Source organism: Aegilops tauschii, chromosome 6, assembly GCF_002575655.3.
Source record: "Aegilops tauschii subsp. strangulata cultivar AL8/78 chromosome 6, Aet v6.0, whole genome shotgun sequence".
Taxonomy (NCBI): domain Eukaryota; kingdom Viridiplantae; phylum Streptophyta; class Magnoliopsida; order Poales; family Poaceae; genus Aegilops; species Aegilops tauschii.
The window spans coordinates 236913844-236985932 of NC_053040.3; the positions used below are offsets into that span (position 1 = coordinate 236913844).

The following is a 72089-nucleotide window of genomic DNA, read 5'->3' on the forward strand; positions in this document are numbered from 1 at the left end:
TACTTGTTTCACTTGCGAGTTTGTGAATCTCTTTCAACATTATTGACTCTTGCTAACATTTTGCATCAAATTTTTGTGCCACTATCCTCACCGAGCTCCGCCATAAGCCTTATTTGTGTAGGTGTGAGAAACCGACAAGAATTGGTACCAATTGTGCTATTTCCTTGTTACACATTGAGTGATCATTGATCCATTTTCAACATCGGTCAAGGTACATTTGGTATAGTTCTTCTCTTTCTCCCACTCATATTTGTTCGAGTCTTGTGATGGATAGGCAAGGCATTTCATCTCCGGTGTTCGACAACAACGACGGCGTGAACAACTACATCACCAATGAGTCCATCTTCATTCTACAACGACAAATGCAAGGCACACAATCTACCTTGCGAGAGCGCCTCGACAACCTCGCCATCGACATACACCACTCCGAAGCAAGGAAAAGGGACTACATCGACACCAAGTTGGGCGAGCTAAAGGATCAACTACGAGACATGGTGGCCGAATACAAGTCTTCTTACCCTTCATCATCCTCAAGGCAGCGGCGAGCAAGTCGATCATCTTCAGAGCGCCCACGCGACGCAAGTGCAAGTCGTCCACGTCCACATCTACATGGCGACCACCATCACGCTCGTGATCCACATCGTCATGAAGGGCAAGTCACCTCCAAGCAACATGTGCACGACGACGACGAACGACATCTACTACGAGCTCAAGTACGACAACGACACCATCAACATGAAGATGCTCCACAAGCGCAAATGCATAAGCCCGAACAAGCCCTACTTCACGCCAAGGCCAAGCTTCAAGAGCATAAGAGAAGACCGCGAGACGAGCACCACCAAGACGGAGCTACGGCTATAACAACCACTTCGGCATCTTCACCAAGTGCTATGAAGGCATCTTCGCCTTTGGACGTACGGCATCTTCGCCTACTTCCCATGAGTTCGCCTACATCAACATCTTCAACAACAAGGCGACCACCTACGAGCGAGGGCGACACTTCCATCTTCGGAAGCCCCTCAAGGAAGATGGCCGAGCATGGGAAATTCCCTTCGGTCATGGAGACGAGCTACGAGGTGCCACATCATATGGGCCTCCAACAACAAGACGGCGACACAAAGGTTGAGCATGGAGACATTTGCACCAACATCTCTCCGACACCCACATATCATGACATGACCCAATTGCCATGTGAGGAGAGCATTTCCTGTGAGAGGATGAGTGTGACCACCACTAGCCCCACACTTGAGAGCATGCCACACATCCTATGTGAGGTTGAGAGCCATTTGAGTGACTCCACCAACCATATGAGTGAGAGCATCATATTGGGAGTGAGTGAGCCACAACACTTAGTGAGTGAGGTAGTTGACACGGCATGTGAGGCCACTATGATTTCTAATGACTTAACCTCTACTCCTAGTGTGTTTTCTTCTTTGGTGCTAGGTCTCCTACATGACGACACACCTATCCTCGACGAGTCCATACCTCCAATGGGAAAACCGATGGCCATGGTGGACGATGATGAACCCCCCACATGGTACCATCAAGTTGCAACCTCACCTACAACACATGAGCTACGCTCCAAAGATAACATAGGTGATGGTGCTTCTCTTGTCCCACTAGTGGACTATCTTACCAATGATTGCTTGCATGTTGTTGATCCACCTATTCCCATGCTTCATGCTAGTGCGACTTCTTCATGTCATGACTTACCAATTTATGATGAATATGACGATGAGCGTGTTGAGTTGCCTAGTTGTGATGCTATGCTCCATAGGATATCATGTGAAAATTCTATTGGTCACTTCATGTTTGACAATCCATTGAACTTGTCATATGCTATGAGTGAGATCTCCCATATTGCTTCATTTCAATCTCAACATAGTAACTATGCATGCCCCATTAAAATACATCCCATTTGCACTTATGTCATAGATGACGAGATGATGGTCATTGGCTTTTGTTTTTCATGTGATGATACTGCTATGCTTCCTTTACATGATTTGCGCAATTCATCTATTATGCCATGCCATGATCACATTGTTCCAAATATGCATTGTTTTGGATGTTGTCAATATTCTCCATGTGATGTTTCTACAAATGCTCATGAGGAGACCCCCATAGTTTCCTCATACATATTAGGAGATCTTGATGTATTCCATACTTTGCATGATTCCCATAATTGCTTGCACCATATGCATTCCATGAATAACAATGATCTACATATTTCTCATGATGCATTACACAATTTGAGTCTCCATTATGCTATACATAATAACAAACCTCTCATGATGGATGACATGTTTCTATATCACGCATCTCATTTATTTGAGCATTGGATATTTGGCGCTAACCGACACAAGCACGTATGCATCATGATGGATGATGTGTACATCTACCACGCACACACAATTTTCCCTTTGTCTTTGTTTTGTGTAGGTACTCATGTATACTCGTCAACCTCTCAATCCCAAGAGTTGACGAAACGAGCTCTTGAGAGCAACGGCGACTTGGAATCCCGTGGATTGTCCTTCCCACCATTCCCTTCGCGCAATGACTTCGCGCATTCCTTTTACTTGGCTCTCACACGGCTTTGGGCTATATATCACTTGTTACGTTATGTCCATTTTCCCGTGTTCACTTTGCATGCTATGCCTCTTTCTATGATTTTGCCATGCAATTGTGACCCTTGCTTGCTCTTACCCATGATTCACCATTATGATACTCCTATGTGTATTTGCATGCTTGGTGGAGATCCTTGTTGCTATTGCCATGTTTATCATGTGCCCCATGCTATTGATGCTATTTTGCTCATATCTTGCCTTTATGCTTGTGAAATGTCGTGTGCATTATATATGCCCACTATTTGCACACATGACATGCTTGCCATGATTCCTTCTAGTATATTGCATCTTCGCACTACTAGCTTGCTTGACTTGATCACTATGATTACTTGCTTGGTTGCATCACCCATGTTCCATTACTCGCTTTCTTGGGTTGATGACATATATGCTCATGCCTCTCACATGATATATATTGTTTATTGTCGCTTGCCTCCAATAGTTGCCTCTATGCTTAATGATCTTGGAGACTTGGATACTTCACTTGTGATGCATGCTTGGTTGATTGAGCTTATTGTCTTTGGTTGTAGTTACATCATATGCTTACATACCATGTCACACCTTGTCCTTTCTTATGATAAGAATGATGAGAACACTTGTTGGGTATCTTACCACTCGACTGATAGGTCTTGCATTTGCACTAACCTCATTTGTTTTTCCGAGTGTTTGTCATGTTCTTTCATTTTGAAGGATTCACAAGGCGGTACCATAAAGAGACATTTTGGTTATGTGAAGGCGTACATGATGTGCAACACCAACATTTTCGACATCCTCATAAAGGTGAACTCATTCCCTTTGAGCCATTCTCAAATATGCATATTGGATGGGCCAAACTTTCATTGTTGTTTCCTTCTTCTTGTCTACATGATACATATATTGGATGGAGGACCGACATTGGATATGGGCCCTTTGGACCTTCAAGTTGAGGAGTGCTCGGACTTAGTGGATTCACCAACGGACCACCATTTCCACCATGACATTGAGCCATGGTACAACAACTCCCATAACAAGTTTGCACTTTATACATGGACTGACTTGCATTACGATTACCTTGGTGCATCTTGTATTTCTATGTCATCCGTGATACATGAGCTTGAGCACTTTCTTAGCAAATTTGTTGTGATCTTTCTTGATGGCATATTCATACATAATGATCGCATTGCCTACCACCAATTGCATGATAACATAATCATATTGAGCATCCATTGCCATATTCATGCTATTGATAAATCGTCTCACTATGACATCATTTTGCACCGTGGTTGCATTCATCATATTCACAACACATTTGTGTGCACAATGTATGATTTTTCTCTCATGAACGCTTTGCATATCATTCTCTATTATCTTGATAAGCTTCATGTGTTTTGTCACGAACAATCTTGCCGCACGGACTCATTCTTACATGATGGACACTTTGAGTGCACTAACCATTGTATTTCCGAGTGTCGTTTGTGTTTGCTCTCTTTGCATGTATACCACTCCGGAGACACCTTGGAGTACTTGGATTGCGCCATGACTTCCACTCCGTCCAATTACAAGTCCGTCCACGACAATCGTTTCCATGGTGATGAGGATTTCGATCCGTGGTCGGATCTTTCCCAAGGGAGGGGAGATGATGCGGAGCATCCGACGATCATCCCCATGTACACTCGAGCCTACGCCATTGGACCTAAGGTGAACTCGCTCCTTTCCGAATATTCCCTTTCCGCATGCAAGACATGGATGCTACTTCAAGCGCGGACCTTGTTCATACTCAGGTACACCCGAGGAGACCATGGAGAACCCAAGGACCAAGGCCAAGCGTGCGCGGAAGCAATTGAAGGAGAAGGAAGACGAGACAGCTGCTACAGGCCCCGGACATCCGGCCCCAGCCCGGACATCCGGACCAGCCCGGACATCCAGCCCGACCCGCGGAAATCCGGTGCCCATCACAGAAGACACCCGAAGCTGAACCAAGTCAGCCCAGACATCCGGCCCCCAGGCCCGGACATCCGGCCCGTCGCGAGCCGCCGGACATCCGGCCCAGCTCCCGGAAATCCGGCGCCCCATCACAGAAGCTGGACCCTGCCAACCCGGACATCCGGCCCCAGCGCCCGGACATCCGGCGTCTCGGGAAGGCCCGGACATTCGGCCCGTCGCCCGGACATCCGGCCCCTCCTGCCTGCGTGAAGTGTATCTGGGCCGAAAGCCCATGTACCCCTTCACCCTTAGACTATATATACTCCCCTCCACCTACGTTTTAGGGTTAGCAAAGGATTAGCTCATTTAGAGATAGAGCTTTGCTCATCCATATCGGATCTACTCCACGACAGAGACCGTGGCCCCTCTTCGGAGAAGATCCACCTTGGATTCAAGACCTCCTCACGGAGAAGACCCCCATCAAGACCTCCTTACGGAGAAGAACCAGTTACCTTTGTATCATCCTTTGTTGGATTTGGATCTTGTATCTTACCTTTGTGTTCATCGATCTAGCGTATGTGTGATCTATTCTTGTTGGTTGAGTGATTCTCTAGTGTTTTCCCTCATGTTTCCCTCGTGTTTCCCCTCGTGTTCATCACGTTCTTCGTAGGGATCCGCTCCTTTCGTGAAAGATCAGCCACCTAGGGTTACGCCCTACATCACAACATGTGAAGCATCGTCTATCTTGTTGCATGGTATGAAATGTGCCATTTTAGAGAATCAGTCCACAACAACAAACACAGAATCCTGCCATTTCTAGTTCTAGGCAAACCAAGTACAAAATCCATGCTAATATCTTCCCATGGTTGGTACGGGATTGGAAGAGGCATATATAGTCCATGAGATTGAGCTTTAGACTTAGCTTTGCGACATGTAGAGCATCGGTTGGTGAAGCGGTTGACGTCGCGAAACATCCTTGGCCAAAAATAGTTCTTGGAGAGCGTAGCAAATGTCTTGTAGCGTCCAAAGTGTCCCATGAGTCCTCCTCCATGAGATTCCTGCAAAAGCAACAAAGAAGAGAAGACTCGGGGATGCAAAGTTTGTTAGCTCTCATAAGATAACCATCTTTGATGTAATATCGATCCCAAGATGTATGTGTCAAACATTTGTCATAAGGGATAGCAAAAGTAGGATCATGCTCATACAAGTCTTTATGTGCTCAAAGCCAATGACATTCAATTCAAGTTGAGTAACAAACATGCATATACGGGAAAGTGCATCCACCACAACATTTTCCTTTCCTTTGATATACTTGATTACATAAGGAAATGACTCAATAAACTCACTCCATTTAGCATGACGCTTGTTCAACTTAGTTTGACCCTTAAGATACTTAAGCGTTTCATGGTCGGTATGGATGATAAATTCATGCAAAACTCACACTAAAGCATATAGCTCTTTGTCATAGATGGGGTAATTGAGTTGCGCTCCGGAGAGTTTCTCACTAAAGTATGCTATGGGGCGCTTCTCTTGCGTTAACACACCTCCTATGCCATTACCACTAGCATCGCAATGAATTTCAAAGGGTTTGTCAAAATTGGGTAATGCAAGCACGGGAGCATGAGTAAGCAAATTCTTAAGCTCATTGAATGCGCTATCTTGCGATGGTCCCCAAACAAAGGGTTCGTTCTTCTTGCTCAAAGCATGTACAGGAGATGCAATGGTGCTAAAATCCTTCACAAATCTACGGTAGAAACCGGCCAAACCAAGGAAACTACGCACTTGTTGCAAATTGCTTGGTTGGGGACAAGTTTTAATAGCATTGATCTTAGATTCATCAACATGAACACCCTTAGAAGATACTACAAAACCCAAGAAAACAAGCTTATCAACACCGAAAAGGCATTTCTCCATATTTGCATAAAGACGCTCTTTTCGAAGAGTTTGTAGCATGGTGCAAAGGTGGGTGACATGATCTTTGAGAGATTTGCTAAAAACAAGGATATCGTCGAAGTAGACCACAACAAACTCACCAATGTAAGGGCGAAACACATAATGCATAAGACACATGAAAGTACCAGGTGCTTCGGATAAACCCATAGGCATGACTAACCACTCATACAAACCAAATTTTGTTTTGAAAGCGGTTTTCCATTCATCACCCTCTTGTATGCGTATTTGATAGTAACCACTTTTGAGATCAATTTTTGAGAAAATAGTGGCACCGCTAAGTTCATCTAGCATATCGTCAAGGCATGGAATGGGGTACCTATATCTAACGGTGATAGCATTGATAGGTCTACAATCGGAACACATGCGAAAGCTACCGTCTCTTTTTGGCACAAGAATGACCGGTACGACACAAGGACTCAAAATTTCACGCACATGTCCATGATCTATGAGATGCTTTACTTGCCTTTGTATTTCTTTGGTTTTTCGGGGTTGACTCGGTAGGGAGCCTTGTTTGGAAGTGGCGCTCCGGGGATGAGGTCGATGCGGTGCTCGATGCCTCGTAGTGGAGGTAGACCCGGATGTAGCTTGTCGGGGAAAAGATCTTGGAATTCCTGCAAAAGAGAAGATAACACTAGAGGTAGATTGTGAGAGGTGTTAGCTTTTGGTGCCTCATCTTTGCACAAAAGGACATAGTGCATAACACTTGATGGGTTCTCACACACTTCTCTCATCTCATGTTTGGTGGCAAATAGGACTAAGTTCTTCTTGTCGCTCATCGTGGAGGCACTCCATTTTGGCTTGTGGCGCTCAGTCTCTTTTTGGTGGTTCGCTCTCTCACTATTCTCTCCACGATGGGTGGCTTGCTTGTCGGCGAGCACTTGACTTGGAGACATAGGTCGTAGCACGTACTCCTTTCCTTTCATCTTGAAGCTATAGTGATTTGTACGCCTGTTGTGGATGACACCTCGATCAAATTGCCATGGCCGTCCAAGAAGGAGGTGGCAAACAGTCATTGGAATGACATCACACTCCAAAGTGTCTTCGTAAGCTCCGATCTTGAAGGAAACTTGTACCCTATGCTCGACTTGGATTGTGCCGGAGTCGCTTAGCCATTGAACCTTGTAGGGGTGCGGGTGCTTCATCTTAACCAATTGGAGCTTGGAGCATAGTTCTTCACTTGCTAAGTTATGGCAACTCCCTCCATCGATGATGACCTTGACGGACCTTCCATTGATGCCGGCCTTGGTGTGGAAGATATGGCATCTTTGGTCTTCGTCTTGTTGATGTTGAAGAGTCAAGACCTTGGAGACAACGAGAGCGGGGCTCGAATCTTCGTCACAAAAGACTTGAAAGTCTTCATCTTCGTTCACGCGCCGGTGCATGGCCACTTGCTCAAGGGCTTCCATCCCCTCTTCACTCATGGAGTCATAGGTTCCGTCGTCGTTGAGGATCATGGTGCACTTGTTTGTACACTCAAAGGACTTGTGGCCTCGGCCGCCGCATGTGAAGCATTTGAAGGAACTTGTCTTGATGGCCTCATCGGTTGGGTTAGATGATGATGAAGCTTTCAGCTTGAAGTTGCTTGTATTAGGAGGACGACTTGAGGTTGTCGAAGTTTTCTTGTAACTTGACTTGTCGCCGTTGCTTGTAGATGACTTGGTTGATGTAGAAGGTGTTGAAGTCGTTGAAACTTTATTGTTGGAGAAGCCGTAGGACTTGGATGAGAACTTGGCGTACTTGAAGTCATCTTGCACTTGACGTTCCGCTTTGGTAGCTTGATGCACTAGCTCGATGAGGTTCGAGTATGGTTGGAAGTCGGCGATCTTCTTGATAGGATGATTTAGTCCATTCAAGAAATGTTCCATAGTTTGCTCATCATCTTCCGTGACATTGGCTCGTATCATGGCAATCTCCATTTCCTTGTAGTACTCTTCAACGCTCTTGGTTCCTTGCTTGAGTAGTTGGAGTTTCTTGAAGAGGTCGCGGTTGTAGTAGTTTGGCACGAATCGTGCTCTCATGACATCCTTCATTTGCACCCAAGTAGTGATGGGTGGTTCACCTCTTGCCGCTTGGTGCTCAATGACTTGTTCCCACCAAATGAGGATATAGTCTTGGAACTCAAGGGATGCCATCGCGATCTTCTTCTCTTCTTCATAGTCGTGCAAGTGGAAGATTTTGTCAGTATTCAATGGCCATGATATGTACTCTTCGGGGTCATTGCTTCCGGTGAACTTGGGCATGGTGAACTTTAGCTTGCCGTATCGTTACTCTTCACTGTGTTGGGGTCGAGGATGATGACGCCCATATCGTTGAGGATTGACAATCTCATGTTGCTCTTGGCAAGGAGGGTTGTCGACCTCATGTTGCTCTTGTCTTGGAGGAGTTCCATTGTCTTCATGCTCGCGATGAACTTGATGTTCTTGTCTAGCTTGAGGAGGTGCTTGTCGATATTGATGAGGAACTTGACGATGCACACGAGATTGATAAATCCGCTCTTGAACTTTATCACGAAGCGCTTCTTGATGCTCACGAGCTTGTCGGCCTCGGTTGGCTACGGCATGACTTGAATCTCGAAGGGCATGTTGCACCTCAAGTGCTTGAGCTTCTCGTAGTTGTTGTTCTTGGCGTTGTGCCTCGGCATCTTGTGCATCTTGGTGTTGTCGCGCTCGCTCCTCTTGTTCTTGTTGTCGTTGGCATTGCCGTTCTTGTGCTTGCACGAATGTAGCTTGGTTTTGACGATGTCGATGCTCTTGAGAGTCTGTGTCATGTAGAGGATTGCGATTTGCTTGACGATCTTGACGCGCGGCACGACGAAGAGTGTTCGACGTCGGGGTACTTGAGCCAGAGATAGTGTCATTGGAGTGTCGACTCGAGCGGCTCCTTCTTGAGTAGGACGAAGTGGTAGAAGAGTGATTGACCAACAAGGCACGAATCTCGTCCATTCTTGCATCATTCTCGTGCTTGTGCTCGTCGAGCTTGTTGTCGAAGTAGTCTCTTGTACGTTTCTCGGAGAGTCGCAAGTCGGTGGCGAGGTTATCGATGCGGTCGCTCATTGCTAGTTGCTCTTCATGCAAAGCTCGTTGTGTACCAAATAGGTGTATCTTGGTTACGTAGTTGTTCGGGTCATTGGCTTGCTCAAGGAAGAGTGGGTTGGTAGAAGTACTTGGCCTATCCATCATTTCAAGAAAATATGTGAGTGGGAGAAAGAGAAGAACTTATACCAAATGTACCTTGACCGATGTTGAAGATGGATCAATGATCACTCAATGTGTAACAAGGAAATAGCACAATTGGTACCAATTCTTGTCGGTTTCTCACACCTACACAAGTAAAGCTTATAGTGGAGCTTGGTTAGGATGGTGGCACAATATTTGATGCAATTGTAAGTGAGACTCAATAATGTTGGAAAAGATTCGCAAATTTGCAAATGCAACAAGTAGACCAAAAGCAAGATATGGTACACGGAAACACACACACAAATAGATATGTGGGGTCGTGCAACCAAGGGATGAGCCAAAATGTGGAATCCACGAAAATGCTCTTGTTGCACAACACTAGAGAGACGCTAGCATGATTGCACAATAGGTGGATACGAACTTGTGCACAACCTACTAAGCAAAAATGCAACGACTTCTATCCCAAGTATGCTATATGTATGGTATTTCGATGGTATGATCCAAGATGATCGAGTATGACAATCTTAATGTTGTATGCTGCTATGGTTCTTGCTTATAGGCTCTTTGCTTATCTCTTCCTTTTTGTTTAAAAGCTTGTTTGTCTCTTTGTGTTTGAGCTCTTTTCTCATGCAATACTTCACGAACCAAGATAGCAATTGTGCATGCGATGACAACTTTGTGACACAAGAGATGATACCACGATATGCAACACGATGATATGGTATGTATGCTATGGGAAGTATGATCACTAATGTGCACAAGTCACATTGCCGGCAATACTCAAAGGCTAGTCTCGATGGGTAAGTGACGCAAAAGTAAGGCTATGGGGTTATCAATGCAATTGCAAGAAAGTATGATGATATCACGATACCAAGATGAGGTTACCGTTGTTGATGACGAATCTGTGGCGAAGATGAGCGGCGGTGAATGTCGATGTCGAACCGTACCTAGATAGCCGAAACACAATAGGACACGGGGACCGCAACTCAAATTCTCAAAGAAAAAAAACGGGTCAAAATTGTCGGAATTGGTAGCGGAAGGTTATGGTGGTGCTATGCGGAAGTGGTGGTGGTATGCGAAAGTGGAAATGGGCACCGGGACAAAATTGGGCGAGAGTTAGGTGGAAAAGAAGTGGTGGAAGGAAGTGATGCTGTCAGTGGCCGGATGTCCGGGCGGTCAGGCCGGATGTCCGGGCTGGCCGGATGTCCGGGCTGTCGGGCCGGATGTCCCGGCTCTGAATCCGTGGACGAACTCGATGAACTTCGTGGGGAGAGGTTAAATCCGTGGCAAAATTCGGGAGATTTTTTGGATGGAAAGTGGGGAAAAGATGGGGGAGTATATATAGTCTAGGTGGGCGAAAGGGTACACGGGCCTCGGCCCTTACACTGTGCGCAGACAGGGGGGCCGGATGTCCGGGCTGGCATGGCTCGCCTGGATGCTCTCTGGATAGACGGGGTCCGGATGTCCGGGCAAGGGGCCGGATGTCCGGGAGCTCGGGACGGGCCGGATGTCCGGGCTGAAGCGTCATTTCTTCTGTCCTCTGGATAGGCTTATCCGGATGTCCGGGGTGGAGGCCGAATTTCCGGGCCAGAGGCCGGATGTCCGGGTTGGTCGCCAGATGTCCGGGCCCTGTACGCTTGGTCGCTGGCTCCTTGACGCTGGTGACGCCTCCAGGGGCCAGATGTCCGGGGTTCTGGCCGGATGTCCGGGTCCTGGGAGTTGTACTTGACTCCTTCCGTTGGTTCTCCTCATCCATGAACTTGGCGGCTTGTCCGTCTTCATGAGCATCTCCGGGAGGGTCCTCTTGACACCTAATCATGCATAGCATATCGGACTTAGGTAGTAGCAGTGTCTCGAGTGGATCATATGTGATATCACTAAGGAAGAAAGTCACCTCGTTCTCGAGAGCTCTAGGTCGTGCTCGTGTCATGGGTCCTCTTGGCTCTTGATTAGACGATGGTAGGTCCACGGGGATGACCGTACGATTTTCCGCATCACACAGGTTACCGTTGTTGATGACGAATCTGTGGAGAAGATGAGCGGCGGTGAATGTCGATGTCGAACCGTACCTAGATAGCCGAAACACAATAGGACACGGGAACCGCAACTCAAATTCTCAAAGCAAAAACGGGTCAAAATTGTCGGAGTTGGTAGCGGAAGGTTATGGTGGTGGTATGCGGAAGTGGTGGTGGTATGCGGAAGTGGAAATGGGCACCGGGACAAAATTGGGCGAGAGTTAGGTGGAAAAGAAGCGGTGGAAGGAAGTGATGCTGCCAGGGGCCGGATGTCCGGGCGGTCGGGCCGGATGTCCGGGGTGGCCGGATGTCGGGGCTGTCGGGACGGATGTCCGGGCTCTGGATCCGTGGACGAACTCAATGAACTTCTCGTGGAGAGGTCAAATCCGTGGCAAAATTCGGGAGATTTTGTGGATGGAAAGTGGGGAAAAGATGGGGGAAAGCTAGATCTACCTGCAACACATGAAATTCGCGGATCAAATCCAACAAAACTTCATCGCACCAACAAATCACAAAAAAAAATTGGGGCTATTTTTGTGGGGCAATTTTCGAATTAGGAACAAAATCAACAAAACTAGGCTAGAAAACAAGGAGAGGGGGCTCCGAAATCGTGATCAACCTGGCTCATGATACCAAGATGATGTAGGGTGGAACCCTATACGGCCGATCTTTCACGAAAGGAGCGGATCCCAACTAAGAACACGAAGAACACACGAGGAAACACAAGGGAAAACACAAGAGGAACTCTCAAACCAACAAGATATAGTCACACATGTGCTAGATCATCGGAACACGAGAGGAGATACAAGACCAAAGTCAACAAGGGACGATACAAAGGTAACCGGTTCTTCTCCGTGAGGAGGTCTTGATGGGTCACCCAAGAGGGGGTCTTGAATCCAATGTGGATCGTCTCCGTAGAGGGGTCGCGGTCTCTCTCAAGGAGCAGATCCATATGGATGGGCAAAGCTCTATCTCACATATGAGCTAAACCAATGCCAACCCTAGAAAGAGGGAGATGTGGGAGTATATATAGTCTAGGTGGGCGAAAGGGTACACGGGCCTCGGCCCTTACACTGTGCGCAGACAAGGGGGCCGGATGTCCGGGCGACAGGCCGGATGTCCGGGCCTTCGCGAAGGGCCGGATGTCCGGGCTGGCGGGGCCGGATGTTATGGAAGTGTGGCATGGTATGGAAGCATATGATGCGAGCACAACCAAAGGCATTAAGTTCAAGCAAACGAACATGCATCACAAGTAAGTTCTCCAAGATCAATAAGCATAGCATGGTTGCACGCACAACAAGTAAATAAGAGAGAGGCGACTAATGGATAAAAGGGAATATGATCAAGATAAATCATGTGAGAGGCATGAACATATATGCCATCAACCCAATGAAACGACCAATGTTGGATCATGGGTGATGCAACAAGGCAAATAATCATAGTAGTCAAGGCATGCAAGCTAGTAGTGCGAAGATGCAACATAATCGAGGTAATCATGGCAATCATGTCATGTGTGCAAATAGTAGGCATAGGCAATGCACATGACATATCACAAGCACGAAAACAGAACATGATCAAAGTATCATCATAGGCATGGGGCACAAGGCAAACATGGCAACAACAAGTGATATCTCCACCAAGCTTGCAGATACGCATACTAATACACAAATCAATGATCATGTATAATGCAAAGCATGGGTCACAAATGCATGACAAAGGCATATGAATGATCATATCATGCAATGTGAACATGGAAATATGGGCAAAGGATATATAATGGACAATAACCCATAATCAAGTGAGGGCCATGTAGTAGAAATGCGCGAACTCCTTGCACAAAGGAGGTTGGTGGAGGGTAAGTCACTGGTGCAGAGACGTGCTATACAAACGGTTTTTACCCCCTTTCTGCGATGGAGTTTTAAATCGTCGCCTTGTGAGTGTGTGCGATAGGGGGGTCCTTCGCACATGACCCAGAAACCTTCGGGGATAGGCCCTCCGGCCACATAGGCGGGGGAAAAATGAGCTCATGTGCGATCAGGCGAGGCATCGAAGCCCAATCATTTTCATTTGTATGTACATCCCACACAGTGAATCCCAGAAAAATGTTTTCGTTCGTATGTATATCACACACAGGTTTTTGTGTGGAAACGTTTGTGCAAGGTGTCCTAACGCAAACAGTTCTATGCCGGAAGCCGTGGGTGAATGTTAGTTGATCCAACACGCCTACTTTCTAGAAACCGTGTGGGTTGTTTGAGTTCATCACCCACGGTGTTGTCTGAGTAACTGTCTGCAATAGAAAACCCCAATAAGGAGGGTGATTAGCCTATTATTGATAATCCATGTAGCAATCAGATTGAAATTTCTTATAAAACACACTAGAAATTTCATATCAGTATAATGGCAACCAGGATTTCATAATCGAATTACATCAGATAGCTTTAGCACTCAGTTACTCCAAAGAGGGATATAGCTAGCTATGCCATTACACAACAGCACCAAGTTTCAAATGCAACATAGAAAACCTTTGGAAAAGTAGCATCATACACGGTAAATAGACAAATGAATCTCATCTGGGAAACTGCAGAAGCGGAAGCCGAATATTGAGCCTTTAGTGATGTTGAACGTCCTTTCAACTTTAGGCCAGTGGCTATGGATAATTGCCCGCCCAACCTTCATCCACTTTAGGAAGACATCAATATTGTACCATAGGTGTTGAATGAATACCTTCCTCGCTTCTTGACCATGCAGGTGTTTTGAGAGGTAATCATCGGTGAACTGCTTTGAAAAGTACTGAAAACAATGATATGCATAAATCATTGTTAAAATTTTGAAATGGCGCAAGGGGTAAAAACAAGGTAAAAGAGTTAGTACCATCCTATAGTTGACTGATGTCTTCTTCATTGTGCAAACAGAGATCTTGGTGTTATTAGTCGCAAGTTTCTTCATCCTAACAATCTTTCTGAGTTTCTTGACTTGACTGATATTCATGGACATCTCATTTCCCCATATGCAAAATGGGTCGAACAGTGGGTCTAAGCCTCTGACAGCAGGACCTACATGTGCAAGACCAAATTGTAAGAAACCTAAATATTAGAATGATTCCTGCAACTGCGCAATAATGTGCTATTAGCGAAAGGACCATGCATGAGCACACCTCGATGGTAAACCGTAGTGTCTCCCATTGTTTCCTTGCAACACATATAAGGAAGATCTTGATGAGGTTAACTGAGAGTTGCCATACTATCTATAGAATATGTATTGAGTACAACCAATGTAGCGACCCGACCTCAGACGGTCAAGTCTCTGTGCTTAAGTCTCATCCCTGGATCGGTATGCTGACACACACAGTACTTAAGGATTTATAACAGAGGTAAATCACATGTCTAAAGTAACGTAAATACTATTACCTCAATCCATATAGCGTAAGTAACAACAAGGTTGTGGATTCCCATCAACACCAACGGCAAAGTTGAGTGTAGAAATCGTAACCCTAACGTATCACTTACTCGTCGTAAGAATCCTGCAACATGAGACGTTGCAGCCATATAGGTCAGTACATTGAATGTACTCGCAATTTCACACTGTAGAGCAATGCTGAATAATGGCTATCACTACATGCATATTTGGCTGGTGGAGGCTCTAGGTTTAATTTTGCAGAAAGCTAGTTTTTCCCTACAACAAAGGAGTATATTTTATGTAACTACAAAGTTTGTTGAAAAATATTGAGAAGGTTCCTCCAACTCAATCCCAAAATAATAATATTAACCCAACAAATTTATTAAGTAAAGTGATGAGATCAAACCAATAATTCAAGTACCAGATACTCAAGATGTCCATAACCGGGGACACGGCTAATCATGATTAGTTTGTACATTCTGCAGAGGTTTGCGCACTTTTCCCCACAAGACTCGATCTCCTCCGTTGGATTTCTCGCACTACATGGTGTTTGAGAAACGGATGACCGAGACACAGTCTTTCAGAAACATTAACTCTTTACTCTGGGTAGACAGTACCAACCTACATCCCCTACATCTGCTAGAATACCACTGAAAGAGGTCATGCAACATACTCAACTATGCTAGAGCCCATAATAGCTTGTGGCTGCACACGAAAGTTTCTAGCATGAATAATCTTATGATCCCTTTGAGCCTGGGTGGCATTCCATAGGGTGATCACACGGGTACTCCGGGATCCCCTTGGGCAAGCACTGGGTTCTCCAGGTGCCCGGGCAAACCACTGGGTGCTCCAGGGTGCCCCAACCAATCCACCCAGATGTGTATTAAAGTAGCCACCTTAAGTTAAACCTTAGTTAACAATAACTCTCACATCTTTCATGAATTCTCTCAAAACCAAACCACATCTACGAGCAGCAGTAAGCATAACGTAGTAACTTCCAAGGTTGGAATATAAGACAATATGTTCTACCTCATCAACTACTTCCCAATACCCACATGTCATCAATCCTACTCATGCAATGTTTGAGGGTTGAAACTAATGCATTAAAACTGGGTATGAAAAGTATGATCAAAATATGAACTTGCCTTGTACTGTTGATGAAGATGATTCGCACTCATAACTCCTGATAGTTCTACTCGTCACATCCGGTCAATCTATTGTAAGCAAGCAATATTAACCACACATAATCAATCATGCAAAAGAATCGAAGAAAAGATCTCAGAAAACCTCGAAAACAAATAATTAACTCTTGCAACAGAAAACAATTTCTAACAGTACCAAAATTAGGTGGATTTGGCCTTATCAGAAAGTTTAGGTCAAGATATTTGATTTGCAAAAAGAATCAACTCAAACGGTGTTATAGAACTCAAGTTACGATTAAACGAAGTTTGAATATGAATCTGAATAAATTTCGAAATTTGAAAATTACAAAAAGTTGATGTGACAGGTTCACTGGATAGGTGAAAACAAGATGAAACTATAGGCGCTGGTTTCATCTAATTTGAATGAACGAGTAAAAAATTATGGCTATTTGAAAAATCAGGACCAAGCTGTTTTACTGAAGAAAAATAGGTACGGCTAAAAAAAATTCTAAGTCTAATGTATAAATAGATGAACTAATTGATAATCTAATTATTTTACCGTACTAATGTAGAAATAATAAACTATGGAAGTAAAAAAACAAAGAAAGGTACCTTTATAAGGTAGAGAAAAGACGACTTCAGAGAGAGGAGACAAGTTCCAGAAGTCCCGCCGGAGAGGAGAGAAATATTTTTCTTTAATGAATCTAGTCAAACCAAAATATATTGATTTAACCCGAATCAGATGAATTTTGGAGGCACTATGGCTCTATATTTATAGGTTAAAGGGATGCGTGAACATCTAAGGCTAGGCAATGTGGGACTAAACGTAGACGTAAATAAACGAAACAGGGAGAAAATCCAAACGCCTCGCATGGGCCTAAAGGCCATCGGCCGGCCGCGCGCGTACGGTCTGAAGTTTTTTTTGCCGAAGGAAGAAAGAATAAAAAATCTAGGAAGAAAAAGGCTGGCTGGGCCTGGCCCATTTAGGAGAAAAAAAGTAAGATAAGGCGCCCGCTGCCACTATGCTACGTGTGTGGGCCACAAATAATTATGGGCCGCACGTACAATTTTTTAGTAGAAACAGAAGGAAAACCGAACAAATAAAATAAAATAAAACTTTATATAAGCATATTATATATCAAAATTTTCATAAAAATATTTGCTACAACATGAACATTTTCCTGGTGTCAAATAAAATTCACAAAAAATGAAATAAAGCAAAGAGTGCTACTGTTGCAATAAAACCTCATAAAAATAATTTTAACAATACCTACATATATTCAAATTTATTTCTCTCCAATTTTCTAATGTAGGGAATCAATTTACCCTAATTTCCATATATTTTATTTTTGGAGAAAAATAATTTGAATAAAACCCAAATAACTCCAAATTGAAAATAATTTCAAAGGGACTTTAAATTTGAATTCTTTGAAACTTCCAACTCATATTTCATATGTTTTTAAGAAGCCATTTTATCTTCTCTCATGAAAATCATTGAGTTGCTTAAAGTTTCTGAATTTGAAAATATTTCCAAATGAAATTCAAATATTTTCAAACATCCTTTTCATTTTAAATGGAAGAAGTCATGTCATCTTCTCTCTAGGGTTTTGTATTTGAAAATAATTTGAATTCATGGAGATCATAAATGCAAAATGAAAGTTTGGGAAAGTCCTTTTATTTCCTCTCATTTAACTTTCAAAAGTTTCAATTTCACTCACTTTCAGTCAATCAATCACACAACAATCAAACAAACAATCAAAACTATTTATTTAATAAAACATTCCAAAATTTAGAATTTTGGGATGTTACAAACCTACCACCCTTAAAATGAATCTCGTCCTCGAGATTCGGAGAGGCTCGAAAGAAATAGGTTAGGGTCGGGGTCTTCTCAAAATCCATCGATCATCACAGGGGCTCTGGGGTGCTACCACCTTAGAAGCATTGTTACGGTTCCATCAATACTCATATACTCCATCCTTATTCTTGACAAGGCCGGTCTTCTCAGATCTTCAGTATAATTCCTTCTCTGGTTCTTTCGGTAGTGGCATAACCTTTTCCTCAATTCTTCTGTCCTTTTATCTTGGTATGGTCCTTCAGAGACTGGGTCTTCTTAGCTGATAGGTCTGGCGCCAATACTAAACAACTATCGATATCTCATGGTGGTCAACAATTTATGGTTTGTCCTGCAGGAAATGGGTCTGGGTTGAACCTCACCGTATATCCTACGATTGGCAACAACTGTCGTGTACAAGGGAAAAATTATCATACCATTCTAAGGTTTAAACAAGGTTTTGATCGTCATCGCTCTACTATGGGTAAGTCACTCAGATTTACCATCCCATATAGCAAGGTGAATAATAAGAGTAAGTCGGTATGGTGATCAATCCATCCCGCACCCAAATCATTACCCTGTATATGGTTTAGCGAATCTCGCATTCTAACACTCGGTCATCCTCACAAGCATTGCAGAATATCTCTTGTCAACGAACTAAGTACGGATAAATCCATGGATTCTGCAAGCCAAACAAACATCTATCGTTCCTTCACAACTCTCAGGTTTTGTGTTACTCCTATAAAATCGTTGGTCGGTAGGGTCGTAATCTCTTCCAGGGTTTTTCCTTCAGCAAGAGTGTGCTTGCTTCTTGGCAGGTCCTGGAGCCTGTGGGTTATGGCCCATCTCAACACTTGTAAACCTTGAACTCATCATCGGGGCAACTGATCATTATTCCAACATCCAGCTTCCTAGCATACTTAAAATCCATCCAATTGTACTGTCTCCCTTCCTTCCATTTGTACCAAACTAAGACGTGATTACTCAGACTCATCATGGGGTTACTATATTGCTCCATATCACCAACATTATAACTCCTTTATATCCAATAGTACTTCATCTCTTCATAATCTTAGGGTATCCCTCATATCGAGATAAAACTCGTACTTATTTGTCCGAAGTCCACTCCGTGGAATATCCTTATCTTCTCCAGGGTTCAAGTGTCCTCACAGGGCACTAATGCCCTTAAAATGCACCAATTCTTCCATAGACCATATTTCTCATATCCTCGAAAATGGTCAAAATCTTCCTTCATAGAGTCACTACTCATAAAATCCAAATCAGTACCAATGATGCTAATTTCATTAATTCTCAAATCATTTCAATCTCCTGCATTTCCATTACATGCCTCAACTCAACGCCTCGATATAAAAGAATTGTTCCCACTACTACTACTATACTTCTCACAGACTCAGCTATTTAGCACAAGCCTCCTTCTCTTTGGGACAATCTCTGGCAAAGTGCCCTGCTTCATTACAGAGGAAACATATTACTTCTGACAAGCCTCGAGGTTTCCTTGTGATTACATAGCCTCCTTGGGTCCTCGGCTTCCTTTTTGGGCAATCGTTGAAATAATGCCCTAAATCTTTGCACCTGAAAAATGTGATATGATTCAGGTCCTTCTTTGTAGAAATTGGGTTATTCCTGGGATCCAATCTGTTTCTCTTCCTGGACTTTTCCATGCCAATCTGGGCTTCTATTCCCTGTGGGTCATACTCTACTTCCACTGTCGAGAATGCTACTAGATCCCCCTTCAGACAATTCTGGGAGATGTGTCCTTCTTCTCCACATGAATAGCATGACTTGGTGCAGGGTTTAATTGGGCCTTCTTTGGGTGTGTCCTCCACCTCTTCCTTCATCACATGTTCTTCTAAAATTTCCATGGGGCTCCTTTCATTGCTTCTTTCTTCTGCTGGATGGTTTGTTGTACTATGGGGTAAATGTGACACTGAGCAGGGTAGTGGGTAGTCCCTTCACACAAGAAACAAATGATCTGCCTAGTGGGGCATTCTTCAGCTGGGTGACTTCCTTCACAATTAGGGCATTCATCCTTGTGTTCTTTATGCTTGTGTCATATTTCTCCACAAAACTTGCATGCACAGGGTTTCTTCATATCATTTCCATAAGGCTTCAAATTCGGGGACACAAGACGAGACTTTAGAGAGTCAACTTAAATTCTTTCCAAGTGGTTACTCCTTGCCATCCATTGATGGTTTGGTACATCCTCCACCAAGTAGAAGCACCTCCTTCAAAGCACTGAAGAGCATGCTGGGTCATATCCTTTCCGGCTATAGTGTTATTCTCCATATGATCTTCCATGTTCTGAATCCATCGGTCTGTATCCAATTGACTTATCGGTCCCGGAAATATGAGTTCATCTCCATTCATCCTCTATTGGGTCCAGGGGTTCTGGGGTGAGATAAGAGACATAGAGAGGGATACACACAATGCAAACAATAGTTTTGAAAAGACGGATTTTATTTGTGGCTGTCGGAAAAACATCAAACAAAATGACAGCTCACAAACGTCGCATCTAACGTAGGTATATAACATGGGTTGGGTCTTCTAAAGGTCAATAAATCTTCATAATCTCCAAACTCTTCAAGTCTTGTTCATGTCTCCGATGGCTTCTTCCGATCGTGCTTATCCTTCTCAAATTCTTTTGCTAGATCATCTCTGTTGATGTGAAGTCTCTCGTGACATCCTTTGGAGTTGCGTTCCAACTTCTGGGTTTCAACATCCTTGGCATGAACCATGGTCCTACTGTCCTTCAGTTCCTGAAGAATCTCCGGTATCTCGAGGTTTTACTCTTCCAACTTGGCTACTTCCAGCTTCTGGGTCCTAAGTTCTTCACGAAACACTTGTCAAATACGGCTTCCTAAAGGTCCATCTAAAAATTCTTCATGTAATACTCCAGATCCTGGCGATACACCAGCTAAGGTTAAAACTGCATCCTTTGCTGATAGATGCTCCATCAACCTTCTACCATCCAATCCTTCCGAAGAAATGCATGCCTATCTCAGCACGGTGACAATAGCATAAGCGGGCGATGACATCATGGTTAGCCGTGTTTCTGCCCTTGTCATTGCCATTGCCTTAGGGTTTTCTTGACAAAAACCTTGAGTTTTAAAGCTCCATGTTCCGGTCTTTCTCCAACACGCCTTGATCTCGGGTATTGACAGCTTCAATAGTCTTACTAGTTCCATAAGGGTAGCCTTCCTAGGTCATACCAATTCTGGAAATTCTACAGAGCTTTCACATTCTCCTAGTCTTTGGAGTCTTCAACCGTTGTAGTTTCCATTACTATAATGCTTGGTAAAATCCTCTTCATTCCGAAGTGGTCTTAGCTGTTCGATATCTTGTCCTTCTCGGAGTGGTCTCATCAGCTGAATCTTCGCGTGGTCAAAAGGGGAACGGGGTATAGTCTAACTAAAAGGGAATATTTGAATAAGCTCAGAAGAGAGGTAAAAGATCTTTTTGAAAATAGAGTTTTAGAGAAAATCTTTCCTATGAGCTTGCCAATTTCTAGGGGTCACGTCCTACAGTCAACATGTGCTCTAATACCATCTTGTAGCGACCCGACCTCAGACGATCAAGTCTCTGTGCTTAAGTGTCATCCCTGGATCGGTATGCTGACACACACAATACTCGAGGATTTATAACAAAGGTAAATCACATGTATAAAGTAACGTAAATACTATTACCTCAATCCATATAGCGGAGGTAACAACAAGTTTGTGGATTCCCATCAACACCAACGGCAAAGTTGACTGTAGAAATCGTAACCCTAACGTATCACTTACTCGTTGTAAGAATCCTGCAACATGAGACGTTGCAGCCATATAGGTCAGTACATTGAATGTACTCGCAATTTTACACTGTAGAGCAATGCTGAATAATGGCTATCACTACATGCATATTTGGCTGGTGGAGGCTCTAGGTTAAATTTTGCAGAAAGCTAGTTTTTTCCTACAACAAAGGAGTATATTTTATTTTACTACAAAGTTTGTTGAAAAATATTGAGAAGGTTCCTCCAACTCAATCCCAAAATAATAATATTAAACCAACAAATTTATTAAGTAAAGTGATGAGATCAAACCAATAATTCAAGTACCAGATACTCAAGATGTCCATAACCGGGGACACGGCTAATCATGATTAGTTTGTACACTCTGCAGAGGTTTGCGCACTTTTCCCCACAAGACTCGATCTCCTCCGTTGGATTTCTCGCACTACATGGTGTTTGAGAAACGGATGACCGAGACACAGTCTTTCAGAAACATTAACTATTTACTCTGGGTAGACAGTACCAACCTACATCCCCTACATCTGCTAGTCTACCACTGAAAGAGGTCATGCAACATACTCAACTATGCTAGAGGCCATAATAGCTTGTGGCTGCACATGGAAGTTTCTAGCATGAATAATCTTATGATCCCTTTGAGTCTGGGTGGCATTCCATAGGGTGATCACACGGGTACTCCGGGATCCCCTTGGGCAAGCACTGGGTTCTCCAGGTGCCCGGGCAAACCACTGGGTGCTCCAGGGTGCCCCAACCAATCCACCCAGATGTGTATTAAAGTAGCCACCTTAAGTTAAACCTTAGTTAACAATAACTCTCACATCTTTCATGAATTCTCTCAAAACCAAACCACGTCTACGAGCATAGCATATCAGTAAGCATAACGTAGTAACTCCCAAGGTTTGAATATAAGACTATAGGTTCTACCTCATCAACTACTTCCCAATACCCACATGTTATCAATCCTACTCATGCAATGTTTGAGGGTTGAAACTAATGCATTAAAACTGGGTATGAAAAGTATGATCAAAGTGTGAACTTGCCTTGTACTGTTGATGAAGATGATTCGCACTCATAACTCCTGATAGTTCTAGTCTTCACATCCTGTCAATCTATCGTAAGCAAGCAATAGTAACCACACATAAGCAATCCTGGAAGAGAATCAAAGAAAAGATCTAAAAAAACCTTGAAAACAAATAATTAACTCTTGGAACAGAAAACAATTTCTAACAGTACCAAAATTAGGTGGATTTGGCCTTATCAGAAAGTTTAGGTCAAGAGCTTCGATTTGCAAAAAGAATAAACTCAAACGGAGTTATAAAACTCAAGTTACGATTAAACGAAGTTTGAATATGAATCTGAATAAATTTCGATATTTGAAAATTTCAAAAAGTTGATGTGACAGGTTCACTGGATAGGTGAAAACAAGACGAAACTATAGGCGCTGATTTCATCTAATTTGAATGAACGAGTAAAAAGTTATGGCTATTTGAAAAATCAGGGCCAAGCTATTTTACGGAAGAAAAATAGGTACGGCTAAAAAAATTCTAAGTCTAATGTATAAATACATGGACTAATTGATAATCTAATTATTTTACTGTACTAGTGTAGAAATAATAAACTAAGGAAGTGAAAAAATGAAGAAAGGTACCTTTATAAGGTAGAGAAAAGACGACTTCGGAGAGAGGAGACAACTTTCAGAAGACCCGCCGGAGAGGACAAAAATATTTTTCTTTAATGAATCTAGTCAAACCAAAATATCTTGATTTAACCCGAATCGGATGATTTTTGGAGGCACTATGGCTCTATATTTATAGGTTGAAGGGATGCGTAAACATTTAAGGCTAGGCAATCTGGGACTAAACGTAGACGTAAAATAAACGAAATAGGGAGAAAATCCAAACTCCTCGCTTGGGCCTAAAGGCCATCGGCCGACCGCGCGCGTACTATCTATAGTTTTTTTTTTGCCAAAGGAAGAAAGAATAAAAAATCTAGGAAGAAAAAGGTTGGCTGGGCCTGGCCCATTTAGGAAAAAAAAGTAAGATGAGTCGCCCGCTGCCACTATGCTACGTGTGTGGGCGACAAATAATTATGGGCCGCACGTATAGTTTTTTTAAATAGAAACAGAAGGAAAACCGAATAAATAAAATAAAGTAAAATTTTATATAGGCATATTATATATCTAAAGTTTCATAAAAATATTTTCTACAACATGAACATTTTCCTGGTGTCAAATAAAATACATAAAAAATAAAATAAAGAAAGAGTGCTACTGTTGCAATAAAACCTCATAAATTTTTTTTAAGAATACCAACATAAATTCAAATTTATTTCTCTCCAATTTTCTAATGTAGGGAATCATTTTACCCTAATTTCCATATATTTTATATTTGGAGAAAAATAATTTGAATAAAACCCAAATAACTCCAAAATGAAAATAATTTCAAAGGGACTTTAAATTTGAATTCTTTGAAACTTCCAACTCATATTTCATATGTTTTGAAGAAGTCATTTTATCTTCTCTCATGAAAATCATTGAGTTGCTTAAAGTTTCTGAATTTGAAAATATTTCCAGATGAAATTCAAATATTTTCAAACACCATCTTCATTTTAAATGGAAGAAGTCATGTCATCTTCTCTCTAGGGTTTTGTATTTGAAAATAATTTGAATTCATGGAGATCATAAATGCAAAATGAAGGTTTGGGAAAGTCCTTTTATTTCCTCTCATTTAACTTTCAAAAGTTTCAATTTCACTCACTTTCAGTCAATCAATCACACAACAATCAAACAAACAATCAAAACTATTTATTTAATAAAACATTCCAAAATTTAGAATTTTGGGATGTTACAACCAAATTCGCTTTATTTCTCACATGCATAACAATACGAAATTGTACCCACAACAAATGAAAATTAAATTGCAGAATTGAACCAAATAGTTAAATGGACAGCAGACCAAATGAACCAAAACATTTAACTGAGTATGACATTGCAGAATAGAAACATGTAAGAAGATAAGACAGTTAAAGAAACAAAGAATGTTTGAGAACAGTACTACGAAATGTATCAATTGTTGGACCAAACTATTAACTGAACATTACATTTCAGAATATCAGATTGCATATTAGCAGTACAGAGGACAAATCACTAGAAGGCACTAGAGGTGGCTTGGAGAAAACAACACGAACTGTATGTTAAAGTAGACAACCGCGTGGCGGTGTCGACCGTGGCCTCGAAGATGAGGTGCTCCTCCAAGATCTGGTGATCGGCATGCATGGCAGCCATAGCAACCTCGTCCACGCGTGCGGCCGCGATTTGCTTCTCCGCTGCCAGATGCTACTGAGCTCCATGTTATACTGCGTGCAAAATGACTGTGGGCGGCACTTAATTGGAGGACGGGGCCAGTGATTTCGGCGGAAGGTGTTGTGCCATCGGTCGGGGCATGTGGGACGGGGAAGGAGGAGGATGGTATGGGTGGGGTGTGGATTACCTAACCATATCGATGAGGCCGTGCAGCAAGAAGAAGGGTCGTCGGCGAGGAGGCCGCGTAGCAAGAAGAAGGGTCGGCGGCAAGGAGGCAGCGCTACAAGAAGAAGGGTTGCCGGCGAGGAGGCGACGCTGCAAGAAGAAGGGTCATAGGCGAGGAGGCTGAGCTGCCAGTAAGAAGCAGTGAAGTTTTGAACTTGGAAAGCAAGGAGCAACAGTGGGAATGTGGCTTTTGGTGGGAGGGAGGGGGCTAGGAGATAGATATTTCCGCGGTGGCAGAAAAATTTCGCTCGGTGCTGTGAGAAACTAGCGCGCAAGTGTGGTTCAAGCGCGGGTGATGGACTGTAGACGATAAAGCTTCCTGCGTAAGCCAGACAAGACGGTGCGCCAAGATATTTTATATCGCATCCCACATGATTCTTGCTAGTAAACTGTTTGTGGTATACCTGATTTTTTTCATTTTGTTCGGAAAGAGAAAATGGTGTTACGGAGGGAAATCATGGTGTTTGAATTGCTAGAACATTTATCTACAGTGAACATGCAACTATATGAGTGTCGTGTTAAAATTTGGAATTATTCCATGTTCGTTTGGCATTTTTATGAATTAATTGAGTTTCTAGGCATTTAATGTGCATAGTTCAAATTTGAACTACAAGCACATGCTCCAGTGCACCAAAGTTTGTTGAAAAATCACATGTGTGTCTTTGGGTGAATTTATAGGTCCCATCCAAGAATGGGAATGAAATTCAAACATCTGGGCATCGTGGCTTGGCCGGAAACATTGAGAAACTTGGTTTCTAAATTCCTGCAAATCCCAAACGCGCCTGAAAATCATGAAACTTGGCATGGTGTCAATTCATGGCACCAGCATGTTGTGGTAAAAAAAATTGGCCGAATGGGACAAGTTTTGGCATAAGCTTCTTGCAAATTGTAGCTTCTCTGAAGAAGGCGTGTGGTTTCGAGAGGGAACGTGTCACCTTTGTGTGTGAAACGACATACGCTGCCCCCCTCTTGATTTTTTTACAAAGCAAACATAGAACTATATGAGTGTCGTGTTTAAATTTGGAATTATTCCAGATTCGTTTGGCCCTTTTTATGCATTAATTGAGTTTCTGGGCATTTAATGTGAATAATTCAAATGTGCACCAAGATTGGTTGAAAAATCACATGTATGTCCTTGGGTGAATTTCTAGGTCCCATGCAAGAAATGGGAATGAAATTCAAATATCTAGGCGTCGTGGCTCGGCCGATAACATTGAGAAACTTGGTGTAACACCCCCAGTGTCATGCTACAGTAATCTCCCCCTAATGGTGCCTTGTAATCTAGTTTGACTAAGTCAAATTGCCTTTGATAAAGATCCAAGCCAATTTCAAAATTCAAATTTCAAGTGAAAGATTTAAATTCCCAAATAAGAAAATAAAAAGTTCATGTGTTGGCAAATAATCCATAGTTAATTGTGGTGGAGAAAAACTATGTCACTTGTTTCGTTAATGAAAAGTTGTCACCCAAAAATAGTACCTAAAGAACCTTTTTTAATCCAATTTCATTTAAACAAAATTCAGATGAAATTATTTGCCTCAAAACCTTTTATGGCAGTGCTAAATATTGCAAAGTATTTATGTGGCACAATTCCATATTTTACAAAACTCTTTTTGTGGCCTAACAATATGCAAAATAGAAAAAGAAAAAGAGAGAGAAAGGAATAGAGGCCTATGGTACCAATGGGCTCTAGGTCCACAGTGGAGGCCCAACCCACCACTGTGTCTCCTTCAACCCCTCGCCTTGGATGCTGCTCGTCCGTTCACACGCGGATGCCGCGCGCGTCAGTGATCCCGCAGCTCCGAGGCATGGATAAGGCCACCCCTCGCCCTCTCCACGAACCCTAGACGCCCACTTCCCGCCTCTCGCCCCAGATCCCCTTTCTCTCGCTCCCCTATCCCTCTCTGCTTTGCTCCTCGAGTAGGGAGATCGCCGAGTCATCGTCGCCCACGTGCACCGGCGCCACTCCGAGCCACCGAAGATTATCCAGCCGCTCTGTTGTGCTCGTCAACGTCCCCTATGCCATCGGATCGAGGACGCGACGCCACCACGTCGGCGCACGCATCACCGTCTCCGTTTGCCTCTGCCTCGGCTGCCACATCAATCCGCCACTCTACTCTGACCACACCGGCTTTCCCCGAGCACGCCTACAGCTCTGCGGTGAGCTCCTCTCCCAGCTCCCAATGTTTCCCCTTCGAATCCATCACCGTATATGCCGTCCCATGCTTAAAACTTTGGAAAATCATAGTAATTAAACTGTGAGTGAATGAAAATAATTTATATATGAAAGTTACTGAGAAAAATCCAAAGAATCCGAATATACAATTCGTCCATCTGTCACATGCCCCTAGCATGCTGAACATGGAACCGTCCCCTCTCTTTCATCTATCCGGAGAATGCCAAACATCGAGAAAACCCCTCCGGATGTTTTCCCTCTCCGTCTGCAATGTGTAGTACTACCACTACTGCAGGATGCTGCTAACGCGACACTATGATTAGAGACCCTTCGAGAAACTGTGTGCGATGCAATAATCGCAACGGTGCTGTATGAAAACTGTCAGAAATGTATAAAACGTTTGTGATGACGGATGCATCAAACACGGTGTAGGTTTTAGTTGCGTGTGCGATGAAGGGCATATAGTTCAGTTCAATTAACTGTTTGCGATGAGGAGGAACAAAAGAAACGGGCAGTCAGATGAAGGCGTGTGCGATACACAACATACGGTTCACTCGGATGAACTGTTTGTGATTAGGCAACACAAAAGAAACGGTCAGCCAGATGAAGGTGTGTGCGATATACAACATACGGTTCACTCGGATGAACTGTTTGTGATTAGGCAACACAAAAGAAACGGTCAACCAGATCAATGTGTGTGCGATATACGCATGCGGTTCACTCGGCCCTTGTCATCAGTGTGTGACCTCTGTGGCAACCGTTCGCTCCCCAGGTGCCTCCTCGTGTACCATGGCAACCGTCCACCGCCTCTTCGCCTTTCCCTCTCGATTTGGAACTGCTGATGCACGCTCTTCCTCCCTCCTCCATTCGCCTTCACCCTTCCTTCTGCCATTGTTCGATCATCTTCTCCATGGAGGGAACAGGCCGGAAACGACCCCGTTATTCTTGCCCCGATCTGAATGATGACGCGGTGGAGGAACTCATTGATTGGTGCGACGTCATCACCTCGGCTAGCATGGCAGGTTCGTTCAAGACCATTCTCGACTAAACTAATAACATCATTACAAGGAACCCAAGGGTCCAGGAGCGGTTTGATCTCCCCTATCTTCTTCGTCGTGACCCTGCTGACTGGCGCGGGGACGAGGGAAGCCTCGCCTTGTGCAAGTTGATGCCGCTTGATAATGATACGTATGATGTTAAGATGCCATCGCTTGAGGGCGAGGCTTGGGCAGGCGCAAATGGAGATTGGGTTGTTTACATTGGGTACAACTGCGAGTGGGAACTTGTGAATGTGTACACTCGTCACCGGGTTCCACTTCCAAAAATCTCAGATGACTGCCCAGAGGTTGAGGACACCGGTATTCTACGTGAGTTCAAATACGATCATGGTGACTGTCGTCTACGGAAGATAGCAATTTGTTGAGTTCCCAGCCGCTCTTGGGATTACTCGAACTATGAAGTTATTGCTATCTTCGACAAGCTTGTTGCCTTCCTTACTTCCACGCCTCGATGGATATTGCTCAAAAATCAATTTCTGTACACGGATGAGTACTGTGATGCAATTCAATATGAGGGTCTTGTGTTTGCTGCAACCACTCGTGGCACTGTTTTTGCATGGAATCATCATGCTTTCGCTACGTTTGTCTTCCACCGTAATTATAATTGTTTCATCCACATGCATGCGGGTCAGCTAGTTTCCCTTTACTAATTAATTAACCTTCTTGTGTTTCCAAGGTCCTGTGAACATTCCACCACCTATACTTTTAAATTTTTATAACCAAGGGGGGGATGACGATGCTGATGATCACGAGCATGAGGACGAGCTGGACCCATATACACAGTGGCGCCTGGCAACTTATTCCGATGGATCACCACTTCTTCTTGTCTGTATACAGGGCACTGCTAATGTTACTAAGGAAGCAGGTGTTGTCTCGCATGGTCGCACTCTCCGGACCTATTCCAACATCCGTTGCAGGGTATTCGGGATGGATACTGGTGTACTAGCACCAACACCTTCTCCCTGGTTCAGTATTGAAAGTCTTGGAGGAAACTCGCTCTTCCTTGGACAAAACTATCCAATGATGGTGGAAGGCGATCCAGCTGCTGTTGACACAACGTTACCACCATTTATGAGAAGCAACTGTATCTATACCTCGGACATTGCTATGCTTCCCTACTGTCCCAATATGGGTCCTGACATAGGCCGCTTCATCCTGGATGATCAGTCCTGCGTTAGTCTCGAGATTGACAGTTGATAATCCCCAAGTGCAGGGAATCATCATAGCAATTCCCAATGGTGGAAGTGATAAGCATGGAGTGTAGAACCCACAAGGAGCTAAAGGTAAGATCAATATTCTCTCAAGTCCTATCTGCCACTGATACGACTCTACGTACACCGAGCGTTTGCTTCCAACTAGAAACGAGAAATAAAACTACGTTCTGGGTATGAAGAGGATAACTTTGCAGGATATCGGAGAGCTAAAATATAAAAGTAGGTGTTGTTATCATGAAGTTAGAATATATTACTAAATATTAGAAATAGCGAGTGTGGAATAATGATGGATCGGTGTGCGGAATTGTCCTAGGCAATTGTTAACAAGACTGGTAATCACTATTGCAATTTCATATGAGGGAGAGGCATAAGCTAACATACTTTCTCTTCTTGGATCATATGCACTTATGATTGGAACTCTAACAAGCATCCGCAACTACTAAATATCATTAAGGTAAAAAACAACCATAGCATTAAAGCATCAAGTCCCCTATATCCCATACACAACAACCCCCTTACTCGGGTTTATGCTTCTGTCACTCAAGCAACCCACTATAAGAGAATCATGAACGTATTGCAACACCCTACAGCGGGAATCCCTCACGCTTGCGCGACAGAGAGGGCACAATAGGACAGCACCAAAATAAAACATACAACTCATACCAATCTAGATCATCAATCAACCCAAAGACAAAGGATATCTACTGAAAACATCATAGGCTGGCAACACATCATTGGATCATAATATGTGGCATAAAGCACCATGTTCAAGTAGGGATTACAGCGGGGTGCGGGAGAGTGGACCGCGTAAAAGAGATGAGGATGGTGATGTTGATGAAGACGATCACCGAGGCGATGATTCCCCTCCTGATGGCACTCCAGCGCGACCGAGAGAGAGAAGGAGAGGTTCTCGCCCTTGTGCTTCCTCCTCCATGGCCTCCCCCTAGATGGGGAGAGGTTCTTCCTCTGGTCCTTGGCCTTCATGGCGATGATGACCCCTCCGAGATCCTCCTCCATGGCCTCCAGTGATGTTTGCCCCCTCCGGCACGGTGCCAGAGAGGGCCTAGATTGATTTCTCGTGGCTACAGAGGCTAGCGGCGGTGGAACTTCCGATCTAGGTTATTTTCTGGAGGTTTTTGTATTTATAGGAATTTTTGGTGTCAGTTTCACGTCAAGGGGTCTCCGAGTCGTCCACGAGATAGGGGGCGCGCCCAGGGGGTAGGGCGTGCCCTCCACCCTCGTGGACGGCTCGGGACTCTTCTGGTCCATCTCCGATGTTCCGTGGGCTTCTTCTGGTCCATAAAAAATCATCAAAAATTGGCACGTCAATTGGACTCCGTTTGGTATCCCTTTTCTGTAAAACTCTAAAACAAGGAAAAAACCGAAATTGGCACTGGGCTCTAGGTTAATAGGTTAGTCCCAAAAATCATATAAAATAGCATATAAATGCATATAAAACATCTAAGATGGATAATATAATAGCATGAATACTCATAAATTATAGATACATTGGAGATGTATCAGCATCCCCAAGCTTAATTCCTGCTTGTCCTCGAGTAGGTAAATGATAAAAGAAATAATTTATGAAGTGTGAATGCTAGCAAGTGCACAAGTTTGATAAATGATAATTTCAATCACCTTTTCTAGCCATCATTATATGTCATAACAGTATCTCATCATATAAAACTTTTCATGATCAAGTAACAAGCTATTCACATCTTAAAGTATAGATCATAAACTTTCTTGAAACTAACAAACTATTTTTTCAGTCATCAAACAATTGCATTTCATCTTATTTTCAGGAAGGGTCTATGTCAGAGCTTTGATTTAGCAAACTCCACATACTCAACTATCATTTAATCATTCACAATTGCTAACACTCATGTGATATTTATGGGTTCAAAGTTTTAATCGAACACAGAGAAAGATAGGGGCTTATAGTTTCGCCTCCCAACCTTTTACCTCAAGAGTAATGTCAACAATAATACTTTATGAAAACCTACATCCAAGGGGATATATATATCCGGATCGCTCCAACACAAAGTGCTTGCCAAAGGAAAAAGTGTAAAAAGGAAAGGTGAAAATCACCATGACTCTTGTATAAGGGTAGAAGGTAAAAGTAAAAGATAGGCCCTTCGCAGAGGGAAGCAGAGGTTGTCATGCGCTTTTATGGTTGGATGCACAAAATCTTAATGCAAAAGAACGTCACTTTATATTGCCGCTTGTGATAAAGACCTTTATTATGCAGTCCGTCGCTTTTATTTCTTCCCTATCACAAGGTCGTATAAAGCTTATTTTCTTCGCACTGATAGATCATACATATTTAGAGAGCAATTTTTATTGCATGCACCAATGACAACTTACTTGAAGGATCTTACTCAATCCATAGGTAGGTATGGTGGACTCTCATGGCAAAACTGGTTTAAGGGATGTTTGGAAGCACAAGTAGTATTTCTACTTGGTGCAAAGAATTTGGCTAGCACGAGAAGGAAAGGAAAGCTCAACATGTTGGATGATCCAAGACAATATAAAGTTTCGGATATAGGAAAACATAACCCATTAAGTTGTCTTCCTTGTCCAACATAAACCTTTTAGCATGTCATATTTTAATGAGTGCTCACAATTACAAAAGATGTTCAAGATAGTATATTTATATGTGAAATCTCTCTTCCTTCAATATTCTTTCATGAATTGTTCAAGTGACCAATTCTGCGTTTGCTAACTTTCAATAAGTTTGCTACCTATACTTATTCTGTGTGAAGTCATTACTCCCCATGGTATAAGCATATGAAACATATATAAATTCATATTTATGATATTCAATTCATTCAACCATTTACTCATAGGATGTACGTGAAGCACGTGAGTAAATGACAAACTACTCCAAAAGATATAAGTGAAGGACACTGAGTAGTCAAATAATTAACTAGCCATGGGAGGATTCTTTTTCATTCAAGATTTCAGATCCAATGATTTTATTCAAACAACAAGTAAAATTGAAAATACGCTCCAAGCAAAACACATATCATGTGACGAATAATAATATAGCTCCGAGTAAGGTATACCGATAGTTTTGAAGACGAAAGAGGGGATGCCTTCCGGGGCATCCCCAAGCTTAGGCGCTTGAGTCTTCCTTGAATATTACCTTGGGGTGCCTTGGGCATCCCCAAGCTTAGGGTCTTTCCACTCCTTATTCTCCTCATATCGATATCTCACCCAAAGCTTGAAAACTTCAATCACTACTAGAAATCCACACTTTACCTAGGGCCATATACCCTAGGTGAAAAGCAAAAAACCATAGGGAAAGACTTTACCTAGAGCTTGCCCTAGGTAAAGAACCCTAGGTGTAGTATAGTCGGGAAAGAGCTCTTTCCCTAGAGTGCATGAGGAAGCCCTAGGGAAACCATCTTTACCTAGGGGCACAAACCCTAGGGAAAGACTGTAGGGTCCATCTAAATTGTGCCACCCTGCAACTTTCCCTAGAGTTCTTTCCCTACCAGATGTTTGAATAATACCCTAGGGATACATCATATTCATATCTTCCCTGTACAAATATGAAATTTGAATATAAATTCATATCAACCATAATTCAAATAATTAAATCAGAGCAAAATTTTAAATTTGTAAATCACATCCAAAATTCATCATACACCACATCAGATTCATAATCAATGAACACATACATCAGATATGTAGTCAACTGAAGGCCAAATTCAAAAAATAAGCTATGACAAGTTAGTCGTTGCAACTAGAACACTGTGACCAACATGTACAAGCATTGTTGGTCACGCCGAGTATCAAATAAACTTGTTACAGCATGCTATCTATACATGCACCCGACATCATTAACTATCAAGAGGTTGGCTTCCGAGGAGTGACAAGCTGAGGTAGTTCCAGATGCATTATCAATAAAAATCCAAACATCCCTGCAACACCAGCGTCAGGCTCCAGAATCAAATCTTGTGGAGAAGCATCCAGAGTGACATTATGGTCCTGAAATTATGATGACAAGCAGTTTAGCACATAGTTATAAGGCGGGTATTCTGGTAGAATTTTGGAAGCATAATTACAATGTGCACAATATGGACAGGACAAGAGAATGTAATCCCTCCCCACAGCACACATAGCCCTGGCAATAATATGATCATACTTCGCACCGAAGCAGCAGAACCATACATACCACCACACATAAAGCTTTGCTCATCGCAAAAGCAGGCATTTGAACATCAGAATTGCAGGAACATACAAAGTTTGTATAATCCGAAGTTAATTTCAGAAAAGTTACATGATCTGCATGTTGCTAAGCACACAAATTTAGTGGTTCTTGGCTCTTTTCAAGGATCTGCAAGACAAGGTCCCGGTTGTGAAAACATACATGTCCAGTTAAGTGATGTGTTGTGTACCCACTACTCAGATCATGCTTACTCTGTTCTACAGGAAAAATGAAGCAAAGGAAAGGATAGCTCTATGGATTAGTGTTCCCCTAGTTCTGTAAAGCTTCAGCTGAATTTGAGCCGCAGAAAAAGCAGAAGAAACTAATCAATCAAAATATACTAACTCTATTGATGTGGTTTTCATAGCTCCCAATTACAATAATAGAGGTAAAATAATTTTCTCATATTTCATTGGATGTTGATTTTATGAATGGAAACGAATTTAAGCAAATCATCACTCTAAAATCTATAACTGGCTGAAGCAAAATGGTCTTACATCCATGCAAGAGCTCTTCCCCTATGAGATGCATGTGCATATGCTGGTGAATCTGTATCCCAAGTTGATGTTGCTTCTCCAAGCTAGAAACACCAATGTAGCCTTTAAACATTCATCGGTACCTTTAAATCACAAAAACATTCAGTCAGGAAATATGTTTTAAGTTGAAAAATATGTTTTAAGTTAACAAAATGGGATCATTAGAAGGAAGATTGTTCCAGTAACCATCGCGATTTCCCTGAAAAGATAGGATATAGAATACCTATCAACAACTTTGGTTGCTTTGCCCACACAAACAATCAACAATCTAGTTGACATAGTATCCAGAGTACTAGCATGCAACGGCAGAGCTTCACAGGGGCGAACCTGGGCGGTTGCCTCCCAGCGAAAATGAAAAAAATTAGTACCAGGTAGTAGTACTGCACACTACAACCCATAAGGCATAGTTATCACATCCTTCTCACGCTCTGCATAGGAGACAAACAAGCAGCGAAACAATACTATAGCGCGCCTTCTACTCTTTTGTCTAGCGCGGACTTTGCGACCGGTGACGCGTGAGCATGGGGTCGGGGAGCCAGAACACAGGCCACTGGAGCTTACTAGCGTTGGGGCCAGATGCCAGAGGCTGGTGGTTAGAGCTCCTGGGCTCGTCTAGTCGCGGTCGTGCTTAGGCATCAGGCCACTGCCGGTGTCATGTACAAGTGAGGCTATGAGCAGCAAGAGCAGTCTAGCCTCACTCTCCCCACTGGGAATTTAATCCTGCTATACTGAAGTGCCAAGCTTGTATTTTCTACTTCGAAGATTATTAAGACAATGCTACGTAATATGTTGGAAGATGATTTTTTATCCAGTAGCTTATGTTAAGCACGGAGAGTAAAATCACAGTCAACAATTTCTTATGCAATTTAGGAGCGGGAAGAAACAAAGAGCTGATCCTTAGTGATTAACTCAATACTACATATTTATTTAGTATTTTGGTTTAGTTTCATTTGTTACCAAGTAGCTTATATATAATTAATGTTAGAAATGTATTTTGTAAGCTAATGTGGATAGGATCAATGTAATTATCTATGTTCTCAGTATTCTGCAAAATCTAACTTGTTTAAGTGGATGGCGTCCGCATATCCGTGAGTGACCGCGAACAGAAAAATAATCTAAGAGGGTTGTTAAACTAACAAAGATTAATGCAATTTTTGCTTCGCGGACATGCAGATGCCTCCACTTGCATCCCTTATACGTGTATTTGTATTTGATTTTTTGTTTTACCTTCGCCCCTCCTAAGATTTCTTTCAAGCTCCGCCACTATTAGCATGGACAACCTGCATCATAGTAGCCATATATCTGTCTTTAATTCTGAACTTGAACTTAAAAGATTTACCCACTAGATCTTGTATGTGAAAATGCTACTTTTAAGTTCTAGATCTGGACATAACGGGCACGCTGAACATCTAAATTGATAGACTTGTAAGCTCTGGATCTGGAAACGTGCAAGCGGAAACACCTAAATGAATAGACATGTACTACTAAACCTACATGGGCGGATGTGCAAAGGGGAAACTGATATTCTGCCACAACGTCAAGCTAGCCGAGAGCAGTAGTGAAGTAACCTATGCATAATTTCTTGACAAGCAAATCACAGAGACGAGCCTCGCTTCCAGGATCTGCACACGGAACAAATCAGAACATATACAGCTACCTAAACCAGAGAGCGAGAGACAGGGAGAGAACCTTTGGAGAGAAGTCGAGGTGGTGGGCGCGATCTTGATCTAGCGGGGAGGTGGATGCCGTTATCCTCGCCGTAGTGCTCGAGGGGCAGGAGAGGAGGGGGCGGGGGCGGTGCAGAAGAGTATGGGGCCGTCGGGGAGGAGCTCGCCGGTGACGTAGTGTCAGGGTGGTGCTCGTCAGGGACAACCGCGTCGTGGGGGAGCTCGAGGTGGCGTTGAGAAGGCGACGGTGGCGGCAGTCAGATCTGCGAGAGGACATCGTGCCCACCGCCGGATGGTCCGACTCGGTCACCGATGTTGGGGAGAAGGGGAGGAAGAGGCTACGCGGTGGAGCAGGGCCGGTAGGGGCGCGACGGGGTGGTGGCGCACGGCGGGCCATGCGATGGGGCCATGGGGAGATGAAGATTGAGGAGAGAAGGATGGGGGATTTTCTCTGGCGGCGGGGGGCGGCGAAGGCTTGAGGCACGGGTGAAGGAGACCAAATTTAGCCAAAATTTTTGACACTGCGAGCCCTTTCTCCCTTTGCTATCTCACTGCAGAATGGGCCCTCATGCGCAGGGGCAAATAAAAGGCGTGCGCCGTCGACGCGGGAGGCCATAGCTTGGTGGTTTTTCGGGGTGGATGGTAAGCACGTGGCACCAGTACTTTGGGAAATTTTATTTTCCAGTTTTTTTGCAGCAAAATTGTCTTTCCCTAGAGGGGCACTATTCATTACTTTTCTTTCCCTTGAGGAGATTAATAAGCTCTAGGTGAAGGCCTTGGCCCTAGGTAAAACGTAGATTTCTAGTAGTGAATCACACAAAACTTAACGGAACTTCGTGAGATAGGTTAGTATGATAAAGAGTAAACCATTCACTTTGGTACTGTCAAAGACAAGGTTCATAATTGTTCTCAAACAATTCCTACTGTACCATATCATTTCTACAATTTATATTGAGAAATATAATCCATAGAAACTAGAAAACAAGCAAACTATGCAATGAAAACAGAATCTGTCAGAAACAGAACAGTCTGTAATGATCTGAACAGCAACCATACTTCTGCTACTCCAAAAATTATGAAATAACTTGGTGGACGTGAGGAATTTGGCTATTAATCTTCTGCAAACAGAATCAACTCAAAAGCACTCTTATGTAAAAATGGCAGCTAATCTCGTGAGCGCAAAGTTTCTGTTTTTTACAGCAAGATCACATTAACTTTCACCCAAGTCTTCCCAAAGGTCTTACTTGGCACTTTATTGAAACAAAAGCTATAAAACATGATAATTATAGTAGCTTAATCATGTATACACTCAAAACCAGTAATGGTAAATATTGGGTTGTCTCCCAACAAGCGCTTTTCTTTAGTGCCTTTTAGCTAGGCATGATGATTTCAATGATGCTCACATAAAAAGAAAAGAATTGAAACATAAAGAGAGCATCATGAAGAATATGACTAGCACATTTAAATCTAACCCACTTCCTATGCCTAGGGATTTTGTGAGCACATAATATATAGGAACAAGAATCAACTAGCATAGGAAGGCAAAACAAGTATAACTTCAAAACTTTAAGCATATAGAGAGGAAACTTGATATTATTGCAACTCCTACAAGCATATATTCCTCCCTCATAATATTTTTCAGTAGCATCATGAATGAATTCATCAATATAACCATCACATAAAGCATTATTTTCATGATCTACAAGCATAGAGAATTTTCTACTCTCCACATAAGCAAAATTCTTCTCATTTGGAATAGTGGGGTCACTAATTCCTAAAGTTGACACTCTTCCAAACCCGCTTTAGATGATAGTATTATTCATACTCCAAAAGATATAAGTGAAGTTCATGGAGCATTCTACAATTAATATAGTCTAACCAATATCCAAGCTCAAAATATATAAGTGAAGCACGCGAAGCATTCCATAAAACCATACTCAAAAGATTTAAGTGAAGCGCAAAGAGCATTCTATAAGGTCATACTCAAAAGATTTAAGTGAAGCACATGGATCATTATATAAATTGATGAAGGGATATCTCATACTAGCATGGTTCTTAAGGAACAAAAAACACAAGGGACACAAATCATGTGAACAAAACAAAAACCGAGGTATACCGATAATTGTTGAAGAAGAAAGACGGGATGCCAACCGGGGCATCCCCAAGCTTAGATGCTTGAGTATCCTTGAAATATTTACTTGGGGTGCCTTGGGCATCCCCCAGCTTGAACTCTTGCCTCTCTTTATTCTTCTCATATTGATAGCTCCTCGATCTTCGAACACTTCATCCACACAAAACTTTAACAAAAACTTTGTGAGATCCGTTAGTATAATAAAGCAAATCACTACCTTTAGGTACTGTTGCAAACTTATTCCAATTTCATATTAGAACTATATCTACTGTATTCCAACTTCACCATGGTTCATACCCCCCGATACTACTCATAGATTCATCAAAATAAGCGATCAAAACATTGAAAACAGAATCTGTCAAAAACGGGACAGTCTGTAGTAATCTGGAAGTTTAGTAAACTTCTGTAACTCCAACAAATTCTAAAAAATATTACAATTTAAAAAATTTGTACAGAAGTAATGTGCAAAAAGTTTTAGACCCATTTGACTTTCCAGTAAAAAATGTAAATTCACGCACTACAGCCAAAGTTTCTGTTTTTGTACTGCACATAGTAAACAAGCAATCTAATCATCCTAAAACCAAAGCTTGGCACATTATTTTTATAATACAATGGATATATACAAGGGGATAATTATTTTCAGAGAAGCTTCCATGATTTTTTTTACATTGTTTCCATGACCATGAACATAAGTGTTCAAGGTCGACCCTCACTTCTCCAATGCATAACCTTCCAATCACTTCTCTTATTGAAAAAACTTTTTATGCATGAGAGGCAAGTAAATTTTTTGGTATTTTCATTCTTTTAATTTTTTTGTATGTTTCACCCACAACTAAATAAAAACAAAAAGGAAAAACAAAATCTACTTAGTGAAGAAAGCAAACAAGCACACACGAGAATATCAACCCCACGCTATTGCTCCCCGGCAACGGCGCCAGAAAAGAGCTTGATAATCCCCAAGTGCAGGGAATCATCGTTGCAATTCCCAATGGTGGAAGTGATAAGTATGGAGTGTCGAACCCACAAGGAGCTAAAGGTAAGATCAATATTCTCTCAAGTCCTATCTACCACTGATACGACTCTACGGACACCGAGCGTTTGCTTCCAACTAGAACGAGAAATAAAACTACGTTGTGGGTATGAAGAGGATAACTTTGCATGATATCGGAGAGCTAAAATATAAAAGTAGGTGCTGTTATCATGAAGTTAGAATATATTACTAAATATTAGAAATAGCGAGTGTGGAATAATGATGGATCGGTGTGCAGAATTATCCTAGGCAATTGTTAACAAGACCGGTAATCACTATTGCAATTTCATATGAGGGAGAGGCATAAGCTAACATACTTTCTCTTCTTGGATCATATTCACTTATGATTGGAACTCTAGCAAGCATCCGCAACTACTAAAGATCATTAAGGTAAAACCCAACCATAGCATTAAAGCATCAAGTCCCCTATATCCCATACGCAACAACCCCCTTACTCGGGTTTATGCTTCTGTCACTCAAGCAACCCACTATAAGCGAATCATGAACGTATTGCAACACCCTACAGAGGGAATCCCTCACGCTTGCGCGACACGGAGGGCACAATAGGACAGCACCAAAATAAAACATACAACTCATACCAATCTAGATCATCAATCAACCCAAAGACAAAGGATATCTACTCAAAACATCATAGGATGGCAACACATCATTGGATCATAATATGTGGCATAAAGCACCATGTTCAAGTAGGGATTACAGCGGGGTGCGGGAGAGTGGACCGCGTAAAGGAGATGAGGATGGTGATGATGATGGTGATGTTGATGAAGACAGTCACTGAGGCGATGATTCCCCTCCCGATGGCACTCCGGCGCCACCGAGAGAGAGGAGAGGTTCTCCCCCTTGTGCTTCCTCCTCCATGGCCTCCCCCCTAGATGGGGAGAGGATCTTCCCTTGGTCCTTGGCCTTCATGGCGATGATGGCCCCTCCGGGATCCTCCTCCATTGCCTCCGGTGATGATGCCCCCTCCGGCAGGGTGCCAGAGAGGGCCTAGATTGATTTCTCGTGGCTACAGAGGCTTGTGGCGGCGGAACTTCCAATCTAGGTTATTTTCTGGAGGTTTCTGTATTTATAGGAATTTTTGGCATCAGTTTCACGTCAGGGGGGTTTCCAAGTCGTCCACGAGATAGGGGGAATTCCCTCCACCCTCGTGGACGGCTCGGGACTCTTCTGGTCCATAAAAAATCGTCAAAAATTGGCACGTCAATTGGTCCGTTTGGTATTCCTTTTCTGTAAAACTCAAAAACAAGGAAAAGACAGAAACTGGCACTGGGCTCTAGGTTAATAGGTTAGTCCCAAAAATCATATAAAATAGCATATAAAACATCCAAGATGGATAATATAATAGCATGAATACTTCATAAATTATAGATACGTTGGAGACGTATCAACAGTAGCTGGCCCTTCCCAGAGAATCACTTCTGGTTCAAATCAAGCGTTTCCAACGCCGACGAGTGGTTGAGCTGAAGTTCATTTCATCGATTTGTTATTTGTTGTGTGAGAAAAACTTTGCTAGAATGTTTCCGTGGAAATGATCTATAATCCAACGTGTATCCTCGTTGTCGTTGTGGGCTGATGACTCGTTGTATGTAATCAATCGTACATTTGCATATGCGTCCATCAACTCACACCTGCTAGTGGTGTCCATATGAACAGTGTTAGTGATTTTAGTTGCAAAAATTAGATAGTGCTAGTGATTTTTAGATGCATATTTTGACAAAGCGTAGTCTTACAAGGTTGACAAATGGCAATGTTACTAGATAAAAAAATGTCAATCTTTCCAGTTTGACAAATGCCAACATACCCAAAATGATAGATATGCAAATCTTACCCAATTGTTTGTAAGTGGTTGCACACGGGTCATGCAAAACAACCGTTTGCGTTGAAGGGATGCAGGAATCCTGCTCGGCACATTTTCCCTTGGCTTCCTGGGGAAGCTGTCGGTTTGCATCCGGGTGTTCTAACTAAAACGTTTGCGATGAGTGTTTTATATTTGAAAACCATTGACATTTTTTAAAAGAAAATCGTTTGATGAGTCTGTACATTAAGAGAGCAAAACGCAAGTTTGTTCAAACCATATCTTTCATTCAATCACACTGCGAATTTATATTCATATGATCGAGAATTCGAGATACAGTATTAAACCACAAAAAACTATTTCCAGCGGCGGCGGAGGCAGCGTGCCGCGCCATCGTTGTCGTTGTCGTCCTCCGGGACGCCGTTGTTGAAGTCTTCAAGGCAGCACAAAGTGTTCTTCACTTGTAAATCAAACATCATGTCGTCGCGCGATCGATGGGCGGGGCGCGGGAGGACGACAACTGGCACCGCTGAGAGGTAGCGGTCGATGGCAGCATCCAAAGCCGCTGAGGGGGGCGCGCGCACGGGCATGGGCACGGGCGCAACGGGTGCAGCCAAACGAATGGGGGCCGGCTCCATGGTGGGTAGATGAGGACATCAATACCATTGTTACACCCACAGCCCCTACTGTTACATATACTGGACCAATTACTAGAGCTCGCGAACGCCAAATAACTTACTAGGTACTTTCATTTCTTGGTAATGATTCTAATGTTCATGAGAATATGATGCTGCCTAAATTGGATACATTTGTTTTGCTTACAAATGAAGGGCCTAGCTTGAAGAAGGATGAACATTGGAGCAAGAACAAGCATGGAGTTGACGGCATGCACAAGGGTTACAAGTGTTGATTTCAGGACTTTGAAGCCACCATAAGGAGTGCATGAAGCCTTGGACGAAATATACAAGATGCCACTTCATAAATTTCGTCTAGAGGCTATTCTAGGTGTTGCGTCACCTTATTATTGGGCCAGGCCCATGTAATTTCGAAATACATAAGTATAGGATGTTTTTAGAGTCTGTATGTGTGGGGAAACAAGGGATAGGGTTGGTTTCGGACCCCTTCCCCAAGGGCCATGAAATTCCCCCCTCTTCCTCCATATATACAGCCCTTAGGGCACCGTTTAGACTTGCGGTTTTGTTTAGATTAAAGTTCGCCATAGCTGCAACTTCGCGTACTTCGTTTATGTTCAACGTCTAGACAAAGCCGTCACAGAACCCCACCTTGATCAATAAAGCTTTCCTCTTATATTCGCAATATCCAGATTGCAATCTTAGTTTCTTCCTTGTTCTTTGTTTGCCTACAGGAAACAGACCTTCGTGGTCAGGTTGATCGTGCTCCGGCGTGGTCAATAACCTCTCGGAGTTGGTTTAGCGATTGCTAAGGCGCGACGTCCTCGCACGTTCGTAGTCGGATCGTCAAAGTCGACTTCCTCCAAAACGATAGCCACCATCTCATCGAAAGATGGGACACCTTTGCCTCTATCAAGTGGTATCAGATTTCCAGGTTGCTCGGTGAGATTTTACAGTTTTTCGTAGTTTAGATCGAGTATGTTCTTCATACCTACATTCAATGAAAAAGCCACACAAAAAAATTAGGGTTAGTTCATCATATCCGAACCAATCTGAGCATTTGCATAATCTTTTAGGGGTTTTGCTTTGTTGAATTTGCGGTTGCATCATCGTGTCAAGTTGCTGGTCTTAGAGTCTACTCTTTTAGAGTTTCGAGTTCTGGTCATAAGTTGTCACGTCGTCGCCGCACCATCATCATCGTCCCTGCCATCTACCACCACCGCTTATCCGCCACCGCTCTGAATCCGTATCCATATACCACCACCGATCCGTATCCATATACCACCACCGCTACCATATACCACCACCGCTGCCATATCCTACCACCAATCCGAGTTCTTTTCATATTAGGTTTGTTTTCGAGATCCATCTATTTTCCGTTTCGTGTTTCCTTGCCTGAGTAGGTATTGGGAAAAAAATCGGCGACCGAAAATATTTTTTCCCTATCCTATTTTTAGGCTTTTCTAAGTCTTTTGAGCCACGTGCCATCATAGTGATTTTTTTGTCGCACTTTTTCGTCGTCGCTGCCCTGATTTTCAAAAAAAATAGTCAAAAAATTTCGTGCCCATCCTGTCATTTTGACCTGGGAAGAGTTTTGAGACACTCGCCATTATAGTGATTTTTCGCAAAAAAAGGAGCGCAAAAAAAAGAGAGCAATTTTTTTTCCAGAGTGTGCTTTTCCCTTGTTTACGTGCAGCGCCGTGATTTTGTTAGTGTTCTAGGCTCGCGTCTCTAGCACGGTCTAGCCTAGGAACACCACAGTACCGTCGTTGAGCGTTTATTCAACTTTGCATCTCTGAATTGATTATTGCTGACCATTTTTGCTACCATATTATAAGCCTTCCCAGCTCCACATACATCTACATCGTGCGTTTGACTCTCCCTGGTAATCGCTCTATCCAAGCTTTGAGAGTTTTGACTACATCGGTTGCCAATCACCGCCTGCTGCTGGGTAAGAACTGGTAAGAATTTGAGAGTTGCTTGATGGATTTGTGACACCAACCACCACCAAAACTTGTTAGTAGTTTATAGGTTCATATTTTTGTGTGTTTCTATTACTGCTAACCGTGCCAGGGTCACAAGCCGACGAGATTGACTGGGAGAACTTAACGAACAAGGAGCTTCATGATAAGTTTCAGCAAATGATGACTGAACAGGTGCAAGATGTGCTGAACAATTTTGAAGAGGCCATGGAGAAGATCACTAGCCTTGAGAAGACGTTCGAAACAAAGCTCGATAACAAATTTAATGAACTTCTTGCGCGTCTTCCACCACCGGCTGCACCTGCCGCACCTCTGCAACAACAACAACAACAACAACAACAACAACAAAAACAACAACAACAACAACAACAACAATGACGACGACGACGACTACCTCCACGTCGCGAAACAGCCCTCCGCCGAGCGAGCCGTGTCCCTCTTCAGCCTGGCCAAACTGTTGGTGCTGCTATTGATACTTCTGTGGCTCCTCCTGTTGATGAGGAGGAGGATGATTATGAGGGAGATTACGAGCATGAGGTTGATCAAAATCATAACTACGTGCAACCACCAGCACCACAACCACCAGGTCGTCCACATGCAAATAATCACAATGGTAGGGCTCTCCCTCGGGTACGAGATCATGACCATCTTCCTAAACTGAAATTGAATATTCCACCATTTGAGGGTAGATATGTTCCTGATATATATCTTACTTGGGAGTTAGAAACCGAACAACGTTTTACATGTTTAGAATATCCCGAGGAGAGATGTGTTGCTGCTGCGCTTTGTGCTTTCACTAGTTTTGCTTGTGTGTGGTAGTCTGAACATCATAGATTATATTCGAATAATATTCCAACTACTTGGGCTGCTTTGAAAACTGCTATGCGTACTCGTTGGTTTCCACCATATTATCAACGTGAATTACTTCAAAAATTGCAGCGTTTAAGACAAGGAAAAAATCCTGTAGAGGAATATTATCTGGAATTACAAACTGGCATGATTAGATGTGGTATTGTTGACGATAATGAAGCTATGCTTGCACGTTTTATGGGTGGATTAAATAGAGAGATTCAGACCATTCTAGAGTATAAGGAGTATAATAATAGGGATAATTAGATTTATGCCCCTAGTTGTGTCCCACTCGGCTGTTTTACCCCTAATTTCCAAAAGTCACCGCTTCTGTCCAAGTCACTTCGCTCCTCTTATGCTTTTGCCCTTTGACCGTTTGACCATCAGTTTGAAAGCTTCATAACTAATTCATACTAAATCAGAAAAATGCAAATAAGATACCAAAATGTTCGGAAAAACATCACCTATATGTCAGTGTCATTTGCATTCATGAAAAAGTGTTTGAAAGTACCCATCTGAGTTTTAGGTCTTATGCTACCACCATGAATAGTAAAATCTAAAAAAAATCAAAAAATAAAAAAAAATGGTGGCAAAGAATGACAAATGTTTTAAGTGCTTGCCAAGTTTCATTAGGGAATGACATTCGTGGGAGCCCCGACAAAAAAAACAATCAGCACTCCAAAATAGATTATTTTTTTGCCACGACTTCCACGAATCTCGTTCCCTGATGAAACTTGGCAAGCACTTAGAACATTTGTCGTTCTTTGCCACCATATTTTTTTAATTTTTTTGAATTTTTTTAGATTTACTATTCATGGTGGTATCAAAAGAGCTAAAACTCGGATGTGCACTTTCCAACACTTTTTTCATGAATGCAAATGACACTGACATATAGGTGATGTTTTTCTGAACATTTTTGTATCTTATTTGCATTTTTCTGATTTAGTATGAATTAGTTATGAAGTTTTCAAACTGACGGTCAAACGGTCAAAGGGCAAAAGCATAAGAGGAGCAAAGTGACTTGGACAAAACCGGTGACTTTTGGAAAATAGGGGTAAAACAAACGAGTGGGACACAACTAGGGGCATAAATCTAATTATCCCATAATAATATCACTCATTTATTCCATCTTGCTTGTAAAGCTGAACGTGAAGTGCAGGATCGACATGCCTTGGCGCGAACTAATTTTTCTGCAGGTCGACCTTCGTCATGGACACCACGTGCATCCTCTACTTCCACTGCACCATCACCTCCCTAAGGTGCCACCTCCAACCGTGATACAAGAAAGCAGGCACAACCACCACTATCTGCCAAGAGCACACCTGTCGGGCCTGCACAAAGCTCTTCTTCTTCCATGGCATCAACAGGGCACACAAGTGATATTATTTGTCGTCGTTGTAAGGGAAGAGGTCATTATGCAAGAGAATGCAAATCTCAGCGTGTGATGATTGCTACTGAGGATGGTGGGTATGAGTCCGCTAGTGACTATGATGAGGAGACTTTGGCTCTTATTACACATGAAGAACATGGTGGAGATGATTCTGATCATGAGACACAATACATGGCTCCTGAAGATGCTGACAGGTATGAATGTTTGGTTGCTCAACGTGTTTTGAGTGTGCAGGTTACACAAGCTGAGCAAAATCAAAGGCATAATTTGTTCCATACAAAGGGAGTTGTGAAGGACCGTTCTGTTCGCGTCATCATACATGGAGGGAGCTGCAACAACTTGGCTAGCATGGAGATGGTGGAGAAGCTATCTCTCACCACAAGACCACATCCACATCCTTACTACATCCAATGGTTCAACAACAGCGGCAAGGTTAAGGTAACATGTACTGTTTGTGTGCATTTTAGTATCTCTACATATGCTGATTATGTTGATTGTGATGTGGTACCTATGCAAGCATGTTCCTTATTACTTGGTAGACCATGGTAATTTGATAAAAATTCTGTACACCATGGTAGAAACAATCAGTATACTCTTGTTCATAAGGATAAAATATATTACTTTGCTTCCTATGACTCCTGATTCCATTTTAAAAGATGATATTAATAGAGCTAGTAAAGCAAAACAGGAGAAAAATAAGAGTGAAAATCAGATTGTGGCAAAAGAATTTGAGCAACAAATGAAACCTAATAATAAACCATCTAGTGTTGCTTCTGAAATTAAATTCAAAAGTATATATTTCCTTGCCACAAAATCTGATATTGACGAGCTAGATTTTAGCAAATCTGTTTGCTATGCTTCTGTGTGCAAAGAGGCATCCTTCCTCTTTGGCCCCTACTGTCACTAACATTTTGCAAGAGTTCGCTGACGTTTTCCCACAAGACGTGCCACCATGATTATCACCTATTCGAGGTATTGAGCATCAAATTGACTTAATTCCCGGTGCATCGCTACCCAACCATGCACCATACCGTACCAATCCAGAGGAGACAAAGGAGATTATGCATCAAGTACAGGAGCTGCTCGACAAAGGTTATATACGCGAATCTCTTAGTCCTTGTGCCGTTCCTATTATACTAGTGCCTAAAAAGGATGGTACGTCACGTATGTGTGTTGATTGTAGAGGCATTAATAATATTACCATTCGTTATCGTCATCCTATTCCTAGGCTAGATGATATGCTTGATGAATTGAGTGGCTCTACAATATTCTCCAAAGTTGATTTGCGTAGTGGATACCATCAAACTCGTATGAAATTGGGAGATGAATGGAAAATAGCATTTAAAACTAAGTTTGGTTTATATGAGTGGTTAGTCATGCCTTTTGGGTTAACTAATGCACCTAGTACTTTCATGAGACTAATGAACGAAGTTTTACGTGCTTTCATTGGACGATTTATGGTAGTCTTTTTTGATGATATACTGATTTATAGCAAATCTTTGGAAGAACATTTGGAACATTTATGTGCTGTTTTTATTGCTCTACGTGATGCACGTTTGTTTGGTAACCTTGGGAAGTGCACCTTTTGCACCGACCGAGTATCTTTTCTTGGCTATGTTGTTACTCCACAAGGAAATGAAGTTGATAAAGCCAAGATTGAAGCTATTGAGAGTTCGCCGCAGCCCAAAACGGTCACACAAGTGAGGAGTTTTCTTGGACTCACTGGTTTCTATAGGTGTTTTGTGAGAGATTTTAGCACCATTGCTGCACCTCTCAACGAGCTTATAAAAAGGATGTGCCTTTTGTTTGGGGTATCACACAGGAAGAAGCCTTCACGGTATTGAAAGATAAGTTGACACATGCTCCTTTACTCCAACTTCCTGATTTTACTAAGACTTTTGAGCTTGAATGTGATGCTAGTGGAATTGGATTAGGAGGTGTGTTATTACAAGATGGCAAACCTGTTGCATACTTTTCTGAAAAATTGAGTGGGCATAGTTTGAACTATTCTACTTATGATAAAGAATTATATGCTCTTGTTCAGACCTTAGAAACATGGCAACATTATTTATGGCCCAAAGAATTTGTTATACATTCTGATCATGAATCTTTGAAACACATTAAAAGTCAAGCAAAACTGAACCGTAGACATGCTAAATGGGTTGAAATCATTGAGACTTTCCCTTATGTCATTAAACACAAGAAGGGTAAAGAAAATGTTATTGCTGATGCATTGTCTCGTCGTTATACTATGCTTTCACAACTTGACTTTAAAATATTTGGTTTGGAGACCATCAAAGATCAATATGTGCATGATGCTGAATTTAAAGATGTATTACAGAATTGTAAAGAAGGTAGAACATGGAACAAGTTCATCGTTAACGATGGATTTGTGTGTCGTGCTAACAAGCTATGCATCCCAGCTAGCTCCGTTCATTTTTTGTTGTTGTAGGAGGCGCATGGAGGAGGACTAATGGAACACTTTGGTGTGAAGAAGACGAAGGATATACTTGCTACACATTTCTTTTGGCCAAAGATGAGACGGGATGTTGAGTGTTTCGTTGCTCGCTGCACTACATGTCAAAAAGCTAAGTCACGACTCAATCCTCGTGGTTTATATACGCCTTTGCCTGTACCTAGTGTTCCTTGGCAGGATATATCATGGACTTTGTTTTAGGGTTACCTCGAACAAAGAAGGGGAGGGATAGCATATTGTTGTCGTGGATAGGTTCTCGAAAATGGCACACTTTATACCATGTCATAAAAGCGATGATGCTGTTAATGTTGCTGATTTGTTCTTTCGTGAAATTATTCGCTTGCATGGTGTGCCAAATACTATCGTTTCAGATCATGATACTAAATTTCTTAGCCACTTTTGGAGATGTTTATGGGCTAAGTTGGGGACTAAACTGCTTTTTAGTACTACATGTCACCCTCAAACCGATGGACAAACTGAACTAGTCAATAGAACATTGTCTACTATGCTTAGGGCTGTTTTGAAGAATAATAAGAAAATGTGGGAAGAATGCTTGCCTCATATTGAATTTGCTTATAATCGTTCATTGCATTCTACTACTAAGATGTGCACTTTTGAAATTGTGTATGGTTTCCTACCTCATGCACCTATTGATTTGTTGCCTCTTCCATCTTCGGAGAAGGTAAATTTTGATGATAAACAACATGCTGAATTGATTTTAAAAATGCATGAGTTAACTAAGGAAAACATTGAGCGTATGAATGCTAGATATAAACTTGCGGGAGATAAGGGTAGAAAATATGTTGTGTTTACACCTGGAGATCTTGTTTGGTTACATTTGCGTAAGGATAGATTTCCCAATTTGCGCAAATCAAAGCTAATGCCACGTGTGTGGTCCTTGTAAGGTGTTAGAGAAAATAAATGATAATGCATATAAACTTGAGCTACCTACAGATTTTGGGGTTAGTCCCACTTTTAACATTGCAGATTTGAAGCCTTATTTGGGTAAGGAAGATGACCTTCCGTCGAGGACGACTTCATTTCAAGAACGGGAGGATGATGAGGACATCAATACCTTTGTTACACCCACAGCCCCTACTGTTACATATACTGGACCAATTACTAGAGCTCGCGCACGCCAATTAAATTACCAGCTACTTTCGTTTCTTGGTAATGATTCTAATGTTCATGAGAATATGATGCTGCCTAAATTGGATACATTTGTTTTGCTTACAAATGAAGGGCCTAGCTTGGAGAAGGATGAACATTGGAGCAAGAACAAGCATGGAGTTGATGGCATGCGCAAGGGGAACAAGAACGGAGTTACAAGTGTTGATTTCAGGACTTTGAAGCCACCATAAGGAATGCATGAAGCCTTGGATGAAATATACAAGATGCCACTTCATAAATTTCGTCCAGAGGCTATTCTAGGTGCCGCGTCACCTTATTATTGGGCCAGGCCCATATAATTTCGAAATACATAAGTATAGGCTATTTTTAGAGTCCGTATGTGAGGGGAAACAAGAGATAGGGTTGGTTTCGGACCCCTTCCCCAAGGGCCACGAAATTCCCCCCTCTTCCTCCATATATACAGCCCTTAGGGCACCGCTTAGACTTGGGGTTTTGTTTATATTAAAGTTTGCCATAGCTGCAACTTCGCGTACTTCGTTTGTGTTCAACGACCAGACAAAGGCGTCACAGAACCCCACCTTGATCAATAAAGCTTTCCTCTTATATTCACAATATCCAGATTGCAATCTTAGTTTCTTGCTTGTTCTTCGTTTGCCTGCAGGAAACAGACCTTCGTGGTCAGATTGATCGTGCACCGACATGGTCAATAACCTCTCGGAGTTGGTTTAGCGATTGCAAAGGCGCGACGTCCTCGCACGTTCGTAGTAGGATCGTCAAAGTCGACTTCCTCCAAAACGATAGCCACCATCTCATCGAAAGACGAGACACCATTGCCTCTATCAAAGGTGGAGGGGCGCGCACGAGCACAGGCCCGGGCACGGGCGCTGGCATGTACACAAGCTCGCGCGGGTCCGCGGAGACCTCGCTGACGCCCGCGGATTCCAACTTTATGATAGTGCTCGGCATCCAGCTCGTCAATGCTACGGGTATGGTCGCTTGCGCGGGCGCGGGGATGGGAGCGGGGGCAGCAACCGCCGCGGCCAGCTCGTTCTGGGCCATGTCCATGAAGCCCCATTCCTCTTTATTTTCTATCTCCTCCGGCTTGGAGTCGACTTCACCAAACTTGAGGACTAGTGGCAGATGATCGTTCTGTGGCATGGCGTTGGTGGAGGTCTGCGGCTGCGGGAGGGAGGGGAATGGGATGCGAACAGTAAGGCCGTCCGTATTAAACAGCGGCTCGGGCGCCATTACTGGAGAGGAAGGCGGCGACCATGGAAGTCAAAGGGCTCGCTTCCCTGTGAGCCTGCTCAGTGTACAGCTTGCACGCTTCCCGGTGAGCCTGCGCATTGGAGGACAGCTTGCACGCCTCTCGGTCAGCCTGCGCACCGCACTGTGCGTGCACGCCTCCCGTTCAGTCAAGGTCAAGCAGCTGTCCGCACGGCACCTCCTACAGCCATTAAAACCAAGACACGTGGCGTCACGTGAATGGTTAAAAGAATGCACATGGTTTGAATTCTACAAACATTTAAGATATTAAAGTGGCAGCTATTTTTTCAAAATGCCTTTGTTGGCTGTCATTATTCGAGTGCGCCTTCTCTCAAAATGGACACGAAAAATGCCACAGCATGTCGGGTGCCATTCCATGATAGCATGCCAAGTTTCATGAATTTCAGACGAGTTTTGGATTTACTAGAATTTAAAAACCAGGCATCTCAATGTTTTGCCGGCAATCAACGGTGCCCTGGTGTTTGAAATTCATTCCCATTTCTTGCATGGGACCTAAGCATGCACCCAAGGACACATATTTGATTTTTCAACCAATTTATATGCACTGGAGCATGTGCATGTAGTTCAATTTGAATTATGCACATAAATGCATTGAAAATATCCAAACGAACCGCGAAAAATCCCAAAAATTGACACAACACTCCTGTTGTTCTGTCTTGACACTAGATAATTTATGAAATCAATAAGAGGCAATGGATATCGTTTCACACACAAAGGTGGGACGTTCCCTACCAAAACCATCATGCTAGTTGTGAGAAGCTCTGGTTTGTGAAAAGCGTATACCCGAACCTGCCTCGAATGGGACAATTTTTTTACCACGGCATGTTGATGCCGCTCCATGATAGCATGCCAAGTTTCATGAATTTCAGGCGAGTTATGCATTTACTAGAATTTAAAAACCAGGCATCTCAACGTTTTTTCGGCAATCGACAGTGCCATGGTGTTTGAATTTCATTCTCATCTCTTGCATGGGACCTAGAAATTCACCCAAGGACACTGATTCGATTTATCAACCAACTTTTTTTATGAGAAATTTTTTCAACCAACTTTAGTGCATTGGAGCATGTGATGTAGTTCAAATTGGAATTATGCACATGAAATGCCTAGAAAATGAAGTTAATTCATAAAAATGTCCAAATGAACGCCGAAAAATCACAAAAATTGACACAACACTCCTGTTGTTCTATGCTGACACTAGAAAATTTTTGAAAGCAATAACAGGCAATGTATATCGTTTCGTCCCCAAAGGTGGGACGTTCCCTATCGAAACCATCATGCTTGTTGTGAGAAGCTCTGGTTTGTGAGAAGCTTACACCCGAACCTGCCCCAAATGGGACAAAAAATTTACTACGACATGTTGATGCCTCTCCATGATAGCATGCCAAGTTTCATGAATTTCAGACGAGTTATGGATTTACTAGAATTTAAAAACCAGGCATCTCAACGTTTTGCCAGCAATAAACAGTGCCCTGGTGTTTGAATTTCATTCAATCACTTGAATGGGACCTAGAAATTCACCCTAGGACACAAATGCAATTTTTCAACCAACTTTGGTGCATTGGAGCATGTGCTTGTAGTTCAAATTTGAAATATGCACATAAAATGCCTACAAAACCCAGTTAATGTATAAAAAAGGCCAAACGAACCCCGAAAAAATTTCAAGATTAAACACAACACTCCTGTTGTTCTATGTTGACACTAGAAATTTTTTGAAAGCAATAAGAGGCAACGGATATCGTCCCGTCCCCAAAGGTGGTACGTTCCCTATCGAAACCATCATGCTTGTTGTGAGAAGCTCTGGTTTGTGAGAATCTTATACCCAAACCTGTCCCAAATGGGACAAAATTTTCACCACGACATGTTGATGTTGCTCCATGATAGCATGCCAAGTTTCATGAATTTCAGACGAGTTTTGGATTTACCAGAATTAAAAACAAGGTATCTCAATGTTTTGCCGGCAATCGACAGTTCCCTAGTGTTTGAAATTCATTCCCGACTCTTGCATGGGACCTAAGCATGCACCCAAGGACACACATGTGATTTTTCAACCAATTTATATGCACTGGCGCATGTGCATGTAGTTTAATTTTGAATTATGCACATAAAATGCCTAGAAAACTCACTAAATGCATAAAAATGTCCAAACGAACCCCGAAAAATCCCAAAAATTGACACAACACTCCTGTTGTTCTATGTTGACATGAGAAATTTTTTGAAAGCAATAAGAGGCAATGGATATCGTTTCATCCCCAAAGGTGGGACGTACGTTCCCTACCGAAACCATCAGCCTTGTTGTGAGAAGCTTTGGTTTGTGAGAGGCATATACCCAAACCTGCTCCAAATGGGACAATTTTTTTACCACGCCATGTTTATGCCGCTCCATGATAGCATGCCAAGTTTCATGAATTTCAGACGAGTTTTGGATTTACTAGAATTTAAAAACCAGGCATCTCAATGTTTTGCCGGCAATCAACAGTGCCCTGGTGTTTGAAATTCATTCCCATTTCTTGCATGGGACCCAAGCATGCAACCAAGGACACATATTTGATTTTTCAACCAATTTATATGCACTGGAGCATGTGCATGTAGTTCAAATTTGAATTATGCACATAAATGCATTGAAAACTCAGCTAATGCATAAAATGTCCAAATGAACCCCGAAAAATCCCAAAAATTGACACAACACTCCTGTTGTTCTATGTTGACACGAGAAAAAATTTGAAAGCAATAAGAGGCAATGGATATCGTTTCGTCCCCAAAGGTGGGACGTTCCCTATCAAAACCATCATGCTTGTTGTGAGAAGCTCTGGTTTGTGAGAAGCATATACCCGAACCTGCCCCAAATGGGACAAATTTTTTACCACGGCATGTTGATGCCGCTCCATGATAGCATGCCAAGTTTCATGAATTTCACACGAGTTTTGGATTTACTAGAATTTAAAAACGAGGCATCTCAACGTTTTGCCGGCAATCAACAGTGCCCTGGTGTTTGAATTTCATTCCAATCTCTTGGATGGGACCTAGAAATTCACCCAAGGATACACATGTGATTTTTCAACCATCTTTAGTGCATTGGAGCATGTGCTTGTAGTTCAAATTAATGTATAAAAAAGGCCAAACGAACCCCAAAAAATCCCAAGATTAAACACAACACTCCTGTTGTTCTATGTTGACACTAGAATTTTTTTGAAAGCAATAAGAGGCAACGGATATCGTCCCGTCCCCAAAGGTGGTACGTTCCCTATCGAAACCATCATGCTTGTTGTGAGAAGCTCTGGTTTGTGAAAAGCTTATACCCAAACCTGCCCCAAATGGGACAAAATTTTCACCACGACATGTTGATGCCGCTCCATCATAGCATGCCAAGTTTCATGAATTTCAGACGAGTTTTGGATTCACGAGAATTTAAAAACCAGGTATCTCAACATTTTGCCGGTAATCAACAGTGCCCTGGTGTTTGGAATTCATTCCCATCTCTTGCATGGGACCTAGAAATTCACCCAAGGACACACATGCGATGTTTCAACCAACTTTGGTGCATTGGAGCATGTGCTTGTAGTTCAAATTTGAATTATGCACATAAAATGCCTAGAAAACCCAGTTAATGTATAAAAAAGGCCAAACGAACCCCAAAAAATTCATTCCCATTTCTTCCATGGGACCTAAGCATGCACTGAAGGACACAGATTTGTTTTTTCAACCAATTTGTATGCACCGGAGCATGTGCATGTGGTTTAATTTTGAATGGTGCACGTGAAATGGCTAGAAAACCAGTTTATTGTATAAAATGTCCAAACGAACCCTGAATAATTCCAATTCTTTTACGACACACATATAGTTGCATGTTCACTGCGGATAAAAGGTCTAGCAATTCAAACAGCGTCCCTTGCCGCTGTGACCCCATTTTGTAATTCAAATCAAGTAGATCCCACACAGTTTATTATCACCAACCATGTCAGATGTAGTACAAAATATCTTGGAGCACCGTCGGTGTATAGTACGCATATGGCTTACGCGAGAAGGTGCGTCGGCTACAGTCCATAGCCGGCGTGTCAAGCACACTAGCTCACTCCCCAAAAACTCCCGCCTCTGCATCCCTCGCAATCTCGAAAATATCTACCGCTGGAAGGTTTTAATGTTTGATAGCACACGATTAGTATGTGCGGACTGTGTGCGATGTCTGTTACTCCCGCTCTTTAGTCCCTTGATTCAAATTTTCATTAGCCCCGGCATTTTACTCCCGCGCTTGCATCCCTCGCAATCTCAAAAATATTTGCTCGCCCTTGATCCAAATTTTCAGTAGCCCCGCCTTTTTACTCCCGCCTAGTAAAATTTTCAGTTGCCGCAGTATTTCCTCAAACACAACCTTGCTCCCCCCTCCACACACACACCCCAAAACCTCCTCTCACACAGACACACACAACCCTCGAAACCATTGGTAGGTCGCCGCGATCGTCGGCGCCTCCATCCTCAACCTCTGCCCGTGTGCCGGCGAGCTCGAGGAGCCAATGGCCGAAAAGAGGTTTATCGTGGCCTTTTCGCCCGACGCCGGCGAGGTGGCCGCCGAGGTGTCCCCGTCATCCTCCGCGGGCCCGATCCGCCGTCGGCGGTCCCCCGATCCGCCCGTTGCCGCGCACCTACTCCGGTTCGAGGACTTCCCCGTCCTCCCTCGGACCCGGCAGCCGATGAAGTCCTACCTCGGGGTCCGACAGTGGCGGTGGGGGACATGAGTCGCCAAGATTACAGATCGAGATAACAACACCCGCCGGTGGCTCGGTAGCTTCCACACGGCCGAGCTCGCGGCCATGGAGTACGACCGCTGGCAGGTCCGCTACCACGGCGCGGCGGCTAGGCTTAATTTCCCCTTCGGCACACATTCGGTCCACCTCGTTCCGCCGGAGCCAGGGGTGGTGAGCTCGGCTATGGCGCGGGAGGACCGCGACGCGTGGGAGCACCTCGAGGCCGAGGCCCCCGACGAGGCCTACATGCAAGAGCTCCGCCGGCAGCACCCGGAGCTCGTGGAGGCGGAGCGGGCAATCTTTGCCGGCGCGGAGGGCGGCGAGGTTATTGTGCTCTCCTCCGATGACGAGGTCGAAGGCGGCGAGGACGGCGGCGCCGAGGGCGGCGAGGTTATCGTGCTCTCCTCTGATGACGAGGTCGAAGGCGCCGGCGCCGGCGGCGTGGAGGGCGTCGAGGTGGGCCCTGAGGACGAGGAGATCGACGTCTACGAGTGGAGGAGTGCCTTCCCCAACGACCCCGACGACGGTACTGTCCCAGAACCGGCTCGCGGTACAACATACATGACAAGGAAGGATTGGCTCGACCTCTACTTCGACCGAAAGTAGTTTAGCTTAGTTTAAAGTTATGTTTTATGTTTGGTTATGCAAAACTATCTATGTTTATGTTTGAATGCATGCTACTTTCGGTTGAACCTGCTTTGAACTTGATCAAATTGAAGTTTACAATCTTAAGTTTAGGGGATCGACTAGAAAAGGCCAAAAATTGCTGGAGTATATATAAATCGACTGAGGGTTTTAGTCCTTTTAACTTTTTAAGGATCGCCTAGAGATGTCCTTATGACTTGTTTATTTCAGTTCTTCACACTGTGATGCTCTATATGTGCAACTATTTGCTATGTGGTTCAATTTCATCAATAACAGTTTCAACAATACCACTATGAATTACGATATTTGGTTGTTGTTAAGGATATTGCAGTTAACATGCCTTTTCATTTTTCAATTGTTGTTTGGCAACATGCATTGTACTGAATGACTAAATATGCAATCCCAGGCTACATAGCAATAAGGAAGTGTGTTACCTTAATGTTCTGATGATGTCTAGATATACATGTGATAAAATCTTATATAATGGGATGGATGGAATGTTGTACTACATCATTTTTCAATTGTTGTTTAGCTTCTAATATTAACTTGGTGCTTTTAGGTACATATATCATTGCCAAAGATCCACACTTCGACCCTTTCTGCGTATGGGGCAATGAGATATTCACGAACCAACATTAAGTGAGGAAACTGATAAAGATTGTTATTAAAATGGGTCAAAAGATGTCAATCGAACTATTTGTTTACACTTTATGCAAGGCAACAGTGAACCGCAGGATGGTAAGTAAGAACCCTGTAGCCTTGTTTTTGCTGCCCGTAATGAGTTGTGTTAGATGACAATATCTGAATCTTTTTTCTTTTGCAGTGGATCCTGAAGCAGTTTCCTCAAGATTACCTCTCAAACTACATGATTTGCGGCCAGCCATCACAAGGGGTTGGACTAGAGTCCTGCATGCCTTCTACATCCAGGAGAGCACAATAGGGCCATTCCGCTTCACCTTGTTCAGCAACTGGAATGTATGTCGCCTCTTTCTTTACCATCTATAATAGTACAAGTATAGAACCCTGGTACATCATTCTTTATTTGGTGCTTATGTAATTCTTAAACATATATACCTGTGAATCGAATAATGCATTGGTTGTTTGAACCTGATGGATATGAATAAAGCTATAGCCTACTTTCAAGTTTAAATTAGGTACAATTTTAAATAGCAGCCATTAAATTAGGGCGAAATTACGTTGTGCAGGTCATTACGGCACACACGGTTGCTAAAACACAAACGTTTGCGATATACACCATACTCCGAGACGGTTCACAGATAGGAAACGTGTGCAAGCATGCACACAGTTGCCGTTTGCAAAGCGTGTGTGATGTCAGGCACTATCACATACGGTGCGGGAAAACTAAATGTGTGTGATTGTCTACCCATCGTACACGGTTTATAATCATGAACTATTTGTGATGTGCCAGGCATCGTAAAACTCTCGTGCCTAGAATCTGCTTAGAAAACTCCCGTGCCTGGAATCTGCCTGGTTTTAGGCAGAACCACAAAACTCCGACTGCGATGGCAATGCGAGCACAAACGAGTAGCAAGGATGAAGCATTTGGGATATTTGAGGTATCTGAAACGGAGATATAGGGACAAATGTATGCATCAAGGCTCCCTATCCCCGACGGTTTCTGGGTCGTGTGGGAAGGGCCCCCTATCACCCACACTCACTTGGCGACGGTTCCAAATGCCATCGCGGAAAGGGGTAAAAACCGTTTGTTTAGGACCGACACGCACCAGTGTACGTTAGATCACCCCTAGTTTGCTTACCACCATGTTATGCTTTGTGATGCTTTGTTTGCTTTATATTTATTGTTTCTTCCACCTCTTCTCTCCGGTAGACACCGAGACAGCTGCCGATGCCACTATAATAAACTACGTCCGCGACGACCCATCCTTCTCCGCAAAGCTTCCAGGCAAGCAAACCCCCCTTGAGCATTCCGATATCACCTATTCCATTATCTCTCATGCTTGCATTAGATTTTGCTACTGTACTTGATTGCTCCTATTCTGATGCATAGCCTACTTTTGTACCTTACCTAGTTATCCTAAACTGTTTAGTATAGGTTGGTTAGTGATCCATCAGTGGCCCCTCACCTTGTCCTTGTTGGCCCCGCTGGTTACCAGGTGACTTCATCAACGTGATCGATGTCCAGGGCCCACATCACACCCCCTTTAGTTGTACGACTCTGCAGGGTTACTATCGAGTGTCGAGGGTGATACCTCGTATAGCACTTCTGATGTTAACTCTGTAGTTTAGCTAATTGGTCGTGGTCATCGAGGGTGATTCCTACTTCACCACTCCCGATACGACTCTATCGTGCAACACCTCAAGCGTGAACCTTGAGGGTGATTCCTCCTATTTCACCTTGAGGACTACATTAGGTGGATTCCTTCGAGGGTGATTCCTCGAATTCTCCCTTGGTGTTTTGGACACACGGTTACTTTGCCTTTACCACATAACCATGTTACTGAAGTCGGGCTGGCCCTGAGGGGTACCCGCGAGTTGATGTGTAGTCGGGTTGACATGGAGGGTACCCGCGAGATTTCTACGTGGCACGGCCGGGCATCCGGGCCCTTGCCGTAAGTCCACGAGATGGGGTGACGGGGTCACATATCGTGAGTCTGCTTGTTACCGCGCGTTCCCAAGCCGCTAACGAGATTGGGTATTTGATCTGAGTCGGTCACTGGCATATACACACTAACCACCACGCAGGAACAATTATAGGCACTCGACGTTGTAGTATCAGCCGAAGCCTTCTAGATGTCAGCGATTGAGCGGCGCGCGGGGTTGGACCACGTAAAGCACCCTCCTTTGTAATGGAGGCTGCTAGGTTTGCTCACCTGCCGCCCATGCAACGTGCAAGTGTGCAACGGGCGATGGGCCCAAGACCCCTGCGCACATAGGATTTAGACCGGCATGCCGACCTCTGTGATGGGCCTAGGTAGGGCAGCGATGTGTTGATCTTCCGAGGCCGGGCATGACCCAGGAAAGTGTGTCTGGCCAGAGTGATCGAGCGTGTTGTGTAATGTGGTCCACCCCTGCAGGGAAGTTAATCTATTCGAATAGCCGTGTCCACGGTAACAGGACGACACGGAGTTGTATTCCAATCTTTACAACTAGAACTTGATACTAAGACGTGGAATGGATATGATGGCTCTGGGATTGCTTTCTCACAAGGAGTTGAGAAAGAATCTCTGGATGTTAATGCCACAACATGCTTGCTAATTATAAAATGCTATTATCTACTCTTCTAAATGTTGCAAGATGGTGGCTTCAAGAAGATGCTAGTCATCGATAGGCTAGGCTTTCCCCTCTATTCTAGCATTCTGCAGTATGGTCCACATATACAACCCCTTTCCTTTGATACCAGTGCATATGTAGTGTAGATCCTTGCTTGTGAGTACTTTGGATGAGTACTCACGGTTGCTTTGCCCCCCTTTTTTCCACCTCTTTCCCTTATTCTCGGATGCTGCAACCAGATGGTGGAGCCCAGGAGCCAGATGCTACTGCTGACGACTACGACTACCCCAACCGTGCCTACTACTATGTGGAGACCGCCGACGACCAGGAGTAGTTAGGAGGCTCCCAGGCAGGAGGCCTTGCCTTATCGATCGTTTTTGCTTTTGTGCTAGCCTTCTTAAGGCAGATCTTGTTTAATTTATGTTTGTACTGAGATATTGTTACTTCTGCTGGCTTATGTATTCGAGCCCCCGAGGCCCCTGGCTTGTAATATAAGTCTTGTATTATTTTATTTGTGTCTAGAGTTGCGTTGTGATATCTTCCCGTGAGTCCTTAAACTTGATCGTACACATTTGCGTGTATAATTAGTGTATGATTGAATCGGGGGCGTCACACTTGGTTTTTTAAATTCCTGTAAATTCAAAACTCGCCTGAAAATCATGAAACTTGGCATGGTGTCATTTCATGGCACCAACATGCAGTGGTAAAAAATTGGCCGAATTTGGACAAGTTTTGGTATAAGCTTCTTGCAAACCAGAGCTTCTCTCAAGAAGACTCGTGGTTCCTGAGGGGGAACGTGTCACCTTTGTGTGCGAAACGATATACGTTGCCTCCCCCCTTGATTTTTTACAAAGGCAACATAGAACCATATGAGTGCCGTGTTAAAATTTGGAATTATTCGGGGTTCGTTTGGCCTTTTTATACATTAATTGAGTTTTTGGGCATTTAATGTGCATACTTCAAATTTGAACTACAAGCACATGCTCCACTGCACCAAAGTTGGTTGAAAAATCACATGTGTGTCCTTGTGTGAATTTCTAGGTCCCATGCAAGAAATGGGAATGAAATTCAAATATCTGGGCGTCGCAGCTCGGCCGGAAATATTGAGAAACTTGGTTTTTTAATTCCTGTAAATCCAAAACACGCATGAAAATCATGAAACTTGGCATGGTGTCATGACATGGCACCAACATGCTGTGGTAAATATTTTGGCCAAATTGGGACAAGCTTTGTTATAAGCTTCTTACAAACCGGAGCTTCTCTCAAGAAGGCTCATGGTTCCGAGAGGGAACATGTCACCTCTGTGTGCAAAACGACATACACTGCCTTCTCCTGCTTTGATTTTCTTACATAGGCAGCTTAGATCAAATAGGTGTTTCGTGCTAAAATTTGGAATTATTCCGGGTTTAAATTTACACAAACTCTTACCTGCATATCCTTGGAAAATAGGTGAGCAACTCCTGCAAGTCCGTCTCGGGCGGCTCGGATATATCCATCCACAGAGCTGAGGGTATTGAATTCCTGCTTAGAGAAAACTGGAGCACGCATGGTCTCTTTCAGTTGTCGATGATTCATCACGCTCTCCACTTCGGAATTTGTGACGGATACATCATCCAAATACTCATGAGGTGGGTGATTTGGCGTTGCCTCCGTATTGGCTCTCGTCCTGGTTGATGAGCCCGGCGCCGGATTAGCTGATGATCGGCTAACTAGGATTTTGGACACGGTTCGCCGTGTGCTCCTCTTGATATAAGATGGAAGGAGAACTATGAGAAACTGGTCTTATGCCTAGGGACATATTAAAAGTTATACCTCTTTGATGAAGGAGGGGGCTCGACGGCGCTCCCGGTTTCCTTTTGTTTTGAAGGCTCACCCTGCGTAGATGGTACCTTCCTAGAGACCGCCCACGATGGAGTGCGGCTCGCCGAGCGCCGATCCTATGAAGCACGATTCAGTGTGATGGGTGAGACGCAAGTGGGGGGCTCCTTTTTTGAGGATGATTTCCGATTACTTACCTTGGAGAAAGGGAACAGGCTGGGGTAGTCGGCCATAATAGCCACTTCCGAGCCGTCAAGGCTAGCTTGATAAAGACTCCATCAACAAACTCTATAAATATATCCGGATCCTCGCAAAAGTCGGGGTCTTTGTTGCGAGCATGGTCCTCTGGCCGTGGGGAGGGGCAATGGACATTTTCGACTACCTTCCTCCATGTCTGTTTTAAGTTGACCAGAACAATTTGATTAGTGCACCTCGATAATGGGGTTATACATGGAAAAACCTTCTCGACAATTTAAATGGGTGAATTCTTCTTTCTCCCCCTTATAAAGATCTGCCAGAATGGTGGCCAGAGCGGCTGGGGTATCTGGGCCCTCGCGCTTATAACGAGATGTGTCGTCCTTTCCGTTGTAACACCATAAAGGGGTCACTCTAGACTGAAGGGGCTGGATGCATCGCTTTGTCAAGATGGCCATGACATGGATTATTGAGAGTTCTGAATGGGCAAGTAACCTGACCTTGCTGACCAACCTCCTTACTTCCGCACTGTCTTCTTGTTTGGGGCTCCGGGGGCACCAATTGAGGCGTTTCTTCAAAGGCGCACTGGAGAATTCGGGAAGTCCACGTCGAACTGGGTCCGGAAGGGGAACATCCTCAATATAAAACCATTCCGAAGGCCATTCTTCAGATCCCTTTTTGGGAGTTCCGACGGTGTAACCTGATCCGGCTATGCGGCATTCTTCGGCGCCACCCACTTCAAATATAGAACCCCCTTGATGGAGGGATGAGGCAAAAGAACTTTCTCCACAGTTCGAAATGAGCCTTGCAGCCTAAGAACAGTTCGCAGAGAGCGACAAAATGCAAAATATGCAGGATAGAACCTGGTATGAGGTTGTGCAGCTGGATCCCGTAGAATTCCAATAGACCTGTGAGGAAGGGGTGGATTGGGAATCCTAAGGCCCTCAGAAGAAATGAAACGAAGCACACCCTCTCCTCCTTGTTGGGGTTGGGGAAATTCTGAAGGAAATATGCCCTAGAGGCAATAATAAAGTTATTATTTATTTCCTTATATCATGATAAATGTTTATTATTCATGCTAGAATTGTATTAACCGGAAACATGATACATGTGTGAATACATAGACAAACAGAGTGTCACTAGTATGCCTCTACTTGACTAGCTCGTTGATCAAAGATGGTTATGTTTCCTAGCCATAGACATGAGTTGTCATTTGATTAACGGGGTCACATCATTAGGAGAATGATGTGATTGACTTGACCCATTCCGTTAGCTTAGCACTCGATCGTTTAGTATGTTGCTATTGCTTTCTTCATGACTTATACATGTTGCTATGACTATGAGATTATGCAACTCCCGTTTACCGGAGGAACACTTTGTGTGCTACCAAACGTCACAATGTAACTGGGTGATTATAAAGGTGCTCTACAGGTGTCTCCGAAGGTACTTGTTGGGTTGGCGTATTTCCGAGATTAGGATTTGTCACTCCGATTGTCGGAGAGGTATCTCTGGGCCCTCTCGGTAATGCACATCACTTAAGCCTTGCAAGCATTGCAACTAATGAGTTAGTTGTGGGATGATGTATTACGGAACGAGTAAAGAGACTTGCCGGTAATGAGATTGAACTAGGTATTGAGATACCGACGATCGAATCTCGGGCAAGTAACATACCGATGACAAAGGGAACAACGTATGTTGTTATGCGGTCTAACCGATAAAGATCTTCGTAGAATATGTGGGGGCCAATATGAGCATCCAGGTTCCGCTATTGGTTATTGATCGGAGACGTGTCTCGGTCATGTCTACATAGTTCTCGAACCCGTAGGGTCCGCACGCTTAAAGTTCGATGACAGTTATATTATGAGTTTATGTGTTTTGATGTACCGAAGGTAGTTCGGAGTCCCGGATGAGATCGGGGACATGACGAGGAGTCTCGAAATGGTCGAGACGTAAAGTTCGATATATTGGACGACTATATTCGGACATCGGAAAGGTTCTGAGTGGTTCGGGTATTTTTCGGAGTACCGGGGAGTTACGGGAATACGGGGGAAGAAGTATATGGGCCTTATTGGGCTTTAGGGGAGAGGGAGAGGCAGGCCGCGCGCCCCCCATTGACTAGTCCGAATTGGACTAGGGGGAGGGGCGGCACCCCCTCCTTCCTTCTCTTCCCTCTTCCCTTTCCTTGACTCCTACTCCTACTACTTGGAAGGGGGGAATCCTACTCCCGGTGGGAGTAGGACTCCTCCTAGGGCGCGCCATAGAGAGGGCCAGCCCTCCCCCTCCTCCACTCCTTTATATACGGGGAGGGGGGCACCCCTTGGAGACACAACAATTGATCTCTTGATCTCTTAGCCGTGTGCGGTGCCCCCCTCCACCATAATCCACCTCGATAATATCGTAGCGGTGCTTAGACGAAGCCCTGCGTCGGTAGAACATCATCATCCTCACCACGCCGTCGTGCTGACGGAACTCTCCCTCAAAGCTCGGCTGGATCGGAGTTCGAGGGACGTCATCGAGTTGAACGTGTGCATTACTCGGAGGTGCCGTGCGTTCGGTACTTGATCGGTCGGATCGTGAAGACGTACGACTACATCAACCGCGTTGTGCTAATGCTTCCGCTTTCGTCTACGAGGGTACGTAGACAACACTCTCCCCTCTCGTTGCTATGCATCACCATGATCTTGCGTTGACGTAGGAATTGTTTTGAAATTACTACGTTCCCCAACAGTGGCATCCGAGCCTGGTTTTATGCGTAGATGTTATATGCACGAGTAGAACACAAGTGAGTTGTGGGCGATACAAGTCATACTGCTTACCAGCATGTCACACTTTGGTTCGGCGGTATTGTTGGATGAAGCGGCCCGGACCGACATTATTCGTACGCTTACGCGAGATTGGTTCTACCGACGTGTTTTGCACACAGGTGGCTGGCGGGTGTTAGTTTCTCCAACTTTAGTTGAACCGAGTGTGGCTACGCCCGGTCCTTGAGAAGGTTAAAACAACACTAACTTGACGAACTATCGTTGTGGTTTTGATGCGTAGGTAAGAACGGTTCTTGCTCAGCCCGTAGCAGCCACGTAAAACTTGCAACAACAAAGTAGAGGACGTCTAACTTGTTTTTGCAGGGCATGTTGTGATGTGATATGGTCAAGGCATGATGCTATATTTTATTGTATGAGATGATCATGTTTTGTAACTGAGTTATCGGCAACTGGCAGGAGCCATATGGTTGTCGCTTTATTGTATGCAATGCAATCGCCCTGTAATGCTTTACTTTATCACTTAGCGGTAGCGATAGTCGTAGAAGCATAAGTTGGCGAGACGACAACGATGCTACGATGGAGATCAAGGTGTCGCTCCAGTGACGATGGTGATCATGACGGTGCTTCGGAGATGGAGATCACAAGCACAACATGATGATGGCCATATCATATCACTTATATTGATTGCATGTGATGTTTATCTTTTATGCATCTTATCTTGCTTTGATTGACGGTACCATTATAAGATGATCTCTCACTATTATAAAATGCTATTATCTACTCTTCTAAATGTTGCAAGATGGTGGCTTCAAGAAGATGCTAGTCATCGATAGGCTAGGCTTTCCCCTCTATTCTAGCATTCTGCAGTATGGTCCACATATACAACCCCTTTCCTTTGATACCAGTGCATATGTAGTGTAGATCCTTGCTTGTGAGTACTTTGGATGAGTACTCACGGTTGCTTTGCCCCCCTTTTTTCCACCTCTTTCCCTTATTCTCGGATGCTGCAACCAGATGGTGGAGCCCAGGAGCCAGATGCTACTGCTGACGACTACGACTACCCCAACCGTGCCTACTACTATGTGGAGACCGCCGACGACCAGGAGTAGTTAGGAGGCTCCCAGGCAGGAGGCCTTGCCTTATCGATCGTTTTTGCTTTTGTGCTAGCCTTCTTAAGGCAGATCTTGTTTAATTTATGTTTGTACTGAGATATTGTTACTTCTGCTGGCTTATGTATTCGAGCCCCCGAGGCCCCTGGCTTGTAATATAAGTCTTGTATTATTTTATTTGTGTCTAGAGTTGCGTTGTGATATCTTCCCGTGAGTCCTTAAACTTGATCGTACACATTTGCGTGTATAATTAGTGTATGATTGAATCGGGGGCGTCACACTTGGTTTTTTAAATTCCTGTAAATTCAAAACTCGCCTGAAAATCATGAAACTTGGCATGGTGTCATTTCATGGCACCAACATGCAGTGGTAAAAAATTGGCCGAATTTGGACAAGTTTTGGTATAAGCTTCTTGCAAACCAGAGCTTCTCTCAAGAAGACTCGTGGTTCCTGAGGGGGAACGTGTCACCTTTGTGTGCGAAACGATATACGCTGCCTCCCCCCTTGATTTTTTACAAAGGCAACATAGAACCATATGAGTGCCGTGTTAAAATTTGGAATTATTCGGGGTTCATTTGGCCTTTTTTATACATTAATTGAGTTTTTGGGCATTTAATGTGCATACTTCAAATTTGAACTACAAGCACATGCTCCACTGCACCAAAGTTGGTTGAAAATCACATGTGTGTCCTTGTGTGAATTTCTAGGTCCCATGCAAGAAATGGGAATGAAATTCAAATATCTGGGCGTCGCGGCTCGGCCGGAAATATTGAGAAACTTGGTTTTTTAATTCCTGTAAATCCAAAACACGCATGAAAATCATGAAACTTGGCATGGTGTCATGACATGGCACCAACATGCTGTGGTAAAATTTTTGGCCAAATTGGGACAAGCTTTGTTATAAGCTTCTTACAAACCGGAGCTTCTCTCAAGAAGGCTCATGGTTCCGAGAGGGAACATGTCACCTCTGTGTGCGAAACGACATACACTGCCTTCTCCTGCTTTGATTTTCTTACATAGGCAGCTTAGATCAAATAGGTGTTTCGTGCTAAAATTTGGAATTATTCCGGGTTTAAATTTACACAAACTCTTACCTGCATATCCTTGGAAAATAGGTGAGCAACTCCTGCAAGTCCGTCTCGGGCGGCTCGGATATATCCATCCACAGAGCTGAGGGTATTGAATTCCTGCTTAGAGAAAACTGGAGCACGCATGGTCTCTTTCAGTCGTCGATGATTCATCACGCTCTCCACTTCGGAATTTGTGACGGATACATCATCCAAATATTCATGAGGTGGATGAGTTGGCGTTGCCTCCGTATTGGCTCTCGTCCTGGTTGATGAGCCCGGCGCCGGATTAGCTGATGATCGGCTAACTAGGATTTTGGACACGGTTCGCCGTGTGCTCCTCTTGATATAAGATGGAAGGTGAAATATGAGAAACTGGTCTTATGCCTAGGGACATATTAAAAGTTATACCTCTTTGATGAAGGAGGGGGCTCGACGGCGCTCCCGGTTTCCTTTTGTTTTGAAGGCTCACCCTGCGTAGATGGTACCTTCCTAGAGACCGCCCACGATGGAGTGCGGCTCGCCGAGCGCCGATCCTATGAAGCACGATTCAGTGTGATGGGTGAGACGCAAGTGGGGGGCTCCGTTTTTGAGGATGATTTCCGATTACTTACATTGGAGAAAGGGAACAGGCTGGGGTAGTCGGCCATAATAGCCACATCCGAGCCGTCAAGGCTCGCTTGATAAAGACTCCATCAACAAACTATAAATATATCCGGATCCTCGCAAAAGTCGGGGTCTTTGTTGCGAGCATGGTCCTCTGGCCGTGGGGAGGGGCAATGGACATTTTCGACTACCTTCCTCCATGTCTGTTTTAAGTTGACCAGAACAATTTGATTAGCGCACCTCGATAATGAGGTCGGACAATGCTGATAATCAAAAACTTACCCATTCAATGGGGTTATACATGGAAAAACCTTCCCGACAATTTAAATGGGTGAATTCTTCTTTCTCCCCCTTATAAAGATCTGCCAGAATGGTGGCCAGAGCGGCTGGGGTATCTGGGCCCTCGCGCTTATAACGAGATGTGTCATCCTTTCCGTTGTAACACCATAAAGGGGTCACTCTAGACTGAAGGGGCTGGATGCATCGCTTTGTCAAGATGGCCATGACATGGATTATTGAGAGTTCTGAATGGGCAAGTAACCTGACCTTGCTGACCAACCTTCTTACTTCTGCACTGTCTTCTTGTTTAGGGCTCCGGGGGCACCAATTGAGGCGTTTCTTCAAAGGCGCACTGGAGAATTCGGGAAGTCCACGTCGAACTGGCTCCGGAAGGGGAACATCCTCAATATAAAACCATTCCGAAGGCCATTCTTCAGATCCCTTTTTGGGAGTTCCGACGGGGTAACCTGATCCGGCTATGCGCCATTCTTCGGCGCCACCCACTTCAAATATAGAACCCCCTTGATGGAGGGATGAGGCAAAAGAACTTTCTCCACAGTTCGAAATGAGCCTTGCAGCCTAAGAACAGTTCGCAGAGAGCGACAAAATGCAAAATATGCAGGATAGAACCTGGTGTGAGGTTGTGCAGTTGGATCCCGTAGAATTCCAATAGACCTGTGAGGAAGGGGTGGATTGGGAATCCTAAGGCCCTCAGAAGAAATGAGACGAAGCACACCCTCTCCTCCTTGTTGGGGTTGGGGAAATTCTGAAGGAAATATGCCCTAGAGGCAATAATAAAGTTATTATTTATTTCCTTATATCATGATAAATGTTTATTATTCATGCTAGAATTGTATTAACCGGAAACATGATACATGTGTGAATACATAGACAAACAGAGTGTCACTAGTATGCCTCTACTTGACTAGCTCGTTGATCAAAGATGGTTATGTTTCCTAGCCATAGACATGAGTTGTCATTTGATTAACGGGGTCACATCATTAGGAGAATGATGTGATTGATTTGACCCATTCCGTTAGCTTAGCACTCGATCGTTTAGTATGTTGCTATTGCTTTCTTCATGACTTATACATGTTCCTATGACTATGAGATTATGCAACTCCCGTTTACCGGAGGAACACTTTGTGTGCTACCAAACGTCACAATGTAACTGGGTGATTATAAAGGTGCTCTACAGGTGTCTCCGAAGGTACTTGTTGGGTTGGCGTATTTCCGAGATTAGGATTTGTCACTCCGATTGTCGGAGAGGTATCTCTGGGCCCTCTCGGTAATGCACATCACTTAAGCCTTGCAAGCATTGCAACTAATGAGTTAGTTGTGGGATGATGTATTACGGAACGAGTAAAGAGACTTGCCGGTAATGAGATTGAACTAGGTATTGAGATACCGACGATCGAATCTCGGGCAAGTAACATACCGATGACAAAGGGAACAACGTATGTTGTTATGCGGTCTAACCGATAAAGATCTTCGTAGAATATGTGGGAGCCAATATGAGCATCCAGGTTCCGCTATTGGTTATTGATCGGAGACGTGTCTCGGTCATGTCTACATAGTTCTCGAACCCGTAGGGTCCGCACGCTTAAAGTTCGATGACAGTTATATTATGAGTTTATGTGTTTTGATGTACCGAAGGTAGTTCGGAGTCCCGGATGACATCGGGGACATGACGAGGAGTCTCGAAATGGTCGAGACGTAAAGATCGATATATTGGACGACTATATTCGGACATCGGAAAGGTTCTGAGTGGTTCGGGTATTTTTCGGAGTACCGGGGAGTTACGGGAATACGGGGGAAGAAGTATATGGGCCTTATTGGGCTTTAGGGGAGAGGGAGAGGCAGGCCGCGCGCCCCCCATTGACTAGTCCGAATTGGACTAGGGGGAGGGCGGCACCCCCTCCTTCCTTCTCTTCCCTCTTCCCTTTCCTTGACTCCTACTCCTACTACTTGGAAGGGGGGAATCCTACTCCCGGTGGGAGTAGGACTCCTCCTAGGGCGCGCCATAGAGAGGGCCGGCCCTCCCCCTCCTCCACTCCTTTATATACGGGGAGGGGAGCACCCCTTGGAGACACAACAATTGATCTCTTGATCTCTTAGCCGTGTGTGGTGCCCCCCTCCACCATAATCCACCTCGATAATATCGTAGCGGTGCTTAGACGAAGCCCTGCGTCGGTAGAACATCATCATCGTCACCACGCCGTCGTGCTGACGGAACTCTCCCTCAAAGCTCGGCTGGATCGGAGTTCGAGGGACATCATCGAGTTGAACGTGTGCATTACTCGGAGGTGCCGTGCGTTCGGTACTTGATCGGTCGGATCGTGAAGACGTACGACTACATCAACCGCATTGTGCTAACGCTTCCGCTTTCGGTCTACGAGGGTACGTAGACAACACTCTCCCCTCTCGTTGCTATGCATCACCATGATCTTGCGTGTATGTAGGAATTGTTTTGAAATTACTACGTTCCCCAACAGTGGCATCCGAGCCTGGTTTTATGCGTAGATGTTATATGCATGAGTAGAACACAAGTGAGTTGTGGGCGATACAAGTCATACTGCTTACCAGCATGTCACACTTTGGTTCGGCGGTATTGTTGGATGAAGCGGCCCGGACCGACATTATTCGTACGCTTACGCGAGATTGGTTCTACCGACGTGTTTTGCACACAGGTGGCTGGCGGGTGTTAGTTTCTCCAACTTTAGTTGAACCGAGTGTGGCTACGCCCGGTCCTTGAGAAGGTTAAAACAACACTAACTTGACGAACTATTGTTGTGGTTTTGATGCGTAGGTAAGAACGGTTCTTGCTCAGCCCGTAGCAGCCACGTAAAACTTGCAACAACAAAGTAGAGGACGTCTAACTTGTTTTTGCAGGGCATGTTGTGATGTGATATGGTCAAGGCATGATGCTATATTTTATTGTATGAGATGATCATGTTTTGTAACCGAGTTATCGGCAACTGGCAGGAGCCATATGGTTGTCGCTTTATTGTATGCAATGCAATCGCCCTGTAATGCTTTACTTTATCACTTAGCGGTAGCGATAGTCGTAGAAGCATAAGTTGGCGAGACGACAACGATGCTACGATGGAGATCAAGGTGTCGCGCCGGTGATGATGGTGATCATGACGGTGCTTCGGAGATGGAGATCACAAGCACAAGATGATGATGGCCATATCATATCACTTATATTGATTGCATGTGATGTTTATCTTTTATGCATCTTATCTTGCTTTGATTGACGGTACCATTATAAGATGATCTCTCACTAAATTATCAAGGTATAAGTGTTCTCCCTGAGTATGCACCGTTGCGAAAGTTCTTCGTGCTGAGAGACCACGTGATGATCTAGCTAGAAAGTTCAGCTAGTAAGAAACCAAGGCTGCTCCCCCTACAATGAAGGTTCTACCAAGGCAGGATGGCACTGATGGTACCTTTACCAGTAGTGCCACCCTTGATGACAAATAGGAAAGCGTGCTCATTGCCTTTCTGCGGGCGAATGTCGATGAGTTTGCATGGCAACCATCTGACATCCCTGGTGTTCCCAGGGCGGTAATCGAGCACCACCTTGCTGTCTGTCCTCATGTTTGTCCACCCAACTTGGTTGGCAAATCCGGTAGTGGTGGGTAGGGCAAACGGGAAGTGAAGACTTTGTATTGACTTCACTGATTTGAATAAAGCCTGTCCAAAGGATCCCTTCCCCTTGACGCGCATCGACCAGATCGTCGATTCCACTTCGGGATGTGATTTGCTCTCCTTCCTTGATGCATACTCCAGCTACCATAAGATCTTCATGGCCAAGGAAGATGAAGAGAAGACCGCGTTTATTACATCATGTGGCACGTACTGCTTTGTACGTATGCCTTTGGGCTAAAAAGCGTCGGTTCTATGTTTGCAAGAGCTGTGCAGATTGGTTTTCAGCCTCAGCTACACAGAAACATAGAATGCTACATGGATGACATAGTGGTCAAGACCAGAGATAAATCTACACTCATCCAAGATTTGGAAGAAATTTCTGCAAATCTACGATAGATCAATTTGAAACTTAACCCAGAGAAATGTGTGTTTGGTGTTCCATCCGACAAGCTCCTTGGATTTTTTGTGTCTCAAAGAGGGATAGAAGCCAACCTCGACAAGATCAAGGCAATAGAGCAGATCTAAACCCCAAAAAACGTCAAGGATGTGAGACGCCTAGCTGGCTGTGTTGCCGCGCTGAGTAGATTCATTTCAAAATCCGTCGAGCGGGCCTTGCCGGTCTTCAATATCTTGAAGAAGGCTGGCCCCATGAAATGGACCCCGGAAGCAGAGGCTGCACTACAGGATTTGAAAATTTACCTTTCATCCGCGCCAACTTTGGTCGCGCCTAAGCCATAGGAACCATTGCTGTTGTACCTCACAGCAATGAATCAAGTTGATGCGGAGCATCCTACGGTCATCCCCATGGACCTACCATCGTCTCATCAAGAGCCAAGAGGACCTATGACACGAGCACGAGCTAGAGCTCTTGAGAACGAGGTGACTTCCTTCCTTAGTGATATCACATATGATCCACTCGAGACATGGCTACTACCTAAGTCCGATATGCTATGCATGATCAGGTGTCAAGAGGACCCTCACGAAGATGCACGTGAAGATGGACAAGCCAC

At 43.7% G+C, this 72089-nt stretch overlaps 1 long non-coding RNA gene across 3 annotated transcripts; it reads right to left on the reverse strand.

The window, feature by feature from the left end:
• Positions 1-33410: 33410 nt before the first annotated feature.
• Positions 33411-36741, reverse strand: LOC109743944 (uncharacterized). Of its 3 annotated transcripts, none has more exons than XR_012187670.1 (3): positions 36252-36741; positions 34524-36184; positions 33411-33806 (listed from the first exon to the last, which is right to left on the reverse strand). It is a non-coding gene; the product is annotated as an uncharacterized lncRNA (long non-coding RNA). The 3 variants fall into 3 exon arrangements; XR_002228201.3 differs by having other exon boundaries at positions 34524-34645; positions 36252-36721; XR_012187669.1 differs by lacking the exon at positions 36252-36741 and having other exon boundaries at positions 34524-36245.
• Positions 36742-72089: the final 35348 nt, after the last annotated feature.